Below are 72,089 nucleotides of genomic sequence, written 5' to 3'. Positions count from 1 at the left end.
TATGCTTGGAAAAAGCTGTTTTAATTGGCTGTGTAACTTTGATGGACATAAGCTGAGCACCTGTAATTGGGAACTTGGAAGACCAAGTTGGGCTGACTGGTACAGATATAAGGACACTCAAGAGAAGATGCTAAGTGTATACTGGGTGGTTATGTGAAGGATGTGGGAACCTGGAATGTGCCACAAATTTGTCCATGATGGGCTCCATCTTCTTGATACAGTGGGCACTGGATGCTTTACTTAAAGTCAGAGGCAGTGGGGCTGCACTGAAAGAGCAGGCTGTCCACCCTCGGTTTATTCCCACAGATTCTAGCTGCCCCAGAGGGTCTTGTTGACAACTAGAAGGACAGAAAGACACATCCCAATCACCTGATGGAACTAAGGACACCATGATCACCTAGAGTGAACTCTGGGTGGCATGCAAAGTGAAATTCACGACATAAATATCAGAACCTGTTTCGGGAATCTGCAAAAACTTTCATACTTCAACATTCCAGAAATAATTTTTAAATTTCTTGGGTGACTGAGGAATCCATTATGAATCCATTTCTTTCTTTTCAACAAACTGAATTCCCTGAAACCAGCTGTCCTAACAGGGGGTTAATTTTCATTTCCTTTATTGCATTTTCAACCAAGTGATTGTGAGGAGACTGGGAATAACCAACAATCCAGGAAGTTCCTCCAGATGGTCTTAAAGGGCGCCCCCCCCCCCCCACCCCCGCCGGTCTTCAAGCCATTGCTGATATGCAGTGGACAATCATATCACACAATGAACAGACAGATATTTACTTGAAATTGACTGTTAGGGAAGCAACAGGGTTTAGGGTGAAAGGAAATCAATTTTGAGAGATCACAAAAATGCCAAATTGCAAAAAAATAAAAAATAAAACCCCCAAAACAGTAATTGAACCGCTGCTTTCTTTGCACTTCAGTCCAAGCTGGAGGGAGGAGGGGTTCTGGTGCTTCTCAAAAAAATTACTTCTCATCAGAACTTTCCATTAATCATTCTGCCTGCGGTCAGAAGCCGGGCTGCCATGGAGGAGTGCAAAGTCCGCCTGAAACACAGAGAATCTTCCAACTCGGGGATGTGCCCTCAGAGCTCTAGATGCCAACCACAATCATCTCTCGCCTTTACAAAGCCTGGTTTGGTTTGCAGAGAGCATCCTGGAACACTCCATCATTTGAAATGTAATCTGGGGAGTAGGGTTTGATGGAGCTGCGGGTAAATGAATGGACATCTGAAGAGGGGGACTCTGCTTCTCTGAGGGGGAGATGCAGACAGCTAAGGTGTCCAGAAGGTGAATGGATTAGACTCATTAGTGGCTTCTGTTCCAAGGCGTAGTGTAATGAGCGAGTTGCCTGTTGTTCCCATCACTGTCTTCTGGAAGCCACGTTAGTTTTTAGCTGAAAGAGAGTTTTCACAAAGCAGGAGCTGGTGTTTCACCTCTTGGCTTTCTGAGGCCACCAGGTGAAGCTGGGAGCAGCTGCAGGGCAGGCTTTCCTGATCTCAGTCTCAAGCAACCTCATTGCCCTAAAAGCAGAGTGTGCCCACAGGCGGGTACTAATCACCCTTGAAGCCAAATGCTGGCTGCCCTGTGTGCATTTTTACACGGATTCAGGAGCTGGTTCAGTGTGGGTCCTCACCACTGAGGGAGCACTGCCCATTTCCCCCTTCACCCCACCCAGCCTGCAGAGTGTGTGGTGGGGCATGGACTCTTTCCTTCTAAAGCACAGAAGGGTATGTTAGACCTGGGTGGAAAGACAGGCCTGATGTGGCTGCCCGAGACTCAGTGGGTCCTTTTCCTCGCCAGCAGAAATGCAGAGTCCCCAAAACACAGGACATTAATCCACTAGGAGCGGTCACCGTGCAGGACATTAGCCTTGCCTCTTAAAACTTCTCCCAAAAAGATGTATGGGGAGAGGGGAGGTGTGCAGAAAAAAAGAGTGGGTATCATAAAGCTGTCTTCTCTTCTTCTCTAGTATATATGTTTCTCTGGTCTTATTTCTTCTGTTTTATCTTACAACTAAAGGAAGCTCACCATGGAAAATTTTTAAAAAATACAGAAAAATCAAAATTAAAGAAGGATGTGCTATACTGCTCCCTATAGAAAACACAAGCAGATTTCCTTCCCGTCTTTTCTCTATACATTTATATACACTTCCCAGGTGGCTCAGTGGTAAAGAATTCACCTGCCAATGCAGGAGCCACAAGAGACATGGGTTCAGTCCCTGGGTCAGGAAGATCCCCTGGAGAAGGAAATGCCAACCCACTCCAGTGTTCTTGTCAGGGTAATCTCATGAACAGAGGAGCCTTTTGGGCTACAGTCCATGGGGTAGCAAAGAGTTGGACATGACTGAGCAACTGAGCATATAACTCTTCACAACCCCATGGACTGCAGCCCACCAGGCTCCTCCGTCCATGGGATTTTTCCAGGCAAGAGTACTGGAGTGGGGTGCCATTGCCTTCTCTGATATCTTATATAAGCATTATATTTATATTCTGTCTTTTCTTCATCTGCATACATTTATATATTTCTGGTCTTATGGGATACATGTTCTTTTAACCTTGCTCTTTCCAGTTTATAAATCTTGAGTATCTCCCCACATCTTTAACTTTAACATAATATACAAAGCCGGGTGATATTTTGAGAGATTAATTTCTGCTTCTCCTCCCTATATTTCCCCTTCCTTCCCTCCCTACTCTGGGCCTACCCTTAAAGCAGAGAGTAAGCTCTGTGTTTTCCCACCCAGTAAGAGTTTACAGCCAGACAGAAAAAAGTTGCCATCAAAATGCCTCCTGTCCTGGAATTTGCTTCAAAAAGTCTGAGCTCACTGGAGGGAGAGAATAGTGAGCTGAGTCAGGTGAAAGGAGAGTCTGGGAGAGAAAGATGGAGGGAGGAAGGGGTAGATATTAAGAGGCCTCTGGGATGTGTAAGAGTGAACCTGAGGAGGGCGCCAGGGATGAGAGGAAATGGTCTGATGATGTGTCCAGAAAGCCAGGATCTAGAGACAAGCTCCCAGCACCAGCAGAGACCTTATCCCAGGGGGGACTGAGGACAGTCAGGAGTCCCCCACTTGAGGGGACCTGTGTTCAGGGTAGAGGATGCTCGTGGTCACTGCTGTGAAAACACGATTGTAATTACAGCCCCCGCCCTTTCATTACCTCACCAGCCATAACACTAAAGATGATCCAAAGCTTCATCATGAGCAGGAGGTAAAATGGGTGGAGCCTTTGAAACAACGAGGGACTTGAATCTAACATGTAGGTTGAGTCAATAAAGAAAATGGGCTTCCCTGGTAGCTCAGAGAGTACAGTGAAGAATCCACCCACATTGAGGGAGACCTGGGTTTGATCTCTGGGTTGGGAAGATCCCCTGGAGGAGAGCATGGCAACCCATTCCAGTATTCTTGCCTGGAGAATCCCCATGGACAAAGGAGCCTGGCGGGCTACAGTCCATGGGGTCGCAAAGAGTCGGACGTGATTAAGTGACTTTCACTTCACTTCAATAAAGAAAATGAGGCTTTTTGCAGAGCTGGGCTTCAAAAGTGGAGGCTCATTCTGTGTACTTAACCCACCCATCCCACAGGGTTCAGCACACAGTATTTCTAATTTCCCTACCATTTGATCTCCTGAATCTTAACTGTCATTTTGTTATCAAATCAATGTCTTTGTAAAATTTCACTTATCATTTTCCCCCTAATTTTGGAGTCTAATTTTATCTGTTTAATGCAACATTTTATATTTGTATACAGCCTTTGTATGCACGCATGCTCAGTCATGTCTGACTTTTTGTGACTCTATGGACCATAGCCCACCAGGTTCCTCTGTTCATGGGATTCTCCAGGCAAGAATACTGGAGTGGGCTTGCCATGCCCTCCTCCAGGGAATCTTCTCAACTCAGGGGTCGAATCTATGTCTCCTACACTGCAGGCAGATTCTTTACCCTTGAGCCATCAGGAAAGCCCATGGCAAGTGGGAAGTGTCCCCACCAGGCTTCTGCAGGGAGGTTGATCTGTGGCCTGAGCAAGCCAGCCAGGGCATCGTCCTCCCCTTAGCTGAACCTGCAGTGACCATCCCCACTTCCAGGAGCAGGTCACATCACATTCTCTGCAGAGAGGAACAAAGAGGAGAGGCTGCCTGAACCACTTTGGAATCTGCACAGTCCAGGCAAAACCCAAATCAGAGTTCTCCCTCGCAGTGAACAAGTCCTTCTCTCTTTGCAGGTTTCCCAGGTGGTGCCAGTGGTAAAAAAAAAAAAAAAAAAAAAATCCAGCTGCCAATAAGGAGACACAGGAGACCTGGGCTCGATCCCTGGGTTGGGAAGATCCACTGGAGGAGGAAATGGCAACCCACTCCAGTAGTCTTGCTTGGGAAATCCCATGGACAGAAGAGTTTGGCAGACTATGGTCCATAGGGTCACAAAGAGTCAGACATAACTGAGTACGCATGCAGCAGCAATCTTTTTTCAGTTCACAGGAAACCTCAACAACAGCTCCTCCTACGCTACTAGCCTGGCAACAACTGTACTTGGATTTCTGCTGATCCCTAGCAGTGGGGTGTCTGAGTCTCAGTCAGGAGCACACTGTGCCCTGGGTGGGGGAAAGGAGGGGTCACAAGAGTCAAGTTTTATGGAGAGAGGATCTCTCTGAGTGGAGACTGCAGAAGCATAAAGACTCCTCTTTGGGGAAGTTGAAGAGAGAGATTGCGTGGTAATTGTGGCAGACATGGTTCTAAAGAGGATTTGTTTGGATCAAGAGAGTTGTATGCTTCTAGACTGAGGGGAAGCAATGTAGGCAGAGAGAAAGGTTGAAGTGGTAGGATCAGGGGAGGTCTGAGCAGTGAGGCGCTGGTGAGACTGTAAGAAAATGGGGTCAAGAAACTCATTTTTCAGAGTCACCCCTGAATCTTATCTGAACGACTGTTGCCCACTTGGATCACTTTCTAATATCTGCCATTTAAGAATATCATAATGAATAGGAAAAAATAACATTTAAAAGTCAAAAGAGAGGGGCTTCCCTGGTAGTCCAGTGGTTAAGACTCTGCCTTGCAATGCAAGGGACACCGGTTTCATCCCTGGTCCGGGAAGATCCCACATGCCACGGAGCAACTAGGGCCCTGTGCCACAACTGAGCCTGAGCTCTAGAGCCCACGAGCTGCAAGCACTGAAGCTGGCAGTAGAGCCTGGGCTCCGCAACGAGAGGAACCACCTCAATGGGAAGCCCACGTACCACAACGAACAGGAGCCCCCACTCGCCACGACTAGAGAAAGCCCGCATGCGGCAAAAAAAGACCCACCACGGCCAAAAATCAAAAAATAAATAAATAAACCTTTTTTAAAAAGGGTCAAAAGAGAATAAAAATCTACCTCTCCTCTTGTTGTGAATTGTGGTTACACCGATTTATATGCTGGTCAAAGCTCATTGAACTGAATATTTATAGTTGGTATATTTTATATATCCCAAGGTAAAAAAATAAACTTACCTCTCCTAGGAACTATAAAAATATTAATTAGGCATTCTATTGACAAACATGATTACAGTATTTAAAGGCAGTCAGAATTATAAAATTTAAAAGCAAGAGTAATACAATGTTTTCATTTCCCAAGTATGATTCTAAAAATGCATATAGAAGCTGGAAAATCACCATTAATTCTGCCCTTGTTGGTGCAAATTAGATTGGAATCTCTCCCCATAAGTGCTGAGCTGGATCAATATATGGTTTGCATTCTGTGATCAATAATACTGATAGCCAAGATTATAATTATAACTAACATTATTTACCATTTCTATAAGCCAAGCGTTTCAAGAATGTTATCTCATTTCATCCTCATTATGAGCCTTTGAAGTAATGGCATTTTTGTAATGGTATTTTCCCAGTGAGGAGCCTGAGGCTCAGAATGGTGTATTATCTGCTCGAGGTAAATAACAGATCTAGGGTTCAAGTCGATCTCTGCCTATGCCCAGAGCTCAACTTTTGAATCACTTTGTGGCACTGAAATTTTTTTTAAAAATCATTTTATTTTAAATGTAACGGAGTTAGGGAGGGAGACCTGGTATTCAAAGAAACCAAGTGAGTAGTATTTTGGGTGAAATGAAACACTTTGTAATGTGATGAATCAGGTCTTCTGTTGCATAAGTTAATATCTTTGCATCTGTCCATTTCCTCACGATGGGGATGCCCATGTGACCAGAGCTAAGGGGAGGAAATGTCTCAGCCAGGAGTCTTTCTTTAATGAGGCAGAGACATAAATACTCAAGAGAGGAAGGCCACTTCTTTCATAAACATTAGTAAAAAAAAATCTACCTACAACTTCTGCTCACACCTCTTTGGTTCAAACTGCGGCACGTGGCAAGGGAAGTGGGGAAATAAATGTCACCTTTTGCAGTGTAAACTTTCACTCCCAATTAAATCAGTTGTTCCTTAAGCAGAAGGATACTGAGAACCCAGCTAGAAGCCCCCACCAGAGAGAAAGTGAAGCCAGGATTATAGGAAACCAGAGCCCAGACTCAAGAGCAGGCACAGTGGCAAGATGGGAGGCAGGAGTGTCTGGGGTGTTAGGATGGGAAGAACTCCTAAGCCCTCCACCCTGGTGCCAGCCCTGGAAGGGAGGCTAGCTCTGCCTGTCCTGGCTTCGCTCAGCTCAAAGTGTGGAGGCTGGGAGAGGAGTCCCGGGAGCACGTGTAGATGAAGAAGTTGCTCCTGGCTTAGACACACAGCACCTGATGGGCCCACCAAAGCAGGTCTACAGGACCGTGGAGGGGAAAGCCTCCCTCCTCCAAAACACATCCACGGCACCACTAGGAAGGAATAATGATGCCAAGAGGCCAGAAATCACAAACATTCACACCCATTGTGCATGTCTTGCTGGTATATCAGGGTTGGAATGTGCGTGTGTGCTGACTGCTATGTGGGTGAGTCTACTGGGGGAGGAAAAGTGGCCAGGACCCCTCTTCTTAGCAGGTCAGCAGGGCTGTGATGCTGACCTCACGTGGGTTGAATTGAATGGACTAAAATTGAGGACTATTGATTTCAAAAAGAAGCAAAGAAAATACACTGTAGTGTTTATCAAAGTGTGCGCGGTGGACAAATTGCATCAGAATCACCTGGAAGTCTTGTTTAAAAACACTCATTCATTTATTCTTTCACTGAACAAACAGATAGTGATTTCATGTGTGTGGCAGGCCTAGTGCGAGGAGCTGAGAACAGAGCAGTAAACAGGGCAGACATCATCCCTGACCTCCTGGAACATTCAGTTTCGTGAGGAAAATTTGTTGTTGTTTAGTCACGAAGTTTGCGTCTGATTCTTTTGCAACCCCATGGACTGTAGCCTGCCAGGCTCCTCTACACATAAAATTTTCCAGGCAAGAATACTGGAGTGGGGTGCCATTTCCTTCTCCAGGGCATCTTCCTGGCCCAGGGATCGAACCCATGTCTCTTGCTTGACAGATGGGATTCTTTACCGCTGAGCCACCTGGGAAGCCCAGTGAGGAAAAGAGTGAAAAGTATAAACTGTAGTAATAAGAAAGTAAAGAAAGCAATTGCACATTGCGATGTATTTCTGTGAAAGAAGCAAATCCTGGTGGTGACCACAAATTTCAGAAGTCTATGAGCTGTCTTCTATTTTTCAGATGCCAACTAAGTCCTTGAGCCCTCCCTTGTTAAGCCGTGGAGAAGGGAATGAGACCTTAGTGCTTAACACAAACCGAGATCACTTATCTCACCACCTTGCATACCTTACAGTCAGTGTTAGTTTGATTTAGAAAACTAAAGGGACTTTTCAAAAAACGTGACATATGAACTTTTCATGTTTATCTCCTTCACCAAATCCACTAAAACTGCAGGTATTACTGCACAAGTTCTGAGAGATTAGGAAGGAGAAAACAGCTATTGAAAGATTTCAGTGTGTTTTTGAAAGACAGAATGCAAATGAAATAATGACAGCAGACGGCAGGAAGTTACCACCTTGTGTGTGTGTTTCAGGGGAGAGGTATAGAGACGGGAGGATGCTGATGATAGAGATTCAGTTCATCCTACCGAACCTCAAGAAGCACAAGCTTGGCACCACAGACTGTGGAAGCAGACAGAGGAGGTCGATTCAAAAGAGGGTGGTAGGTTGTCTTTGCAGTACGCAATTGTCCCCCCACCTACCACCACCAGCTCCTCTCTGCCACCCCACACAGCCACAAACAAGCCCCACCTATCTTCCTTCTATAGAAAATGGACTGCATAGTATGTATCCAGAAATGTATACATACATACATTTCTGGAGAAATGTATCCAGCAACCTACAAGCTCAGGGACATCAGGAGGGAATTCCAGGAGGCACAGTCATAAAAGAGTAAGACAAGTCAAGGTCTGCATTCTGAACCCTGGAATTCCCAGCCTACTCCCCAAATTCTGCTCCTAGGACCCTAAAGCAAGATATACACTCCCCTAAGCCAGAGATTCACGTGTTCATTTAAGAAAACACTTACTGTGAAAGTACTGTAACATACCAAACATTCTGAGTTGCTCTGGGGATAGCAGGCTGGCTTATCACCCACACTGGAACCTATTATCAATTAATCAGCCCTCTGCCCTCAATCTGAGGCAGAGATCCACGTGAGTGTTTTTAGAGCTTATCATTTTAAAAAGGTGGGAAAATAGCAATTAAGGAAAATGGAAGATGAAAGAAAGTAATCTGAGGAAAATAAAGGTGGAAGGAAAACAGGATGAAGCAGAAACAAGTGTTTTTTAATTGTTATAGTTGATTTACAAAGGTTTTTTTTTTTAAATACAGTTATTACTTTATGGTCCTCGGGGAGATGAGGAAGCCATTCTACCCATAAAACAAGAACAAAATGCTTTTAGGAAATAACAAATGGAAAATAATATATAACTCTTAAAAATACAAATTTGTTCTTGTTTAGTGGCTAAGTCATGTCCTACTCTTTTGCAGCCCCATGTACTCTAGCCTGCCAAGCTCCTCTGTCCATAGGATTTCCCAGGCAAGACTATTAGAGTGGGTTGCTGTTTCCTTCTCCAGGGAATCTACCCGGCCCAGGGGTCAAAGATAGTTTTAAAGAGTAACCCAGAAATCATCCAGGAAAATAAAACCAAAATATGAATAACAGAAGAGAGGAGAAATGCAATGAGAGAATATATCTGTGAGAGTCCTAGCAATAGGAGTTTTAAAGTGTGAAGTCAGAGAAACAGATAGGAAGAAATTGTTAAGAAAATAATACAAGAAAATTTCCCAGAACTAAATTTGGATCTCTTGATTGAAAAGGTTTGTTGGGTGTCCAGTCCTATGGACAGCAAAACATCCATAACAAGCCTCATCATGATAATATTTCTGAATACTAGAATGAAAAGAAAACCACACACTTCCAGGGAGCAAAAATAACAGGCTACATGAAAAGTAGCAGGAATCAGAATGTTATCAGTCTTCCCAGTAGCAACACTGGATGCTAAATAATGGTGAGAAATTCCTTTAAACGATGATGAGGGAAGGTTATTTTTAACCTAGAATTCTACACTGCAGGAAGGGTGAGAGTAGAATAAAGACCTTTTTTGAAGTGTAAGGACTCAAAGATTTACCTAAAAGGCACATTTCTTTAGAAAGCAACTGAAGAATGTGCGTTCACAACATGAGAACAAACCGAAGAAGACACTGGAAACAGAAATTCAACCCAGGAGATGGTGAAAAGCAGTCTAAGATCCACTGGACAGAGTCCTAGAGAACAATCCATGCACACTAGGACCAGAACATACAGGGTAGTGGGAAAAAGGTCCCCAGCTAAAGTTGGGTCTGGCAGATTTTTGTTACGAACTGAATGTTTGTGTCCCCTCCCCCAGATTTCATATATTGAAGTCTGGGCTCCAATGTGATGGCATTAGGAGGTGGGGGCCTTTGGGAGGTGTTTCAGTCATGAGGATGGAGCCCTCATGAATGGGATTAGTGCCCTTATAAAAGAGACCCCAGAGGAGTTCTTTCACCTTCTTTCTGCCATTTGAGGACACCATGGAAGTTGGCAGGCTGTAACTTGAAAGAGGGCCCTCACCAGAACTGGGTCATCCTGGAACCTGTCTCAGACTTCCAGGCTCCAAAACTATGAGAAATAAATCTCTGTTGTTTATATAAGTCACCAGTCTCTGGAACTTTGTTATGGCAACTCAGACTAAGATAATTATCCAGTGTGAATGGGTATTTTCTTTAAATATGGTAAAAACCTTAGGTGAATTTAGGAGGGAATTGGCAATAGAACAATAGAAAATTATGCAAATTATTAACTGTAAGGAAGACAGAACTATATATGAGAGAAAATAGTCATCATGTAATTACTTGATACAATAGTAAGTAATATAGAGAATAGCAATATAAGCATTTTAATATATATGATATTTACCAGGGATTATGATACAATTCTATTGGTTAACTGGTAGTGATGGTAAGAGTTAATACTCAATTATACTACAGTAAAAAGTCAGTAAGCAGTATCGCCTAACACAGATAACTTAGAAAATAGTACTGTAAATACATTAGAAAAATAAAATTCCCAAACATCATATCATCTAAATGCATTATAGCCTTAAGTACTTGATAAATGTCATCACCTGACAAAGATAGCTGATATTAAGTTTATATTCAATATCTTTAAGCAGTAATTGCAAGATGTCAAATTGTACTTTATTACCATCCCAACTTACAAGAGCCAGAAAATATTGACTACCATTGTTTTCCTGTGTTGAAGTGGTGAAATCTAATTTCGTTCGCATTATGGAACAATTTACCAAGTGCATGATAACTATGAAATGGAGATTTTATATTGTCCCCCAAACCAATTTCATTTTTCCCTATTCATGCTTCTGGGTATAATTTAAAAGGTCTGAAAAACTGAATCACCCTGTACTATTTTCAGGCCCTATAATGTTAAGAAACACAAATATATACTTGACTTCTATTTTCCATTTGTTAATTTTTTTTTTGTCATGAGAAAGTCATACAAACAGAATGAGGACAGATTGAACATTAAGATTCAATAGACTCATTTTAATGAGGAAGGCTATAATAGGAAGAGGAAATAGAATAAAATTCATCCAGAGACAGCAAATGATCCGATGCTAACTCCTTCTTCTGGCTGTTTTACGCTTGCAGTCATCATTCTAGATGCCTTGGCCTGAAGGATCTTTTATGTAATTTAAACATATCCTCTGTTCTCAGAACTAAGATAACCAATTTCATATTTTCCATTTCGCTAGCAAAGTGGAAGAGGCTCCGGGTGGAATGAGAGGAATGCTTAGTCTAGGCAAACATATAATTGCCCTGTTAGAAACACCTTCATCCAGAAAGATAAATTAATGGAACTCATTTTGGTGGCATCTTCTTGAGCCAAATACACTTCAAAGTGGGGACAGGATAGGATGTAAGCTCTGAAATTAAAATGTGGAGATATATTTATATCAAAATTATTTTCTCTCCATCTCTGTAAAACAGGAAGATAATACTGCCCAGAACGACCAGACAGTGCTTACCCGCAGAGATGATACAAATAGAAAAATTCAACACTTCACATTGGTATTCTGATGCCAACCCTCACAAGAGGAGAAAAGTCCACACTATATCCAGACCTACCTCTGCCAGGACTGGTCCAGGTTATTATCACATCTTTGGAGCCTTAATTATCATTGTCAACTTTTTTCCCCCAGTGGGGAAAGGACTCAGTTAACTAAATGTTCTAATGAACTAAATGAAAAATCTTCATGAAACTAAAACAATTTTTATTTAAGACTACTTTATTTAATGAAAATAAAATAAACCTAAAGTTAACCTAAAAGTTTTAATGAAAATAACCATTGAAAAACATTTGGGGTTAGGGGGATTATTTCTCAAAGGCAAGTAAGACCCATGGATGAAGAAAATACTTTTGGCAAAGTTTGAATGCCCTCATTTGAACTCAGTGAAAATGAACATAGTAATTATTTTACTGTCATTATTGTATTTTTGATTGAGAAAAAATGAACTGCAGAATTTGTGTTTGTGTAATTCAAGAGATGGTTGCCAGCTGTCAAGTATTAAGTCCACAGGTAGAAATCTCAGTTTTGCTAAATTTTGTTTTATATTCGCTACTGAAAATACTGACTTAAATGTGCTCAGTTGCTCAGTCATGTCCAACTCTGTGCAATCTCAAGAACTGTAGCCTGCCAGGTTCCTCTGTCCATGGAATTTCCCAGGTAGGAATACTGGAGTGGGTTGCCATTTCCTTCTCCAGGGGATCGTCCCAACTCAGGGATCAAACCCAGGTCTCTTGCATCTCATGCATTGGCAAGTAAGTTCTTTACCACTAGTGCCACCTGGGAAGACTGGCTTTAAAATATACTACATCAAAGGTGAATAAAAACATTCATCAGTATTTCAGACAGGCATGCTATTGACTGGTTTCTTTCTGGAAAGACCTTGCCCAGAAACCCCAAGAGAAACACTGCCTCCTATGATAAAACATGGGAATACTTGACAACACCACATTGCTTTTCAGTGTCCAAAGAACCAGGTGCCCAAAGACAAAATGCCATGTGGCTGTCTGCCTTGACTTAAGATGGGGAAAGGCATGGACCACACACAGGCCACCCAGGCCCTGGAGTGCTAGGATAAGGAGCCAGTTTCCAGAGGGGCCCGAGAGGCAGGCTGAGGACGAGGATCCCAGCATATGCCTGGTGATGGGCCCTCTCCTCCTGTCCACTGTGCCCCCAGTGGTGACCTCTAACTTGGCTGAAGGAAGGACGTCTCCTCCCCATCCAGCCCCATGGCATCGCCTCTTCACCTGCTCTTTCCACAGCCTTTGGTTGAGAGCTTTGCGCTCAGGGGCCTGGACTCCACTCTGGTTGTGCCAACTATAGCTGCTACGCTCCCAGCAGGGGACTTCAGCTCTCTTTCCCCCTCTTTTCTCATCTAACAAGGAAGACGACTCCAATACCTGCTTCCTGGGGTTAACAGATGCATCGATGTGATGATGTGTTTTGCACTGAGCCTGGTGTACAGTGTGTGAGGAGTGGCAGTTACTCATTGTTTGTTGATCTACTGATGCTTTTAATATCTGTTGGCCCCCCCACAAGGGATTCCCAAGTGGTGCTAGTGGTAAAGAATCTGCCTACCAATGCAGGAGACGCAGGAGACATGAATTCACTCCCTGGGTTGGGAGGATCCCCTGGAGAAGGGCGTGGCAACCCACTCCAGTATTCCTGCCTTGAGAATCCCATGGACAGAGGAGCCTGGTGGGCTACCATCCCTGTGGTCACAGAGTTGGACATGACTGAGTGACTGAGCGCTCACGGCCCCCTACTAAGTGGTCCTGCCCGTGGACACAGAGATGAATCATACACAGTTGTCCCCCAGAGAGACCATCATTCCCACAAGGCTCCATGCCTAATACAAGCCCTCTGACTGGGACAGAGACTTCAGACTCCGTTTCAGGGCACACATGTGATCCTCTACCCCAGGCCTCCACCCACCCTGTGTGTCTCACCCAAGGTATCACAGCTGCATGTCCCTCTCTATAATTGCTATTTGCTCTCCTAGCTTCAGAAAATCTTTTATCCAGAGGCTTTCTGCCCTCTCAGAGTCCTGTGGGAATTATGATAAACAGGTTTTGGAATTCATAAAGTGGGAGAGGTACAGTCTCACAAAGAGAAGGGATGAGAGAGAGACAAAATAGCAGGGATCCGCTTTCCTAAGTGCTTGGCCAGTGCTCGTTGATTGGATTTAACAAACAGCTCACAGAGAGGAAGTTTTGTTCCCGACTAATGGCATTCATCCCATGCCCCAAATAACCAGGAACCATGGATACAGTCAACAATCAAAGAGCAAGCAGGTAGCCAGTCCCCACCTACCCTTTTGTGCTAAAGGCATAAAAGGCCACTAGCCGAGCATGCCCTTGGCTGAATGGAAGTGGACAGCAACCACACCACCCGGGAATTTTGCTGCCTGGTGACAAACCTTCTGAATCGATTCCAGCTTTTAGAGCTACAAGTCCTCAGGGTCCTCATTATTTTATGCTGCAAAAGCGTAAGTGCCCACAGAATAAGAAACGACAAAGGAAGCAGAATGGGAATGAGGAAGTGTGCTTGGAGGAGAATGCACAAGTAGTCAATATCATTTAACTCATGGGAGACAAATGCCTTTGGAAGCTGGATCTCTTTTCAGGATGCAGGGAGCAGATGGGCACACCGAATCCACAGAAGCATCCTTTAGCCTTTGAGAGGCACTCGGGTCCAGAAGATAAGACTGGTTTTCCCTACGGATCTTCATCCTCAATGGCCCCACCAAGAGTCATCTCACGGAAGGAGGTCATTGAGGGCTTTCAACAAGCTTGCAAGGAAGTCGGCTCTCCCCTCCCCACTTGGCATGCTGAGATTTGCCTGATTACAATTTCCTTCCTTTCTTTTTAAAGAACTGTATCCAATATATTAACATCCCAGAGAGAAAATAATCATGTTAAAGGCTTAAAAGTTATAAAGATGTCTTTTAACTTTATTTAGTACAGTGTTTTTCAAACTTATTTGAACATTTGAATATAGACTTGTGTTTATGTGAAACTCCCACTAACACCTCAACTCTAGAGCCCTATGATAGCCTGCGTAGGAGCAACAGCCAGGAGAGGGGGCTGTCCATGGCCTCAACCCAAGGAGTCTGTGCTCGCTGTTGGTCACTGTTCATCCACCTCTCTGATCAACCCATTGCCTGCTCCCAAAGTACCACCTTGAGAATCACTAACAATAACCTGCAGAGAATCCCATACAGTGTACAATTCTAGCCCTGAAGTGATCCTTTGCATTTATCTGATACAAACCAGTAATCATTCAGATGAGAAAACACCTAGAAAGGGGAAGCAAGTTGATAGCTAAGGTGGAAATCGAATTTGGATTCTCCAACTCTCTCCAGTGTTACTTTAATTGTTCTGTTCTTTCCCCCACCAGTTACCACCTCTGGTTCACCTTGTCTCGGAGACTAGCAGTCCTGTTTACACACCCCAGATCATCTGACAACACTCCCCATTCCAATCCTGAACTCTACTTCCCATTGAACATGACCACCATTCTTGTAATGACTTGCATTTGGAACAGAAGAGCCATCCGGGATCCCTCTTATTCCTAAACATAATCAAAGACACAAACTTACATAAAAGTAGGAACATGAGGAGGTTTGCACATTAGGATGACCACTCAGGCTACAGTAAGAAAATGGAGGGGCCTGAGGCTGGTGTCTCTGCCAGGAAAGCCTTTCCCCCAGGCACCCACATGATTGACTCCCATCTCTGCTTAAGTATCAACCTGTCATCTTCTCAGTGAGGCCTTCAGATAGCTACCTTAGACAAAATAGCCATCTTTCCCCATTCCTTTTAACTTTGTTTTTCTAAATGTCATTTACTAGCCCCTCCCATTACATACTGTTTTTGTTCATTTATCTTTTCTCTACTTGCGTGCATGACCTTATAAGTACAAGCGAAGTGAAGTGAAGTCACCCAGTCGTGTCCGACTCTTCGCAACTTCATGGACTGTAGCCTACCAGGCTTCACAGACCATGGGATTTTCCAGGCAAGAGTTGCTGCTGCTAAGTCGCTTCAGTTGTGTCCAACTCTGTGCAACCCCATAGATGGAAGCCCACCAGGCTCCCCTGTCCCTCAGATTCTCCAGGTAAGAACACTGGAGTGGGTTGCCATTTCCTTCTCCAATGCATGAAAGTGAAAAGTGAAAGTGAAGTCGCTCAGTCGTATCTGACTCTTAGCGACCCCATGGACTGCAGCCTACCAGGCTCCTCCGTCCATGGGCTTTTCCAGGCAAGAGTACTGGAGTGGGGTGCCATTACCTTCTCCGAGGCAAGAGTACTGGAGTGCTTAAAAAAATACATTGCCACGTATCAAATACCTAGAACACAGTAGCTGCTCATTAAATTTTTTGAACACTGTTCTACAAAACATTTTTGTACTTAAGCTCTTTTTTAGGAACATAAGGATTTTTCTCAGGTATAAATCTAGAAATGGAATTGCTGGGTCAAAGAGTTTGTGCAAATCCAGCTTCTCTTATGATTTCCAAATTGGCATATAACTGAATGCCTACAGGCTGTGTTGCCAAGTTCCTGCATCTTTACCAACCATTGATAGTCTGTCTTTCTAAATTTCAGCAATAAGGGTAATGATTTTTAGTTATATATATAGGAAGAATGATGCCCAAGTATAGAAAATATATAGTGTGTAATACTGGAAGGAAATGTATCAAAATATCAATGAAATAGTAATCACTGGGTGATGGCTAGTGGGGCAGAATTACACCTTGTTGTATAAATTTCCCTGTTTCTATGTGTCTTCTCCATCTCTCTTATCCATTTGAACCACAAGGGCCATTTTTCCTTATGTTAAGCCATACTGAAAAGGAGCAAAGCCTCAAAATAGCCTCTTAATAAAATATGCCAATGTCCATCAACAAATGAATGGATAAAAACATGTAATACATATGTATAATGAAATATTATTCAGCCTCAATAAAAAAAGAAATACTGTCATTTCTGACAACATGAATGTATCTTGAGGACATCATACTAAGCAAAATAAACCAGATAGAGAAAGGAAAAAACCCTGCATGATCTCCCTTATCTATGGAATCTAAAATTGTCAGACTCATAAAAGCAAAGAGTAGAAAGGTGGTACCTGGGGCTGAGGGAAGGTGAAATGGAGAGTTACTGTTCAGCTGGTATAAAGCTTAAAGGAGAAGGGGGCAGCAGAAGATGAGATGGTTAGATAGTATCACTGACTCAATGGACATAAATCTGAGCAAACTCCTGGAGAGAGTAAGGACAGGGTAGCCTGGCATGCTGCAGTCCACGGGGTTGCAAACAGTCAGACATGACTTAGTGATTGAACAATAACAACATGCAAGATTGGTTAGTTCTAGAGATCTGCTGTACAAGATTATGGCAAGTCAACAAAACTATACTGTGACTTAAAAAGAGGATGGATCTCCTATTAAGTGTTCTTACTACAGAAAACAAAAAACTAAAAGGAACACAAAGGAAACTTCTGGGGGTGATGGGTGTATCTTTTACTTTGATTGTGGTGATGGTTTCACAAGTGTGTGTGTGCATCCAAACTCCTCAAATTGCTCACATTAAATACATCCAGTGTGTTGCATATCGATTATAACTCAGCAAAGCTGTTTCAAAGATAAATGGAGCATGGGACAAAGAGGCAGTGCCGACTGGCAAGGCCAGTTTCTCTCCCTCAAAGATGAGGCAAGGCTGAGACAGAGGGAGAGGAGATGAGGGTGGAGAGGGAGGAGGAAGGAGAGCAGAGTCTGAGAAGGGGAGCAGCCTCCTGTCCTGAAATCTAGGAGCCGAGTAGGAGAAGGTGGGAGTCGAGATGTCGTAGCATATGGGCAGGTGACCTCCTCATCCAAACCCTGTGACCGAGTCACAAGCTACCAGTCCTCGCGTGGTGGTGGTTCCACACAGGAATGTACAAATAACACATCTGCCTTTCTTTTGAGTTTTGTAACACCTCCCCAGATCCACCCCTCTCTCCAGGAGGAAACTTTCGCCTACATTCTGCTTGAACTGGCACACGCCACCACTAAGCAGTGATCACACTGTGTTCTTCTTGTTTTAGTGACTGTCTCCTCACAGGACTGCAAGATCCCTGAGGCCGGGGATCATCTCTGTCCACCGCGGTATCCACAGACCCTTGTGCAAGCTTACACTCCAGGCTCCTGATAAGCTTGTGTGCGTGCTCAGTCGTATCTGCCTCTTTCTGACCCCATGGACTGTAGCCCGCCAGGCTCCTCTGTCCATGAGATTCTCCAGGCAAGAATACTGGAGTGGACTGCCATGCCCTCCTCCAGGGGTTCTCTCTGGCCCAGGGATCGAATTTGCGTCTCCTGCATTGCACATGGATCTTCATCACTGAGCCACTGGGGAAGCCCTTGATAAGTACATGTTGATGTGATTATCACCCCAGAAAACAGTGGTGCAGATAGTTTGGAAGAAAGTCACTTTTTCTCCCAGATTTCTTTTACTATCCTTTTTGGAAGAGACATCCCAGAGTCTGTAGGTACAGCAAAGGAGTCACTGGCACCAGCTAGAGGGTAGGAACCAGGCAACTCTGGATCAGACTCAGGTTGTGGGAGAACAGCTGTGACTCAGGAGTTGTGGACTCTGAAGGGATCAATGCAAATCTCTCCCCACCCTGGAGAAATAGCACAAAGCCTGTGCCTTCCAGGAACTTCCCCACAGGCTTGGCAGTAAAGAATTCACCTGCCAATGCAGGAGATGCGGGTTCTTTCTCCGGGTCGGGAAGACCCCCTGGAGAAGGGAATGGCAACCCACTCCAATATCCTTGCCTGGGAAATGCCATGGACAGAGGAGCCTGGCAGCCTACAGTCCATGGGGTCACAAGAATCAGGCAGGACTTGGGCAACTAAGCAACAACAAGTGTGCTGTTGTTGGAGTGGCCCACAGGGCACACTCAGCCCTCACTAGTGAGCTACTCCAGAGAGCCACGGCAATCTGAAGGGCAATAATTACACTTTTTCCCTGACATCACTTTTAAAATATCTCCCTCTGCAAATAATCAAATGGAATGAAGCTGCCCCATTTTAAAGCCAGATCTTGCAAGAGATAACTTTTGAGAGAAAAACAGCAATTTTCAGACTTTCTCACTTACATATTGCTCAGATGAAGATTGTGTAAAACCTGCCCCAGTAAGTAAGAAATAACTTTTGTGGCCAAGATCTAAGCCTCTGAGGCCTAAACTTCCACTGTGCTTACCGCCTAATGGGCTCAGAGGGGACTGTGTTCTAAGAACTCAAATGAGCACAGATTCACGGTTTGCTGTTGTCATCGTTTAGTTCTAAAAGCATAATTTCTGCATGTTAAATCTGCAGATGGATTTCAGCGATGTTACTATTAAGATTTATGTAGGTTTAGTTATGGAACCAGCTTAGAACAGAACATATGCCTGCTGTAAAGCAACACTCATCATCTCCATATATCACATTATCAGGGCAGAGAGGACCTACCAGATTGCCATAATTTGAAAAAGCCTAAACGTGTATTTGCATTCCCTCTGGGACTTGAACTGGGAAGGCCCATTAGAGGGCTTCCCTGCAGGGATGAATTCACTCTATTATGGCCACACAAGCATATTCCAGAGCCTTTGGCCTCTTCACCCCAGCATAGGTACGAGTCTTTGACAAGTCAAAGGAAACTCTGATTGCTTTCAAACATTATCATTTTGATTGTCCCTAAATACTATAATCATGTTTCTCAAAAGAACCCCTAATAAATATTTTTTATAGCTCTTCAAGAGATGGGAATACCAGACCACCTCTTGACCGGTCTCTTGAGAAACCTGTATGCAGGTCAGGAAGCAACAGTTAGAACTGGACATGGAACAACAGACTGGTTTCAAATAGGAAAAGGAGTATGTCAAGGCTGTATATTGTCACCCTGCTTATTTAACTTATAAGCAGAGTACATCATGAGAAACGCTGGGCTGGAAGAAGCACAAGCTGGAATCAAGATTGCTGGGAGAAATATCAATAACCTCAGATATGCAGATGACACCACCCTTATGGCAGAAAGTGAAGAGGAACTAAAAAGCCTCTTGATGAAAGTGAAAGTGGAGAGTGAAAAAGTTGGCTTAAAGCTCAACATTCAGAAAACGAAGATCATGGCATCTGGTCCCATCACTTCATGGGAAATAGATGGGGAAACAGTGTCAGACTTTATTTTGGGGGGCTCCAAAATCACTACAGATGGTGACTGCAGCCTTGAAATTGAAAGACGCTTACTCCTTGGAAGAAAAGTTATGACCAAACTGGACAGCATATTGAAAAGCAGACACATTACTTTGCCAACAAAGGTCCATCTAGTCAAGACTATGGTTTTTCCTGTGGTCATGTATGGATGTGAGAGTTGGACTGTGAAGAAGGCTGAGAGCCAAAGAATTGATGCTTTTGAACTGTGGTGTTGGAGCAGACTCTTGAGAGTCCCTTGGACTGCAAGGAGATCCAACCAGTCCATTCTGAAGGAGATCAGCCCTGGCATTTCTTTGGAAGGAATGATGCTAAAGCTGAAACTCCAGTACTTTGGCCACCTCATGCGAAGAGTTGACTCATTGGAAAAGACTCTGATTCTGGGAGGGATTGGGGGCAGGAGGAAGAGGAGACGACAGAGGATGAGCTGGCTGGATGGCATCACTGACTCGATGGACGTGAGTCTGGGTGAACTCCAGGAGTTGGTGATGGACAGGGAGGCCTGGCATGCTGCGATTCATGGGGATCTCAAAGAGTCGGACACGACTGAGTGACTGAACTGAACTGAACTGAGGAGAGGTAGGTTTATTTTTTTAATGTTGGGATATACAAAATAAAATGCACCAACTATAAGTATTTAGTTTAATGAGCTTTGAGAATCATATAAATCTGCATAACTACAATTCAAAACAAAAGGAAAGGTCAGTTTTAATTCTGCTTTCAAACTAGAGCTTGCCTTAGAATGACCAAAGAGACTTGTTACAACAATATTGTTATACCCATCACCAGGGTCTCTCATTTTGTGGGTAAAGTAAGGTCTTGAGAATTGGCATTTCTAGTAAGTTCTCAGATGAGGGCAATGTGTTTCTTGCAACTTCCCAGGTGATCTTAAAGCTTCTGGTCCAATACTTGGAGAACTGTGGTGTGCCTGATACTGCTCAGCCTTGACTATGCATTAGAACACCCTGGGAAGTCTTTAAGACCTGGCAACCCTCTTCTCCTCCCCGTGTGTCTGATCTGGTTGGGGCTAAAGGAGATGGGGGCTTCCCAAGTGGCACCAGTGGTAAAGAACCTACCTGCCAATGCAGGAGACGTAAGAGACGAGGGTTCGATCTCTGGGTCAGAAAGATCCCCTGGAGCAGGGAATGGCAACCCACTCCAGTATTCTTGCCTGGAGAATCCCATGGACAGAGGAGCCTGGCAGGCTACAGTCCATGGGGTCATATAGAGTTGGACACAACTAAGCAACTAAATAGCAGCAGCAGGAGCAAAGGAGACAGAATACCCTGCCTTGCCTCTCTGGAACAGATGCCAGCACCAGCTTTAAAAAATAAAAACAGAGAAGCTCACACAACAAACGTATGGCTCAGTGGATTATTAAGTGGTGATTATCCTCGTGGCCACCAGACAGGTCAAGAAATTGAACTTGGTCGGCCACCCAGAGCTGTCCCTCTCAATCTCAGCCCCCTCTATTCCGACTTTTACAGCAATCACTTCTTTGGTTTCTTTTTAATTTTTTTCATACTTATGAAAAAGTATATATACTTGTATCCCTACACACTAATTTCATCTTGCCATTAAAAATGTTGACACACTTTTAAATTTCTTTTAATTTTCAGAATTACCTCCATCTCCTTCTTTTCCTTATGTGTATGTGTTGAAAAACCCAAGCAATTTAACCTGTGGCTTCCAACAGTGAGGATTTTGTTGGTTGTGTACTTGTCTTGCTGTTAGTATGTCCCTCTTTCTTCAGATCTATCAGATCAGTTGCTCAGTCGTGTCCGATTCTTTGCGACCCCATGAATCGCAGCACGCCAGGCCTCCCTGTCCATCACCAACTCCCAGAGTTCACCCAGACTCACGTCCATCGAGTCAGTGATGCCATCCAGCCAGCTCATCCTCTGTCGTCCCCTTCTCCTCCTGCCCCCAATCCCTCCCAGCATCAGAGTCTTTTCCAATGACTCAACTCTTCGCATGAGGTGGCCAAAGTACTGGAATTTCAGCTTTAGCATCATTCCTTCCAAAGAAATCCCAGGGCTGTACAGGTTTCTTGAAAATTGCAGCCAGAGCCAAAGGCTTGAATGGACTCCAGTTTGATTGCACTGGCAAGACTATAAGCATGCTATATTCTCTCTTTTTGTGAAGTTAGCCATTATTATTCCATAATGTCTAGATCTGTTCATTCCCTGGAGATTTCAAAATGGTGGTATTCTAATTCCATATTTCTTTTTATGCTTTTAATTGGAATGATTTTATAACAGAGAATGTTGTCCCTGATATACTATTTGGAGGCCCAGTAGGACAGTTCGTATAGGAAAAAAGGAATAAATGCATCCTTCTTTCTCAGTTTTTAAGAAAATGAAACCCCACGAAGTTAGCCAGTTGGTTTGGGTTAAAACTATTATTGATAATTCAGGGACCTAAAACATATATGATGGATTTTAATTCCTTTAAGTTGTTATCTTTATTGGAGCAAAATTGGGTCTTATATATCAAACTGGGAGCCTATTCAGGTTGGTCAGTGCATCTTTTTGATATGATCTTAGTGGTCTTTTACAACTTTCTTGCCCTATTCTAGGCTTATTGGCTTTTTTTTTTTTCTCCTGTCTCAGACTTGGGATAAGCCATAATTTATTTTAATAGGAAATGAAATCTGAAGATCACTTGTGGGTGGGTCATTGTTTCTAGGTTTTAAGTGGAAAGGGTATATATATATATATATATATATCTCCCTGGAGAAGGAAATGGCAATCCACTCCAGTACTCTTGCCTTGAAAATCCCATGGACGGAGGAGCTTGGTGCACGCTACTATCCATGGGGTCGCATATAGTCCATGGAATTTTCCAGGCCAGAATACTGGAGTGGATATCCTTTCCCTTCTCCAAGGGATCTCTCCAATCCAGGGATCAAACCCAGGTCTCCAACATTGCAGGCAGATTCTTTACCAGCTGAGCCAGAAGGAAAGCCCAAGAATACAGGAGTGGGTAGCCTATCCCTTCACCAGCGGATCTTCCCAACCCAGGAATCAAATCGGGGTCTCCTGCATTGCAGGTGGATTCTTTACCAATTGAGCCATCAGGGAATTCCATATATATATATAGCTATGTCTAATTTAAATGAAGGACTACAGGTCCCTTTTACATGTTAGACCTGTATCTCCATGGTTCCACCTTAAGAATCCTGATGAAATCCTCAGAACCAGAGGATTATTTATTTGCTTCATTTCACAATACACATTCACCAGCTTTAGAATACCAATATCAATACAACAAATACCAATATGATTATGAAAAATAAAGAATTTCTTATGTATGCTCTTCTTACTCCCTCCCTTTTTAAAATTGTTGTACCATATCTACATTGTCACAGCAGATACATACCTGTTAATACTTTCTCTTTTTAACCTTCATTTAGAATTCATTCTACAAATAGCTGTATATGCAATTTTCACCACCAGGCTTTATGTAAATATCTCTCTAGTTCCTTTGAGGATCTGAAGCTCATTCTCTGGTATATTTTCCGGGAAGGAGCCTGTAAACAATATTCACTGAGATCTTGCTTGTTGATAATACATTATACCCTTTATACTTATTTTATTCCTAAATCTTTCCTGAGTTGGTGTTACCTTTTGAGTTTTTCCAATTTTAATGGATATTGTTATTTCATGTCATGTATCATTTTCCAAATGTCATTTTGCTCCTTTTGAAATAGTGGATTATAGTTTTCTGGGCTTGCATTTCTGGCATGCATTCATCATCTTTAAGGATATTATCCTGCTCCTTATTCTCAGTTTTTCTACTATTAACTCTGAATGAACATGACTTTGAATTATACTTGCTGCTCATTCTTGTATGAATTTATTTTCTCCTGAACTTTTAGTAGGAGGCAAGGTTCAGAACAGCTTTTCTCATTTCTCAGAGTTCTGCTTCTGTTGTTTTTGTTTGTTTTAAGAAGTGTGCAAAAATCGGATAGCTGACTTACTGAATTTTCTTGGTGTTTCCCCCTCTCCTACTTCTTTTTTTAAATTTTACTTATTTATAGTTAGTTTTGGCTGTGCCGAGTCTTTGTTGCCGCAAGAGCTTTTCTCTGGTTGCGGTGAGCAGAGGCTACTCTCTGGTTGCGGTGCCAGGTTTCTCAGCGCCATGGCTTCTCTTGTTTCAGAGTGTGGACCCTCAGACATGTGGGCCCCATAGTTGCAGCTCCTGGGCTCTAGAGCATAGGCTCAATAGCTGTGGTGCATGGGCTCTGCAGTATGTGAAATCTTCTTGGATCAGGAATCGAACCCGTGTCTCTTGCTTGCATTGGCAGGCAGATTCTTTACCACTGAGCCACCAGGGAAGCCCTCCCCTCTTCTCCTTCTCTCTGGACTTTCTCTTTCCTTTTTCTCTATTGTCCATATCCTGCTCAATTTTGTTTCCACTCCCAGATGTTTCTCTTCCATATGACTTTCTGTCCTGGAAAGCAGTTCTGATAAGTCAATTTCAAGTTCATTCAAACTGCCTGATCTCCTTTCAAAACTTGCCAAGGAAAGCCTCCATTTACTCACTAACAGTTTTATCCACTGTCCACAAATCGATCGAATTTCATTTTCCAGTGAATACCCACTGGGTATTTGGAGTTCCCCTCCTTCACAACCTTCAGATGCCCCATTGCCGCCTTCCACTTCCTTCCATAGAAAGTGCCTTTAGACAGCCTTCTTAGAACATAGGCATACTTTTCTTTCCTCTGCTGTTTCACTCGAGAAAATTCACCATGACAGTGTGAATTTTATAATCTATCCCTCTCTTGGAAAATATTTTAAAATATGATTAAGAAAGTGGTTACACTATAGGATTACAGCAACACAGTGGGACAGTCATAGAATCTACCTGAATCTCCACCAAAAAATACATGAAAGAAATCAGACACCAAACGAAAAACTCATGGACAATATATATTTACAAAATCATCAAGTGATAAGATATACCCCCTGCCCCACACCCTTGTAATAAAAGGAGAGGGGACAAACCTGAATTGGTCAATACATGCCCCTTGTTTTTCCAAGAGAAACTTGTGTTTCACATTTTAGAAGAAATGAAACATTTCAAGAAGCTTCCTTTTAGCTGTGGCCAAAGAAAATTACATTCCATACCCAAATATACACGGCTGGGTCTGGGGGAGGGGGGAGTAAGAGCTTTCATGGAGTTATTAAAGCTGCAGCATAAGAAATAAAATTCTCAATGGAAATTCTTTTAAGCTCATGAAATTTTAGAGAAACAAAAAATTTAAGACCCAGTTTATTATTTGATTTCACAAAAATGCCTGGTGTGAAAGCAATTACCCATTTTAAATGTTTCAGCAGAGAAAATATACACTTCCTCAGCTGAGATTTGGGGGGAAGAAGGCAGACAGTAGCTGGTAGCATCATAAATCTTTGAAGGATCTGAACAAGCATCTTCTGAACATTTTAAGAGTTTAACGAGTGCTAAACTTCAGCCCTGAAGAAACAAACCAGAAAGCAGTTTCATCTTTTGTAAATCTCAGCTTCCATCTGGAGTCTTTCTTGCAGGGGGGAAGTAAACATCATCCTTTTTAAGAAGAGATAAGATCTTAATTGCCTGTTTGACCCTCACACAGCTTTTCCCCATGAGCAAAATTTAATGTAGCCTGTTTGGATATTGATAGCTTATTCATGAATATTCCTTGTGATATAAAATCAAGACAGATTTGTGAACACTTCCGAAAAACTGCAGTCTATCTTTGGAGAAAGGGAGAAAGTTGCACTATCATCAAATGTTCCCAAATAACACTAGAATTTTTAAAGTTATATTAATAAAGATGATGGCAAATAATCATACAAATCCAGTTACAACACAAATCAAGATAGTAAAGGAATCTCTGGCATTGATATTTTTTAAAAAAGATTACAGCCTAGGAAGGACAGTATAATCTAATTTTCTGAGTTGGTTGCACTAGAGAATTGCTTGAAACGGGATCCACTTAGAATTCACATTTCCTGCCACAGATTATTGTTAGGGTGTTGAAGAGTCATTTCCAGTATGTTCTTTCATGTTTATTTCCTTGAAACCTTGGACAAGGACTATCACATGATTAACAAAATCTTTCTAGAAGCAGAATGATGGCCGAGGGACAAACTATGCTTAAGACAGAGGAGCAAGAGCTAGAGAAGTCAGTAAAAGCCACACGTGATAAATTTGCAAATGATTATCACTGCCAGATGGAAAACGACAGTTGGCTTATTAGGATTCGACAGATACATAGAGGAATCATCAGAAAATTATGAGAGGTGCCACAGCATGATACTTCAAAGCCTGTGCTTTAGATAGATGCACTGGGGTAGAAGTTTTGTCTACCATTTGTGTGATCCTGGGCAAGTAACTTAACCTGATCCATCATATTGGGTTAATGATAGTATCAATCTTGTAGTGTGTCTGAGAATGAAAAGAGATGATGCTCATAGATGCTTAGCACTGGGATAATTTCATAAAATTTTTACACATCACTCAAACATTGAGGATGGATAAGGCTGACAGTACAAGTTGACATCCTAGGCTAGCACTGGGTGCAATTTGGTAGGTGAGCTAGTCTTATCTGAAAAGTAGCTGCTGCTGCTGCTAAGTCGCTTCAGTTGTGTCTGACTCTGTGCGACCCCATAGACAGCAGCCCACCAGGCTCCCCCGTCCCTGGGATTCTCCAGGCAAGAACACTGGAGTGGGTTGCCATTTCCTTCTCCAGTGCATGAAAGTGAAAAGTGAAAGTGAAGTCGCTCAGTTTTGTCCGACTCTGTGCAACCCCACGGACTGCAGCCTACCAGGCTCCTCCGTCCATGGGATTTTCCAAGCAAGAGTACTGGAGTGGGGTGCCATTGACTTCTCCGTTGGAAAGTAGAGACCACCCCAAATGCCAAAAACATTGCAGCTGAAGAACTGAAAAGGAAATTAGGAGAATAAATTGTCTTCTGTATAACAAAGCTGACTTCCAGACAAGAGTGAAAGAGAGTGGAGAGTTTGTCTCATTAACCTCCTAAGAATCTGGGGTCTGTTTGACTTTCCCTAGGTGAAGTAGACATGTTTGGGGTGTCCACTACTTTTTCCTTCCCTTTCTTCAAGGACACACAAAGGTGAGCCCCTGTGCTCATGTTTGTGTCACATCTCCCTGCTCCTCCCTGGAACAGTCATTGAGACCAGCAATGGACCCAACCAAGCCCAGATGGGGCCAACCTGATCCTCTTTCCAGGAGAAACTTGTCTTATGTCTGGATGCCACGTATCTCAAGCTATTTTGCAAAATTCATCAACAATTTCCAAATAAAATTAATTTAGATTTATAACTTTAACAATACATACTTGTAGTGCGTGTGTGTGTGTGTGTGTGCGCGCGCGCGCACGTGCGTGCGTGCATGGGCTTAGTTGCTCAGTCGTGTCCAACTCTGTGACCCTTTGGACAGTAGCCACCAGCTCCTCTATCCATGAGTTTTTCAGGCAAGAATACTGAAGTGGGTTGCCATTTCCTCCTCCAGGGGATCTTCCTGACCCAGGGATAGAACCTGTGTCTCTTGCATTGCAGGCAGATTCTTTACCTGCTGAGCCATTGGGGAAACCCACTTGTAGTAGAACAGTCTTTGGAATAAGAAAGAAATTCTAACATTAGATCAGAGATGAGGAGTCTTAAACCAAGAAAGCCAATAAATGCAGTGCTGTCAGAGGCATTCTGTGGGTGCAAGAAGTAAGAGTCTGGCTGGGAAGAGCAGAGAAGACACAAAGTGATGCAATGCCAAGAGTTAAATTGACTGGTTCAAAGAAGAGGGGAGAGATGGAAGCTCTACCAAGAAGTGTGCTGGTTCTCCTGGTTCCAAAGCCCTTTGCTTATTGAGATGAGTAACTGGAAATGGCTACTGGGAACACCCAATGTCTTCTACTCCTGCAGTAATCTCCAAAGGACATTTACTTATTTTTGTTCTTGGTTCTCTATTTTTTAAAATCTTCCATTGGCACGGTAGAGAAATATTTTTAAAATCTGAAGAACTGAGAAATGGAATTTTCACTTTGACCGAGGAATAACAAACTATAGAGATTAAATGAAAACTCTAAACACCATTGAAGGCCAGTCTTCTCCTGTACTGCCTTTTATAGTTTTCGTTTCTCCTTCCTAGACAGCTACAGGAAACTCACTTCAGGACCCAGGGAAAACCGTGCCTGCTAAGCAGTCTGCCTCCTTCATCTCTCAGACTGACAGAGCCAACCCATTGTATCCTGTCCCCTCTTACAAAGCTGGCGGGTCCTTCACTGTGGGTGAGCAGAGCCATTTTGCAATGCAGCAGTGCAGCCTGAAGGCAGCTGGCAGGATAAGCTCTCTCTTCCTTTCTTTCCTTGGCTGAGTTATGCTCATGCTTCCTATTCCTTGCTCCCCTTGAGCTACTGCTTTGGGCCACCGATCTTGTTATGATATCCACGTTATGACACAATGTCAAGGTTTCACCGCGGCCCTTGGGTTTACTGAAGAAGAAAGCTCTGAGCATGTGTTCTCTGGGAAAGCTTGACACAGTAGAATATGAGGAGCAGGAATGAGGACAGGAAAGCTTAGTTATTTACTGCTGCTGCTAAGTCGCTTCAGTCGTGTCCGACTCTGTGCGACCCCATACACGGCAGCCCACCAGGCTCCCCGTCCCTGGGATTCTCCAGGCAAGAACACTGGAGTGGGTTGCCATTTCCTTCTCCAATGCATGAAAGTGAAAAGTGAAAGTGAAGTCGCTCAGTCATGTCTGACTCAGCGACCCCATGGACTGCAGCCCACCAGGCTCCTCTGTCCATTGGATTTTCCAGCCAAGAGTACTGGAGTAGGGTGCCAAAAACAGCCATAAACTCCTGAGCTGGGGGTGGCCCAGTTCAGAGTATTTTTCAGGCTTATTCATACCCAGATGGAGATCACTAGGCTGTATAAAGCAGCTTCCCTTGTAGTTCAGTCAGTAAAGAATCTGCATGCAATGCAGGAGACATGGGTTTGATTCCTGAATTGGGAAGATCCCCTGGAGAAGGCAATAGCAACCCACTCCAGTATTCTTGCCTGGAGAATTCCATGGACAGAGAAACCTGGAGGGCTATAGTCCATGGGGTCACAAGAGTTGGACACGACTTAGGGACTAAACCACCACCACTGGGCTGTATAAAAAAGGCTGAGAGTAGTCAAATATCAAATTATTCCTGATGGTCAGATTCGTGCAAAGACTATATCTATTGAAAAGATATGTCGGGCTTTGGGAATTATTTGATAATTAGTATTGGAGAGAAAGAGCATTCACATAGCTAAGGTTTGTTCCTCACTTACACAATTTCATAAAATGTGCAGTTTTCTCCTCAATTAAATAGTGATTTTTGTCCACAATGAGACATCACAACACACTGATTAGAATGGCTAATAGTTTTAAAAACTGGTCATACCTAGTGTTGACAAGGATGAGGAGAAACTGAAACTCATATATTCCTAGTGTGTGTGCTCAGTCACATCCGGGTCTTCGACCACATGGACTGTAGCCTGCTGGGCTCCTCTGTCCATGGGATTCTCCAGGCAAGAATCCTGGAGTGGGTTTCCATTTCCTACTCCAGGAGATCCTCCTGACCTAGGGATTGAACCCAAGTCTCTTGTACTTCCTGCATTTCCTGCATTGGCAGGCAGTTTCTTGACCACTATGCACTTTCTGGTAGAGGTGTCAAAAGAATATCACTAGTTTGATAAACAGACAATCTCTTAAAAAGTTGACCATACAGCTGCCATGTGATTCAGCTATTCTTCTTCTAGATATTTATCTAAGAGAAATGAAAGCATGCTTCTATGTAAAGCTTTGTGCATGAATGTTCACAGCCGCTTTAGTTGGAATAGCCAAAAACCGGAAACAATCCAAACGTCTATCAAAGGAGAAAGAATCAATAAGTTGTATTTTGTCCATACAATGGAGTACTTCTCAGCAATAAAGAGGAATGAGTTACTGAAAAATCCATAAACATTGAAGAAGCTCAAAATAATGATCCCGAATGAAAGAAGTCAGAAAGAATAGAGCATATGCAATCTGATACCATTTACATAAAGTCCTAGGAAATGTAAATTAATCTGTCATGACAAAAAATGCTTCAGTGGTTCTTAGGGACGTGAAGGAGAAGAGGGGCAGGCAGAAGGGATTACCAAGGGGCAAGGAGAAACCTCTGGAGCTGATAATACTTTCAAAGCCTTGACAGCGGTGATGGCGTCACAAGTATGTACATAAGTAAAACGTCATCCAATTGAACACGTTAAATATGTGCCATTTATTCCCTGTCAGTTTTATCTCAGTTATTCAATTTTTTAATTAAAAAACCACGTGATTATGTTCAACATCTGTCTCTCCTAGAGACATAAGCTTCTTGTAGATCAAGCCCCGGATGATCTGGCTCACTGCTGTATCTGCAGCAACTGAAGCAGTGCCTGGCACACAGTAGGCATAGAATAATCAGTTATTAAGTGAATTAATGGATGAACTAACCCCTCCTTAAGCAAGAATTTGACATTATTATGTCTTTCACTGTCAAGTTGAAGTTTACATTCCTAATGGTTTTTTAAAGAACCTAATTGGCTATTCTTAGTCTGGCATTGAAAGATGTGCAATCTATAGGTTATGACAAATATACCTTTGAAATCAGGGATCCTGACTTTAAAATCATTCTTGCTTCTACTTATGCTTATCATAGAAAATTTGGGAATATAGAATAACATGGAAACTTTTTTTTAAAGGCTGTGTGCTTGTTTCTTATCCTGAAATGTGACTAATTGTGAAAATAACATGCTTCAAAGAATGAAAATAATGAACTTGAATAAACTTTTGAAAAAATGGTTCTCCAGACTCTGTATGATTTCAATACCTGTAGACCATGAAATTTTTGCACCTTGCTTTTTGTCCCTGGATATGCTCCAATGTCTCCTGGTTTGTAGTCTATGGGAACCCAATATAATTTGTATCCTCCTGTGTGTGAAAATTGTATAAATCTTAATTATGTTGAATTGGTTCATAGTGCTTTTCAGCCTTACTATATACCCTTCTACTTTTCTGTCTATTCATTCTACTAATTTTTGAGAGCTTGATATTGAAATTCCAACTAAAAATCTTAATTTATCTACTTAAAAATAATTATATTATATAGTAGAACTATATGTAACTTTGTTCTATATTTAAGTTTCTGTAAATGTGTTATCATACTTTCATATTTTAAAAAATAAAGAAGAAAAATAATGGTTCTCATCTCTAAGTTATATTACCAAAACCTGAGTGGAGTGAGCAAAACATACCTAATTTTCCTTTTTATACCAGATCAAGTCAGAAGGTTGACATGACTTCACTATTGACTTTGATAATCAGATATTACAGTTTACTCCTTAAAATACTTGAAAACAGGATGTAGGAATTTCATTCATACTGGAAAATAAAGTCAAACAAACCACATTAAATATGAGACAGAAGACAAGACCAACAAAATAGCAAAGATACAAATAGAACCTCCGCCCATCCAAGGACATTCTCCAAAGAACAGAGAAAAAGGTTAAAGAATTAAGACCAAACATATAGAAATTACTTAAGTAACTCCAAACAGTTTAATTTCGGCTGTTAAAAAAAAAAAAATTGAACCTAAAATAAACAAACCAAACAACCAAGCTCGGAGTTACAGAGAACAGACTGGTGGTTGCTTGGAAATGGGATTTGGGGAGTGGAAGAAACAATGATTTTTTTTTTTTTTTTTTTTAGTTTAAATAAATTGATTTATTTTTTAGAAAATGAATTACTTACAAATAATTGGACACTAGACTCAAACAGAGTTGGGCTCTAAGGAAAGAAGGAGAATGTGTAAGGAGGCTCACACACAAACGGTTTTTTTTTTCCTTTTTTTGTTTTTCATCACACCCTGAAGCATGTGGGGTCTTAGTTCCTCGACCAGGAATCTGACCCGCGACCCCTACATTGGAAGCACAGAGTCTTAACCACTGGACTGCCAGGAAAGTCCCACATACACATTTCTACCCTCAGTTTATCTTTCTTCTGCATTTTAAAATTTGACTCTCTTCTACGTGAGCCACATTCCATAAAACTTCTACAAAAACAAGTTAGGGTCTAGGAACCTAAATTAGAGCTTTTCAGTCAAAGCTGTATGACCTACAACTGCAGGAAGAGGATTCCAAGCTCATTTGGAATGAGGTGGGTTTCTCTACCCTCTGAGCTTTAGGTGACCTTTGGATTCAATGACTGGTGGTTAAATCAAATTTTTTTTTCCTTTTTCTTGCTGCTGAAATTCTACAAGGAGAAAAAAAAAAAATAGGGAAAAGGGACATCCATTTAAAACCTGGTTCTGGACTCAGCATATTATACAAACTCTTGCATTGACAAGACTAGTCTCATGACCACAGCTCCACAAAAGGAGGGCTGGCCAAAGCAGACTGGGGTGGGCATTTACCTCTCAGAAGTAACATCATCCTGGGGTATGTTTGGTGGGGGTGCTTTCTGAATGGACAGCCAGCTGTCCAGCCACAGTGCCAAGCTGCCTAGCTTGGGGCCTGGCACACAGTAGGAGCTCAACAACTGAGCAAAAAGCCTCCCCATTAGCAGGCTTGATCATCATAGACAAATTATTTAAAGTGAGGTTTCAAGCTGTGTCCTGGTAAGAACTGCATATTCAAGTATAAAGGGTTTGATTACAAGTGCTTCTTAATGATTTAAGTAGTTAAGCTTTGTATTAGTTGTAAAATCTCATATTTTGTAAGAAGGAAAAGTAAAAAATAACTGGCTTCTAAAAGCATGATGGGGAATGTTTCATATTTTTGAGTTGGGTCGGGAGGGGTGTTTGAGTCACCATCTGGGGTCTGACTCCAGATAGACGACATCCCTTTGGTGTAAATGACCCCAGCTGGGCTGGTGGTCAGTAGTGTGTTCTTTATAGACTCAAAACCTTTGGTGTTTTACCATGTGTTAATTTCCTATGCCGTGTAATGAAGCAGAGGTAGCGAGTCAAACAGAGGTAGTCCCTGTGAAAGAATGCATAGTAACCAGGGTCCAAGTTTGATCTCAGGTACTCAGAATCTGTAAATTATCCCCAGGGAGCTTGGCCAAGAGGGCAGGATAGGAATGAGACCTTGCCTGGGTGGTGAATTCCTCCTGTAGTGAAAATATTGAGCCCCAGCAGGACCCTCGCCAAGTGCAAAGCCCCACCCACGGTACTTGAGCACAGGAAGGAGGACTTGGTTTTGCTTTATTCCTCTTCTCTCCCTCCCAAAAGGAGTTCCCATGGAGCTGGGTCTCTCCGGCAGGGCTGGGTGGAGACAAGCCAGCACCACCTCCTCTTTGAACCAGGACAGATACTGGCTGGAGCCGTCCTTCCATGCTGCCAGATGAGCCCACATACCAGCCCAGAAGAAAAAAACCACGTCTCTGCTAGGATGGCCAGGAACCCAGCATACACCAAGTAACTCTCAGCCCCATGCTTTGTGATATAGTCTTAAACCCAGGTGCCTAAAAACATCTGGCTGGGATACAAAAGCAGGTAGAAAATGCTTGGTGGAGAGTTTTAAAAGCCGTGGCTAAAGTCATCTTCATCCCACGCTGCCTTTGGGGGGAGGGCATTACAAAGCCAGCCTTCAGATCTAGGGTTGTCAGCTAACCCGTTGTAATTTATCTCATTTTATAACTCGGTCCTCTGTCCCATGCCGTCCCTCCACTGTTCCACTCTTTGTCATTTCTGGTGCTTTGTTACTGTTTGTTCATAAAATGAAACCTGGGATAATAAAAAAGCATTCCTGCAATCTCCCAGGCAGACCCGGTGAGGTGTAAAGGGCTCTGGATGGGTGTCAGTTCAGTTCAGTCACTCAGTCATGTCTGACTCTTTGCGACCCCATGGACTGCAGCACACCAAGCTTCCCTGTCCATCACCAACTCCCCAAGCTTCCTCAAACTCAGGTCCATCGAGTCAGTGATGCCATCCAACCATCTCATCCTCTGTTGTCCCCTTCTCCTCCCACCTTCAATCTTTCCCAGCATCAGGGTCTTTTCCAATGAGCCAGTTCCTCACATCAGGTGGCCAAAGTATTGGAGCTTCAGCTTCAGCATGTCCTTCCAATGAGTATTCAGGGTTGATTTCCTTTAGGATTCACTGGTTGGATCTCCTTGCAGTCCAAGGGACTCTCAAGAGTCTTCTCCAACACCACAGTTCAAAAGCATCAATTCTTCGGTGCTCAGCTTTCTTTATGGTCCAACTCACATCCATACATGACTACTGGAAAAATCATAGCTTTGACTAGACATACCTCTGTCATAAAGTAATGTCTCTGCTTTTAATATGTTGTCTAGGTTGGTCATAGCTTTTCCTCCAAGGAGCAAGTGTCTTTTAATTTCATGGCTGCAGTCACCATCTGCAGTGAATTTGGAGCCCCCAAAATAAAGTCTGTCACTGTTTCCATAGTTTCCCCATCTATTTACCATGAAGTGATAGGACCAGATGCCATGATTTAGTTTTCTGAATGTTGAGTTTTAGGCCAGCTTCTTCACTCTCCTCTTTCACTTTCATCAAGAGGCTCTTTAGTTCCTCTTCACTTTCTGTCCTAAGAGTGGTGTCACTTAGTGCTGGCTAAGTCGCTTCAGTTGTGTCTGACTCTTTGGGACCCCATGAGCTATAGCCTGCAAGATTCCTCTGTCCATGGGATTCTCCAGGCAAGAATACTGGAGTGGGTTGCCATGCCCTCCTCAGGGGATCTTCCCGACCCAGGAATGGAACCCACATCTCTTATGTCTCCTGCCTTGGCCGGTGGTTTCTTTACCACTAGCAGCATCTGGGAAGCCCATCAGGGAAGCCCATCCAGGGTTACTAAGGAGGAAATATTTGCCCACCAAGGCATTCCATGAGCTGCATGAATCACACACTGATAGTCTCCAAGGGCAAGTTCACTCTACCACTCGTCACCAGCACAATTAACTCAAATCAGTAATGCACAAAGCTACAAGGGTACACTTCATTCTGGTAGAGAACAGGAAAGTAATGCTCTGCCCTTCCTCCCTAGAAAAAGAAACAGATCCTGTTGTGAATGAACCTCTTACTGCTTTTTACGAGAAGGAAGCTGAAAAGTCTTGCTCCTGAGCTTTTACAGGGTGAGGGTGTGCGGAAAGCTAATTAGTTCAGACTGGTTTCCCCAGGACTGTGTCATGCTTGGCTTCTTCCTGCCTTGGTTACTTTTCTATGAGATTGTGATGAGGCTGTCATGTCTGCAGGTTTATAGTGAAGGATGACACTAACCCACGTGTTCACAGACCGTGAGAACAGCAAGATGCTGGCTCTTCTTATCGATAAATGATGAGTTGTAGAGGTTTAAATGAAGTTGCCACGGGTGACTAAATGTTATACCTGAAGAACCAAATGTCCTGATAGATGTCAAAGAACTTTTCATCCTGAAAAGAGGATTGAGAGGATAGGCATTATTGGGGGCTGTTCTATTCAAACCCCTTCTTATAGATGAAGAAAACAAAGTCCAGAGAGGGGACTGCCAGCCAGAAGTCACCAGCAGGAGAATGGCAGAGCCATGCCTGGAAAGCGGGGCTTTCCAGAGAGCCCAGGGACCCAGACCAAGCTCTATCCCTGTGTAAACCACATAATGATATTGAAGACAAATTTTTTTCCGCAGCTTAAAAGTTTTGACTTCAAAGAATCTTAAACGCTTTCTTTGTGATCCCCTGTGTGTTTTGCAATTAAATTCTAGGAATTGAAACAATTTAGGAAAGTAAAGCCCTGGTTTGCCAGAAATCTATGGAATGGGGAGTTTAGTTGAAATGTACAGCACTTTCATTTCACAATTAAAAGCTACTGTTTTGGAGTACCTCTTTCATATCACTGACTTGTGTGCAGGAGGCATGGTCCTCATTTACCCAGCATTCTCTGCGCACTGCCAAGCCCATTCACTTCCCTGACTTCATACTCTTTGCCCAGCAGGACTTAAGAAGCTGAGTTCTCCCAGGATTAGATGGCATTTGCGATTTTTCTGCACAAGTGCATACTCTCTCACCTATTCCTGCAAGTGGGCTGGAAGGTAACTCTTGAATCTGAAGAGATGGACTGGTTCCTTATGCTCCAAGATGCCTTTGGTGGATTTGACTGCTCAGTGGTAACTATAGCTGCTCCATGCACCTCCCCTCCCTTCCCCTGTTTCAGATGTATCCTGAGCACCCATCCTGAATGCCAGGTACTGAACTAAGTACTGAGGATGCCGGAGTTGATAAAACACAGACCCTGATTTCAAGAACTCCAAGGCCAGCAGACATTCCTCCTGGTCCAGTGGTTAAGACTTTGCTTTCCAATGCAAGGGGGCGCAGGTTCAATCCCTGGTTGGGGAACTGTGATCTCACATGCTTCAAGCCGAAAAGCCCAAACATAAAACAGGAGCAATATTGTAACAAATTCAATAAAGACTTAAAAAAAAAAAAAAGAGAACTCCAAGACCAGGAGGCAAGTAAGGATTCATTACACTTCTGTGGGCCATGTGTGTTGGGGATTCTGACACATGGGGTTGCAAAAGGGCCAAGGGGATTCTGGAATTCTGGAGAAATTTTCCACTTCTGCCTTCTGGGCTTACATGTGACCCACCCACCTGCTGAGGGCCAGTTGTGCTAAGGAGAGAGCTGCCACCCATCACTGATTTCTATCACTGTTACTGGTCCATGCAAAATTCAGGCAAGGATCTCAGCTCTCTGCCGTGATGATTGATCAGTGGATGCATATGAAACAGTCACACCAACATGCCTCGCTCTCCCTCTGAGAGGAACCACGGATGAGAGGCCTCATTTAGCTGATGGTACCATAAGCCCAGCTTTCATCAGGAAGCATCCCAGGCTGCTCTGAAGGACGCATTGGACGTCATGAGGAGTTGATGTGGACAACATCATTAAGTGATTAATTTCCCAACTGCTTCATCATGAGTTCCTTTTAAACACATGACGCTAATAAGGAGTGCTTGCCATTTGGTGATTTTTCTCCTGGTCCCTTTAGGCAGCCTACATGAAGACACTGGTTATGTAGCTTCCTTGCTTAAACCATGGCCTAAGGTAGGAACAGACTCTGGAGAGAGGTGGGCTGGCACTGCCTCTGTGACCGCCCAGCCTGTGTCTGAAAACACACACATGTGGAACAATCAGGCAGGACTCCAGAGAGGCCCTGGGCAGAGGACAGAGCTCTGACTCCTCTATGTGAAAGTTCAGAATAAACCTAGTTTCCACAATGTTCCTGCTTTCTTTTCCCATCCCTGAAAAATGGAATGCTCTCTGCTTGTTCTCTCTCTCACTCACCTTCCTTCCCCCAGTTCTTTGGTTTAAAGTCAGCTTCCTACAATCAAAAACGTGCTCCAAAGGTATCTCCTTTGCCCTCTGCTGTATCCCAGCAGGTCCAAAAGTGCCTGACACCTAATAGATAAGACCAAATAGTTGTTGAATGAATGAGTGACTCTTCTTTACTCTTCAATTTCAGCACTCACCTCTATGGGGCAACTCCAGCCTCAAATTTTCTCCTAAACAAAGTCCCACATCTCCAGCTGTTTGTTTGCCTTTCTTTCTGCTGCCTGCTCACATTCAACATGCTTGCAACAGAAACCTTTTTCTTTCTCTCCAAACCAGCACCCCCATTTGACCTTCCTTTTTCTGCCAGCAACACCATTATTCACTCAACAACTCCAGTACCAAATTTCTGTGTGGGGCTGCCTCCCCTCCTCCTGCTGTGAACCATAGCCTTTTCTAAAGCCTGCTTACCTGTCCACTGCCTGGTTTCCAGCCACCTTCCCTTTCCTACCAATCCCAGTCCCAAGGTCTAACTCGGAATTTCATCCCCTTAGATTTACCCTCTTACGACAGCCTCCTAACTGGTTTCATTGCTTTCTTCATTCATTGGAAAATTTTCTCCAATCAGTGTTCTCCAAGTTCTTTGTTCATCTTCCACTTCTTTAATCTAACCAAAATTCATCAGCCACTCTCTTATGCCTACTGCTTTGAATTTGGCATTCAAAATTCTCCATGGTCACTCTTTAAATATTTCCCAATCACACCTCCAGTGATTCCCAAGATAGAACCTTCCTTTGATTGAGTCTTATTTCTGAACATGTTTTACATCTTCCCCCACCTGGATTCAAGTCCTCTCCTGCCCCTCCCCCAGGAGTCTCTCTCCTCAACTCTTTCCAGTGAACTCTGACCCAGCCTTCAAGACCAGCTCAGATCACACCTCCTCCAGGAAGCCTTCCCTAACCAGTTGAGCCCACAGTTGTTTCCACGTCCTCTGAGTTCCTATAGATCATGTCCTCTGTATCCTCACTTGATCTTAGCATCAGAACTTTGTGGATATAGTGAGTCATTAGTAATTTTGTCATGTGTATTAGTCTTATCTCCCCAGCCAGCTTGTAAACTCCTTCTGAACAAAGCTCGTGGCTCATGTTCTCTTATATTCCTACGGCAGTTAATCTCCTTGTTTTCCAAATCAAGACCTTGCACAGAGTAGGAGCTCAGCTGATACTAGTTGATTTTTAAGTAAGATTAAGACTGAAATAAATGAACATCAGGATAGGAATCAAACTATGCACATTTAGGAAACAGCTTTCCTGAGGGTATTTTAATGCATTTTTCCCCTCAATAAAACTGAATATTTTAAACAATATCAACATCACATATTAGATGTGAAATATACTAGCTTATGTTAAAATTTATTTCATTGTTATTCATTTAGAGAAGAAAGAAAAGTAGAGAATGTTTTAAATTCCAGTAACAAAAGTGGGTCATCTGGAAATTGATCTTAATTTTCCATATTTAAATCACCTCATTTTAGCAATAACATGGTAGATTTAGTAATGATGAAGGGCTCACAAAGTAACTCTTTCGTAGTGTTTATGTTTTAAATCAACACAAAAGTGTTATTTATGCTGTTCTGATTCAAATTGGTTAAACTACATCACCTCTGGATTTTAGGGAAAGTCTCCAATCTGGTACTTGACTCTAAAGCCCAGATTTGGCTCTCCCCCTTTTCCTCCCTGTGGTGTTGAAGAAGACTCTTGAGAGTCCCTTGGACTACAAGGAGATCAAAAAGGTCAATCCTAAACAAAATCAGTCCTGAATGTTCATTGGAAGGACTGATGCTGAAGCTGAAACTCCAATACTTTGGGCACCTGATGTGAAGAACTGACTCATTGGAAAAGACACTGATGCTGGGAAAGATTAAGGGCAGGAGGAGAAGGGAACGACAGGATGAGATGGTTGGATGGCATCATCAGCCCGATGGACATGAGTGTGAACAAGCTCTAGGAGTTGGTGATAGACAGGGAAGCCTGGTGGGCTGCAGTCCATGGGGTCACAAAGAGTTGGACATGACTGAGTGCCTGCACTGTCTGACTGACTCTTCTTCCTCTTCAGGGATGAATGTCTGTGTCTCTCCCACAAAATCATATGTTAAAGCCTAATCCCCAAATTGATGAAATCAGGAAGTGAGGCATTTGGGTGGTGATTAGGTCATGAGGGTGGAACCCTTATAAATAGGATTAGTGCCCTTATAAGAAGGGACAGGAGAGAACTTCCCCTCCCCACTCGGTTCTCCACCACCTGTGGATACAGGACAACTGTGTGCAAACCAGGAAGCAGGTCCTCACCAGAGACAGGATCTAGCATCTACCTTCATCTTAGGCTTCCCAGTCTCCCAAAGTGACAAATAAGTGCTTTTTGCTTAACCCAACCAGTCTGTGGTATATTTGTTGTACCAGCCTGAAGAGTCAGCTTTTCTACAAGGAAAGCCTGACCCCAAAACCTGACCAAATGCCGCTCTCTCCTGTCCTTTCTATGTCAGAGACATTAAAGTCTGAAATCTCATCCTCAGTTTTCTGGTTAATCTCCTGGGTTAAACTCTGACCTGCTTGATCCCAGAGGTGACACCTATTTAGCTGTGTATCCACAGCTCCTACACATTGCCCGGTACACAACTCCACTGATACTCTTTGAATGCATACAAGAGTAAATGATGACCTCCCAAAGAGGAGCAAGGGCTCTGAGCTGCTAGAGGGCATTCCAAAAGACTTTACAAAGGAAGAAATGTTTCCCTGGCTGGCTCTTCCCCTGTCCCCAAGCCTGTCCCCAGTCTGACAACTGCAGTTTCCTGGTTCCAGTCGCAGAGCTACGGCTAACACTCTTGGGTGGGGCTAAGGACACACGTGCCAAAATGCTCCACTGGTGATTCTGATGAGAAATCAGCTTTGGGAATCCCTGATCTTCAGGCATGGGGGCTTCCCTGTTAGCTTAATGCCAGAGAATCTGCCTGCAATGCAGGAGATATGGGTTCAATCCCTGGGTCAGGAAAATCCCCTAAAGGAGGGCATGGAAATCTGCTCCAGTATTCTTGCCAGGAAAACGTCATGGACAGTGGAGCCTAGTGGGCTCCATTCCATTGATCACAAAGAGTCAGACACGACTGAAGCGACTAAGCACAGCACAGTACAGATCTTCAAGCATGAAAAATCTAAGTGGCTTCTATGAGCAAGAAGTGGCCTACAGGACTATGCTAACCTCTACCCACCAGGACAGCCTCATCTTGAACCACTCTACTCTCTCTAAGAGTGTGTGTGCACAACACACACCTACCTGTCTACGCATACCTCTGTGCCTCTGCTCAGCTCCCACTTGTCTGGGTTACCCTTTCCTATGTTGCCTATTCACCCAGTCCCTCCAGAGGAAACATTACTTCCTTTATAAGGTCTTTTGGAAAGCCCTCTAGAGCAGCTCAGAGCCCTTGCTCCTCTGTGTCACTGCTGCCCTTGTGCACGCCTTTGGGAGGTCATCATTTGTTCTTGAATGCATTCAAAGAGCATCCGTGGAGCTCCAGTTATGCACCAGGCACTCTATGGGAGCTGTGGATACACAGCTAAATAGGTGTCAGCTCTGGGATCAAGCAGGTCAGAGTTTAATCCAGGAGATTACCCAGAAAACCCAGCATGAGATTTTCAGGCTTTAATATCCCTGACATAGAAAGGACAGGAGAGAGCAGCATTTGGTCAGATTTTGGGGTCAGAATTTTCTTGTTGAAAAGCTGGCTCTTCAACTGTGGTTTTCTACAGTATTAGGTGGCCCTAGTGGTAAAGAACCCTTCTGCCAATAATACACCATGTTATCATCATTAATTTAAGATCAAAGTCATAAACAATTGTTTAAATATCCTCTCTAGAAGTCCAGATGCATTCAGTACTTTTTCAAGCCCATCTTCCTAAGGAAACTCTCTCCCAGGGCCTTCAGTTGGGCTCCAGGCTGGCTGGTGGCCTGATGTGCCCAGCACTCAATGGTGGTCCTAGATATCCTTGTATCAGCATCCTCGGGATTCCCTCCCCTCTGTCCTGTGTACCAGGGTAGTAACCAGACTGCTTTCTGCATCCCATGTCTTCCTCTTCTTTGGTTTATGGCCCTGTTTTGGAAAAGCACATTCTCTGGTATCTTCCTAAAAAAGGTACCTAGAAGATATGTTTTCTGAGGCTTTGCATGTCTGAAAAAAATATGACACTTGGTTAATTGCTTAGCAGTTGGGTCTCCAGTTCTACTTTAAACGGCTCTACTCACGCCAGTTTTCACAGTTTAAATGCTTCAATTCTTGGGAAAATGTGTGTAGGAAGTAATTCATAGTATAGTGATAACCACAAAACCTTGGGATAACCCAAATGTCTTTTTAACATGCAACTGTTAAAAATAATGAAAGATTCATTAATTAATCCACTTAGTCTTTTCCCCAGCTAACACTTATTGAGCATCTGCCATATGCCGGGCCAGGTTCTAAGTGCTAAAGACATAACAGAAGTTCCTGTCAGCAGGTACATTATACTAGCTGCCTTTTCCTCATGCTTAGGTGTATCTTTCCACGTCCTAAGTGGAATCTGATTCTTGAATCTCAACTCAAGCCCAACTGGGAAAACACAAGAGTCAACCCTATTTTTTTTTTTTTACAAGTGAAAGATCTACTTAATCCACATTTCTGTTTATGTAAACATATAAGAGCCAGATATGACTAAGCAATTGAGCACACACACAAAACATAATATCAGTAGTTCAGTTCGGTTCAGTTACTGTGTCGTGTCTGATTCTTTGTCTGACTGCAGCTAGCTAGGCTTCCCTGTCCATCACCAACTCTTGGAGATTACTCAAACTCATGTCCATTGAGTTGGTGATGCCATCCAACCATCTCATCGTCTGTCATCCCCTTCTCCTCCCACCTTCAATCTTTTCCAGCATCAGGGTCTTTTCCAATGAGTCAGTTCTTCACGTTAGATGGCCAGAATATTGGAGTTTCAGCTTTACCATCAGTCCTTCCAATGACTGTTCAGGACTGATTTCCTTTAGGATAGACTGGCTGGATCTCCTTGCAGTCCAAGGGACTCTCAAGAGTCTTCTCCAACACCACAGTTCAAAAGCATCGATTCTTTGGTGCTCAGCTTTCTTTATAGTCCAACTCTCACATCCATACATGACTACTAGAAAAACCATAGCTTTGACTAGACAGACCTTTGTTGGCAAAGTAATATCAGTAATAAAATACCAAATGCTGCCATTCTTTGGTGTCTTTTCAAGGTCAATAACCCTTCAATTACTGTTGAAGCTAAAGACTTAATAAAGATTTAAGACAATTTACCCAGTGCTTTTGTGTAGAGTGAATTTTCAAATCACAGACTCAAATTGCAGGTTAATTTATAGCTGAATTCACTGCATAAAATCTAAGTATCAATTTTAAAATTTTCTTTGTAATTTTAACCTGAAATTTGCTGAGGGGTTATTATAAGTTTGGAAAGCCACAAGAAAGAAAGAACTGAAGGAGTATCCTTAGAGGCCACAGGTTTCAGGCTTTTCTTTGGAATATCTGGAGACATTTTTGGCTGTCACAGTGGAAGAATTGGGTGAGAGAGTGGTGGGGTGCTACTGGCATCTAGTGTGTAGAGGCTGGGCTTCTAAACAGCTCGCAATGCATAGGACAGCCCCAGAGCAAAGAACTTTCCAGTCCCAAATATCAGTAGTGCTAAGCCTGAGAAACCCTGGTTCAAAATCTTAGCCATAATAATAATTATCAGGCATTGCATAAACAAAATCAGTATTTATTCAGGAAGTGGTAGCAAAGGTTTAAATCACAAGTAATTTTATTTTATTTTTTTTTTGTTTTGTTTTTGGAAAAGGTAGTCTTTTTAATAACTGTTTTATCACCAGGTTAAGTCATGCAGTTACAAAGTAGTTAGAAATTTCTAAAAGGATATTATTGTTTAAAAAAAAAAAAAAAAAGAAAGAAAAGCTCATTCTTACATAAATACTCTCTAGTACTTCATTGGGGTACTACTAGGCCCTGGCCAAACAACTCCCAACAAAACACAACCCCAAGTTGCTTCCAGCCCACTGGGGACGAAGCCGTGCGCAAAGATGAGGCCTCTAAACGAGGACACAAAGTCAGGGCGAGTTGGGGCCATTGGCAATGCTCAGGGCTGCCAGCCAGACTCCAAAGAGGGAGCCCAAGCAGTTTTTTCTGGGACACTCTACTTGAATTATTGTTCAATTAGTCAATGCAACAGATCTTCAAAAGAGAACAATTAATTAACATGATAAGGAGGTTACTACATTCTTTGGACTATATATCATAATTGTGGTTAGTAAATTCCGACTGCCTTAACAAAAATAGCCTCCATCATTTGCAGGTATGAAGATAACTTAATTCTCTACTGGGCTTTTTATTTTTGCTGGATGACAGTATGCAATTGACAAGCTATAAATGATACTGTTTTATGTTATAAAAATACTAGCTTTTTTCATTTATTATGTTTATAGGCATTCACTGCTTGAGTCAAGGTTAGGCTTGTTAAATGATTAAAGGCAACTTTCTTACAGCAGGATGTACTTTTTCTAAAATAAAATACATAAAGAGAAACAGCTTTTTGTTTTTGTTTGTAACCTGTAAAATCGAGTTATTTTGCTGATGTAAAATACCAATAACTCACTTGAGAACCATGCTACCTCCTGAAAATGCCACATACCTGCTTCTTACATGTGTCAAAGCTCCTGACAGACATGTTCAGAGCCGAAGCGGCAAGTGACCGACTGGTCTTGGCTGGCAGGTGCCTTCCTAGGGCCACAGCCGACTGTGCCGAGGAGCAGCCATGGGGGAAGGCAGCACAGGAAGAAACTACTTAAAGGCAAAATGCCCAAACGACTCTCTGGAATAGCTAATTTCTACGATCACCTATTAGCTTATATGTGATCCCCTAACCTTAATTTTTTTTCTTAAGGGGCTGATTTGGATTGACTTGCTGCGAATGGTGTCCATTATCTGTTAAGTCATGAGAGAGAGATTTCTGTGGTTACATGTAAACTCGTGATAGGTCTGCAGATGAAGAGGTGAAAGGGCAGTGAGGAAGTCAGTCACAGCCTGGTCTATGTGAAGGTCATGCTAGCCTCATTGTACACCTTGAAGACCTTCTCAATGGCGTTGATGTAGGCGGCCATTCTCAGGTCCAGTCCCAGGTTATACTTCATGGCTGTGCACATGATTTGCCTGGCAGAGCGCTCCATGGTGTAAGCTAAACCAGAGTGCACGATGTCTTTCTCAGAGGTACCCGATATCCTGTGTTGGAACTCTGCTGTGGGATCAATGGGAACAGTTCCACCAAGTTTTCCAAATTTCCTTTCCAAACTCTCTTGAACAGACATAAGCAAGTGGTAGTTAGAATCCCTTTCATATTTGAAGGTCAAATGACCATAGCTGACATGATTTAGATTCTTCAGCCACTCAAAGTAAGACACTGTCACTCCTCCAGCATTCAAGTAGAGATCTGGAATAACCATGATGTTCCTCTCTAGGAAAATCTTATCAGCTTCTGGAGTTGTCGGTCCATTGGCGCCTTCAGCAATGACCTTGGCTTTGACTCTTGGTGCGTTGCACTTGGTCAGCTGCTTCTCGCTGGCGGCAGGGCTCAGTATGTCACAGTCAGCCTCCAAGATGCTCCCTTCATAGATCTTTGCTTTGGCGAAGCCCAGGACTGTTCCATGTTGCAATTTGAAGTCTTCCAGTTCCTTTGGGTCAATACCATCTGGATTCCATATGCTGCCATCAGACTCACCAACAGCAACACCCTTAGCACGAAAACGATGTAAATATCTCATAGAGTGCAGGCCCACATTACCAAATCCCTGAACCGCAAGTGTTTTATCTCCAAGTCCTGGTGTCATTCCTAAAATACTCGTGCAAGAAGCCTCATTGATGAAGTTTTCAATCCCATGGAAAACTCCCCGGCCAGTAGCAGAGATCCGTCCATGGATTCCACCCTGACTGATGGGCTTACCAGTAACACAGGCATGGGTATTAATAAAATAGTGCCCTATCACGCTAGCGTAGGTGTCAGCAATCCAGGACATCTCCCGCTCGCCTGTGCTCATGTCGGGGGCGGGCACATCAATGCCAGGACCAATAAAGCCCTGCTTGGCCAGCTCCATGGTGAACCTCCTTGTGATCTTTTCCAATTCATTATCAGTATAGTTCTTGGGATTGATCTTCACAGCAGCTTTGGCACCCCCAAATGGCACATCAACCACTGCACACTTACATGTCATCAGAGAAGCCAGAGCTTTTACTTCATCTGCACTCACATCAGTGCTGTAATGGAGGCCTCCCTTGCAGGGCGTGCGTTGCTGGCTGTGCTGGGCCCGGTAGCCCTCGATGACTTTCCAGGAGCCGTCGTCGCGCCGGATGGGGAACGACAGGCTCAGCACATGGTTGCAGGGCTTGATGATCCGCAGGATGCCACGCACCTGGTTCCGATTCTGCTCCTCGGTCTCCCGGGTCTTGAGGTCCTCCACCAGCTTGTCCTCCACGATGCTGGCACCGCGGTCAAAGAAGCCCTCCACCATCTTGAAGAAGTTGGGGTCGTCCTCGCGGTCGGCCGCCGCCTCGCTGTAGTGTCGCCGAGCAGGTGGCACAAGCCCCGGCTGCGGGGCGGCGACGGCTGCGGCAGCCTGCCCGCGGGCCCGGCCCAGCAGCACGGCCGAGTCGGCAGCCACGGAACCCAGGGCGGCGGGCCCGATGTAAATCACGAGTAATTTTAGCAGATATTTTTGAACATTAGGTTTGAATCCCTGACTCTTTATGTGCCTCTTTGAATTGTGTATAGGACTTTCACCTTTGGCTAGGAGACTACATTTTCATTTTTTCTAACCCTAACCCTAACCCTAACCCTGGAATATTTGGAATATTCCAAATGCCCTCTGTGGGAGGAGGACAAGCTGGTTAAGTAACACTGTCCTAAACAAAGACTTTGATTGTCATCTACTTGTTCTCTGCAATTGCATGTCTTGCTGGTACTTAGAAAATAAGACTGCCATGCGCAGTTGGCCAGGTTACTCACTGTGTAAGGGCAGCTGGCCAAAGATGTAAGGAAAAGCCAAAACCCAGCCTTTGCTCTGCTTGCCACATCATGGTTCCTGTAATGGGTCTCTGTCCTGGAGAGAGAGACTTCTTTAGAACTCACATATTAGGTGCCTTGTGGGTTATCTTCTTGTAGCAACATTCAAAAGTAATAGGAAGACTAGCATGTCAGATGCAAAACTCATCTAGCCCAACGCCTTCAGTCTTAAAGATAGGAAAACTGAGGCCCAGGAAATTATGGAAGGATAACTTTGATAAATGTACTCTAGTTGAAAACTTGGGAAGAAAAGGGAGAAGCTGATATACTTTAGGGAGCTTGAGTATCAAACGGGAAAATCTAACGTATATCTTGGAGAAGGGCCCTTGCATGGGTGGGGGGCGGGGGGTGGGAGGGAGCACAATCCAGTTTATAGGCAGACACAAGACAAAGAGATAACCTTTCATATGAAAGGCAGTGTGGGGGAATGGGATGTAATGGGCCACGCAGAAAAATGTGCCTGGAGAAGAACATGCTGATGGTCACTGCTGCCCTGGGATCAGCTCAAAACCAAGACCAGAGTCTGATTCATCTTTGTGGCCTTTGGGTTCATTCCTGGCCCACACTGGCACAGAACAGAAGCACAGCAAAGCACTAGCCTGGGTGAAACATTATTGACTGCGGAGACCACGGAGGCAGAAACAGGAAGCCCTCCTGGTGGAAAGCACGGGCTGTCCAGGAGGAGAATGTTCCAAGAAGCCACTGCCTCAGTCTCCCTGACCCTCAGAGAGTTCTCCTCTCTGTCTCTAAGAAAGCATGGCTAAATATGACACCCTCCCTTCTCCAGATGGTCCACTCCCTGAAGGTGATACAGCAAGTTGTATTTAACCACTGTCTGCCCTGGTGAGTCTAGCTGCACCCACATACCCTGGACTTACCAGTTGAACCCACCCTCCCTAGGACAAGCTGTGCTCTGGGGCTCTGAGCCCATGACCTCCTGGAACTTCAGCATGTGGGCATCTGGCCCATGCTGTTCCCCTCGCTCATGTAGGTCAGCTTAACCTTGGCCAAGGGCTCTGCCCCTCTCACAGTCCCAGAAAGATACCTGACAAATCCATGATAGAGTTAACAGAAGCTGCAGCAAATGGCACACATGCTCAGAAGCCACCAGGAACACATGTCTCCTCGCTGGGCTTCTGGCTGCAACCCCGCGGTGGGTCTTCTCCTTTCCTCCAGTTTAGGGAACTCACAGCTTCACTGGTTCCTGCCTTTCCTGTCCTTCAGGGGCAGTAATTGAACATTAAGTAAGCAACTATAATGCACCAACTAGGAGCTTTCTCAATGGCTTAGTGGGTAAAGAATCTGCCTGCAATACAGGAGACGTAGGAGGTGCGAATCCGATTCCTGGGTCAGGAAGATCCCCTAGAGGAGGAAATGTCAACCCACTGAATATTCTTGCTTGGAAAATCCCATGGACAGAGGAGCCTGGCAGAAAACAGTCAGTGGTGTTATAAAGAGTCGGACACAACTGAAGTGACCGAGCACGTACTTATACATAATGCACCAACTAACCAGGAGAGATGCCCAGAGGGCCCCTGCTGGGTCAGGTGTTAATTCACTAGTGACTGGATCACATGGAGGTGCTGGGTGCTGGGGACCATCTCCACTGGCAGAAGAGTATCTCAAGGTTTTACCCCTGGTGGAGTCTTCCCAGTGGCTATCATATCCAGTTATCTCTCTCCTTTTTGGAAGTACAGTTTGACTCTGCTGGGCTCTTGCAAACACAGAGAAGCATCTGTAGCTTTTAACAGGTCCCCCGAGGGCAGTTCAAACTCTAGCAATCCACACCCCTTCGGAGGTGATGGGGTCCGGCAATAACCCCACCACGATCTCCCCTTGCAGGTCTCCTTTCCACAGAGCACCTGCTGTGGCACTTTTTCAAGAGGAGCCTAATAATACAGTGCAGGCCACTAACTCCTCTATTCTGCTGCCAAACTTTACAGATGTTTCTGCAGGGTCTGACTCGGTAACAATCCATAAAGCACCAACTACAGCTATAATTAAATTGTAAAAATCAATCCAGCCACAGCACGCAGCTGGGGAGGAATTCATCTCCTGTGATGTCCCCAGTGGGCCATAACCCTCCTCTGGTTGCCATGGCAGGTGGCAGAGGGCACTAAGTCAGCAGCACGGGAGCCCAGAGTACACCTCTGGCTCCTGTTTCTATGGCAGGGTTTTGGGAACCATCAGAGACTCATCAGAGCTGCAGCAACAATGACATGGAAAAATATAGGAAATGTGTTGTCAGGTTGAGAGACACTCCAACTGGAGCTCATAGAACTCAGAAGTGAGGGTGTAAGATCTGGTGCCTGGAAGGGACCAGCCAGGGTTGGATGTGCAACTGGGCAGAGAGGGTGGGAGACCCAGAACCAGGAGAATGAAGGAAGAACGTGATCCAGGCTAAAGCAGGGGCAGAACCCCTAGTGCTTCAGACAAGGGTTGTCATTGGTAGAGATTGCCAGCCAGACTAATTAATTAAATTTGTATGGCATTTAAAATGTGCTATGTATCTGCTTAAGTTGTGTGTGTGCGTGCATGTGTGGCTTATTCTACAATGTAAATTTTATTTTCAACGAGTCCATCTGTTATCTTTACGAAATGCTGGAATTAAAAGGAATCTCCTTGGATATTGTTAAGATGAAGTACTAAACTGAATTTGCATTTGGAACAAGTCTTTGGCAGCCTGGACTGGAAACAGCTGGTGACCACTTGCCTCACGCCCACTTTGCCTTTTATGTGGGTTGAATGCTGCCCCATCTCCCAATCCCCCCTTTCAGAATATGTCCATCCTATTCAGGAAAAGTCTTTCAGAAGTAATTAAGAGTCTCAACTAAGGATTAGGATGAATCCTAAATTCAATGACAAGAATCTAGAAGAAATAAGAAGGGAGAGACTTCCCTGGCAGTCTAGGGCTTAAGACTTCACCTTCCACTGCAGGGGGTGCAGGTCCAACCCCTGGTTGAGCTAAGACTCCCACATGCCTCACAGTCAAAAAACCAAAAGGTAAACAGAAGCAATATTGTAACAAATTCAATGAAGACTTTTAAAATGGTCCACATAAAAAAAAAATCTTTAAAAAAAGGAAGGAAAAGGAGAAACTACAAGTCTACAGAGGCTTCCCAGGTGGTGCAGTGGTAAAGAATCCACCTGCCAGTGCAGGAAACGCGGGTTTGATCCCTGGGTCAGGAACATCCTCTGGAGGAGGAAATGGCAACCCACTCCAGTATTCTTGCCTGGGAAATCCCATAGACAGAGGAGCCTGGTGGGCTATTAGTCCATGGGGTCCCAAAGACTTGGACGTGACTGAGCACGCGCTCATTCATATATGCACACATCAGTCTACAAGCCAAGGAACCCCATCAATTGCCAGCAGCCACCAGAAGCTAGAGGAGAAGCATGGAACGAATTCTCCCCCAGAGCCAACTCTGCCAGTACCTTGATTTCAGACATCTGGCTTGCAGACTGTGAGAGAATAAATACGTGGTTTTAAGCCACCCCGTTTATGGAAGTTTGATATGGCAACCACAGGAAACTATCGTAATATACATGGCAGCTCATGACACGGTGACATGGGGAGGAGCATCTAATGCTAGTTTTGGAGTAACGATTACCTGAATTTGGATTTTATTTGTGTCTCTGCCACTTTTTACTTATATGATTTTAGACAGATGATTTTTCAATGTTCCCCTCTGTGCTGTGGGGTGGTAATATTTATTTTACAAAGTTGGAAAAATGAAATGAGAGGCAGCCACATAGCATCTGGCACATAATAACAACTGGATAAATGTTAGGTCATTATCATGCCTTTATTATTAGAAGTTGGTTGGACACCCAAGTTAATGACCAGTTAAGGGGAAGACAGGAAGTTACTTTTTTTTTTTCTAGGAAGTTGATTTTGAAATAGGCATTCCAGAAAGAGATGATGGCTCCTCTTCTGGGAAGAAGTAGGGAGAGAGGACATTTGGGAGAAAAACTAAGGAAGAGTCCATTGTCTGTATTTGAAAAGAAGAGAGAAAAGAGAAGACAGAGGAATAACAGGAAAAGACATAGGGGGAGGACTGGTTTTAAAATAAAACAACTATCGCTATTATGGAAGATGAATGGAGGGTGTTGCTCTATGTTTAGGAGGAGGACGGAAACAGAGAAAGTACTCTTTTAGAGGACAGAAGGAGAGGCTGTAATTATAAAGGGAGTATATGTATCTCTCATGCTGAGTGGTTAAATAAACAGGCCTTTATGGAGGCTTCTCTCTTTATGGAGAAGCCCAGGGAAGAGTGAACTTCCTTTTCAGGATGCCACCAGGTATCTGAAGGGGTACCTGCCCATCTCCTGAGCTGGGGGTGATGACAGGAAACAGAGACATTTCCAGGCAACTGCCCAGCACAGGGGAAGTGCACTGCCTAGGAACTCAGAAATTAGACCCTCTCCCCTTTCCCCCTATACCACCAAAAGGATACAGAATATGTTCATCAGTTCTCATCAAGACTGAGCTAGTCCTGTGACCCCATGGGCTGTGGCCCACCAGGCTCCTCTGAATCCATCAGGAATTCTCCAGGCAAGAATACTGGAGTGCGTTGCCATGCTCTCCTGCAGGGGATCTTCCCGACCCAGGGATTGAACCCAGGTCTCCTGTATAACAGGAATATTCTTTACCATCAGAGTCACCAGGGAAGCCCTGAGCTAGTCCTAAAAGGGTATTTTTGACAGCTGAGAGGGTGGAGTATGTTCTGGGAGGAAAAAACAGGTTGAACAAAGACAGTGAGTGAATAAAAAATGAAGGCAGTGCAGGAGGAGGGCACAAGCCTGCAGGATATATACAGGGGAGGAGTGGGAGACAAAGAGAAGAGACACTGGGGCACCCATCGCCCCGAGCAAGGAGGCACCGTGAGCCGTGCTTGGGAAGGCCAAATTGGGAGCTCCATATAGAAATGGGAGGGGAAGGAGCACTCAGAGTGTTTCATTAACAAGTTTAAATTAGCGTCAACATTTAAGAATTGAGTTTTTCCTTGAAAAGCCACATTACTGGTATCAAGAGAAAACAGAAGGTCTGGCCGTTCTGGCTCCTTACTGTGATGTAGTCGAAGGGAGGCTGAGGCATGGGGCTGTGGCTGGAAGGCTCAAGCTCTCTTTGCCATGGCCCCACCTTAGCCAGCACTTCACACATTCACATGGCCTGCCCAGGCCCTGGTGGCCAGAGGCGGCAAATGTAGCTGACTCTAAGGGACAAAGTAAGACGTTCCCACCCTCTCTCCCTCCAGGCCCCAGTGCTGAAATGCATCTCTGATGTTGGCAGTTGATTGACAGCATTAATCAAACTTTCTTTATCCTTAACTATTTTTGATTTTATCTACTGGTTCTATGAATTCTTGAGAAAGCAGTGTGTACGTGTGTGTGTGTATGCATTTTAACCAGCTTATTAGGAAGGAAAAATAGTCAGAAATTAGAGCTCTCACACATAACCTGGCACATAAGTAGTCTATTGACCTGCATGTAGTTCTCCTTCCCGAGCGCAGGTTCAGACATTCTCCTGGCAACTTCATGATGTCTTTAGCCAAGTATGTAGATACAGTCTCCAGATGGATCCTCTTAGGCTTAATAAATCAATATTCTGAAAGTCAGAGTTGCTTAAACCAGGCTAACTACTACAAATACTGTCTAATAAGGCTTCTTATTTTTTTCCTGAGTAGAATACAGGATGTGAAGAAAAAGTATAGCTCTTTTCTGTTTTTTTCTGTGGTTTCAAACTCAGGGCAGGTATATCTACAGGCCACATTAACTGGATCCTAGACTTTGTGTCAATACAGGCAACACCCCCAGGACGATTTTTCCCAGGGAATTTCTTTGGAAAGCTTTCTTAATGTGAAGATGCTACAACACTCTTCAGTCAGCCTTGGGAATTGCAAATGCAACCCAGAGATGGAACACTGACTTTCTTTAAAAAGACAGAATCCTAATGCTTATATCTTAAACTGCAAAGAACTAATAGTCATCATGCAATTCCATTTGATGGTAATTAATATCTATTATTTTTACCAATTCATGAAATTTCCTCAGACTTATTTTCATCCTTTGAGCTAAATTTTCTTTATTCTCCACGAAACAGTTGCTGTTCCAATTTATGCAAGTCAAACAGTGACACTCCAGTGGTCCATCCTCTGACTTGACTAGGAATCAGTTCCAGGAGTAAAATAGATGCTGGCAAGAAATACTACATCCCAGCAAGGATCCTGGAACATATGATACAATGAGATTACCCTAGGATGGGCTGGAGCTGAGCTTGAAGTCTAGAATATAGGTAGGCAGAGAGGACAGATGAGGTCTTCCTGACAGGGGGTTGGAGAAGGAGTATAGCCAAAGAAAAGCCACCTCTAATGACAATCTCCCTCACTGACCTTGACCTTCCTTGCTGCATGATGGCATCATCTCTCACGTACATGTTGTTCAGGCTAAGCACCCAGGATAAGACAATAATACATAGTCCTAATTAGCACCTGTTGTCACTGCTCAGAAAATAATGACTGGGATGGGATGGGTCAATACTGACCACAGGAAAGGGGAAGAATTTTTTAAGCCAGGCTTAGATGGTACCAGTGTGGGAATCTCTATTCTAAACAGAGAAGATCAGGACATGGTCAACCTGTGCATCTCTACTGTTCTACCCCTTGGTGGAGTTACTTATATGACTGTCTTCCCATTGAGTTATGATCTTCTCCCACCACAGAGTCCTACTTTTCATTCAATTGCTTATTTTCTGATGAACTGTTGGTTGCAGAAAGGGCGCAGAAATGCACCAGAGACTAGGAAACTGAGAATGTCTATTTCTGGTCATGACAAGCGAACTGGTAGCAGACTTATCTCTCCACCATGAACTACTAGAAAACCAACAACTGTTTTCAGATATTGGATAGCAGACAGCATAAGAATATGATCCCTAGAGAAGGGAGATAAATAAGTTGAAAAAGATAAGCTTTGCAATGACCTTAGTTTTTTGCCTGGGGGCACTTTGCAGATTTCAGTGCAAGGAGAGAGATCCCAAGCAGAAGACAATGTGCTTGTTTAATTGAGAAGTGAAAGGGAAAGTTTTAGTCACTCAGTCCTGTCTGACTCTTTGCAACCCCATGGACTATAGCCCGCCAGGCTCCTCTGTCCGTGGAATTCTCCAGGCAAAAATATTAGAGTGGGTTGCCATTTCCTTCTCCAGGGGATCTTCCAGACCTAGGGATTGAACCCACGTCTCCTGCATCGCAGGCAGATTCTTTACCATCTGAGCCACCAGAGGATCACTCTAAAAAAGCTTAAATACAAAGGATCTTTCAAAGGAACAGTTTGCTCTTTAAATAAATTGACTGCCTGCCAGAGCAAAGGCCAACTCTCTTGAAAAGAAAGTGAGAAAATCTATATGATCAACAAGGTAAAATTTATAGTATCCAGCATACAATTAAAAATTTCTAAACATGCCATGCTGCAAGAATAGTGGGCTATAACCAGGAGAGGGAAAAAATTTAGTTTGTAGAAATAGAGAGTAAGAGCCTAAATATTTTAGGTATATTTGGGTCTTGTATCCAAATTCTTCTCTTCATAATTAGCAACTTATTTTACTCCTGTCAGACTCTTTGAATAAAAAGCTACACCTGTTTACCTACCATCTGATGTGCTTGACATCTAATTAACTAAAAATTTATAACAAGTCCTCAAAGGCCAGCTGAAAGCTTCTGCCTTGGAAAAAACAAAGGCTGGGCTTGTTTGGGTGAGATAAAGAAAAGTTGCTCACCCCAGCACATGAGAATAATAAATACTGGATAAATTCTTTTCAGGGAGGTGATGCGCCAATTTGCTTTTCAGCTTCTCTGGGTTTTAATGGTCTCTGCTTCCTCCTTGCCCATCTCCACACCTACAGTGATCTCAAAACCAATGAATGAGAACACATGCATAGCAAATGTTGGCAAGATCCCAAAAGATGAAAGCAGAGAAATGAAAACGGAGACTCTATTTGGATGGTACCTTGGGTTTCTCTATTATTCTTAGGGGATTATGCCAAATTATTTCTTTTCTTTAACAAGTACATTAAAAAGCAAGCCAATGTTCAATCACTATGATTTTACAAATAGCTGCCTAGCACAGCCTGCAGAGGTGGCCATCACCGAGCATGTGGAATACAGGGTGCCAAGAACAGGTGGGAGCAGGACAGGTTTTCTATCTCAGCTTCTATAAGGTAGTTTAGGACCTTCGCTTCATTTAATCCAGTGATCAGTTCAAGTTTAAGCATTTACTTTAAATGTCAACTGCCCCCAGTCACCACCACACACTGCACAAAGCTCTTGATGTGTGGATTTGAGTGTGAAAGCAAAATTTTAACCATAAGACGGATATTTGTCCACTCTTTGAGTGAGCTTCCCCAATAGCTCAGTTGATAAAGAATCCACCTGCAATGCAGGAGACTCCAGTTCGATTCCTGGGTCAGGAAGGTCTGCTGGAGAAGGGATAGGCTACCCACTCCAGCATTCTTGGGCTTCCCTGGTGGCTCAGCTGGTAAAGAATCCGTTTGTCATTGGTGAGTTTCTGGCCAACAATGACCACGCACGGTTTGGGATTGAGTGACTTTTATAACCATTTCACTGGGTTCTCAGACGGTATAGTGTCTGCCTGCAATGCGGGAGACCCGGGTTAGATTCCTGGGTTGGGAAGATCCCCTGGAGAAGGAAATGGCACCCCATTCCAGCACTCTTGCCTGGAAAATCCCATGGACGGAGGAACCTGATAGACTACAGTCCATGGGGTCGCAAAGAGTCAGACATGACTGAGCGACTTCACTTCACTGGGTTCTGGGAGCTCCCCAGAGCTGACAGCACCGGGCTAATTAGAAAGGCAACTCAAGTAATTAACTAGATAATGAGGGGAAATGCCTGTGATTTAACTTGTACCTACTATTGTTCCCTGTGGGGTTTTTGAAGGGAAGTAATCACCTCCTCATTATCACAAGTGTTACTTGATGTGTGTTTTGCCTTGCTGCCATATTTGTTTCTTCTTCTGAACTCTCCAGGGCGCCTGAGGTACAGGCAGCCCTCATTTTATCACGCCTCACACATACCGTGTTTTTCACAGATGGAAGGTTTGTGGCAATCTTGCATCAAGCAAGTCTATTGGTACCATTTTTTCCAACAGCGTTGGCTCATTTCCCATCTCTGCATCACATTTTAGTAATTCTCACAATATTTCAAACTTTTTCATGATTATTTTTGCTATGGTGATCTCTGAGGTTGCTGCAAAAGACTACAACTCACGGAAGATTCAGATGATGGTTAGCAGTTTTAGAATAAATTCTTTTTAAACTAAGGTATGCACATTGTTTTTCTTCGACATCATTCATACTTAATAGACTACAGAATTGTGTAAAGAATATTTATGTGCATTGGGAAACCAAAGAGTTTATGGATAGTAACATTCACTTTATTGCAGTGGTCTGGAACTGAACTCACAGCCTGTCTGAGGTGTGTCTGTATTTGCTTCCAAGAGGCTTGAGCTTCTCTTAGGGACACCATTAAGATCACTTCAATTTTCAAAAGTCAAACATGAAACATAGACTCTAAGCAGTGAGTTAGTCTTACTTTTCCCCCAGTGAATGAATTCCTTCGTTGAAACCCTGTAGGTGTCTGGTATCTGCTTGCACATTCCTTGAGAGGGAACTCACTACCTCACTTGGAAACCCATTTCTCTACTAAGCAAGTTCTTAAAATTGAACTGAAGTCTCTCTCCTACTATTGCTTCTAATTCTTCCTTCTGTCATGCAAGAAACAGTCTACTCAGGTTTCCAAATGATGGTTCTTATGTCATACTCTATTCCAGCCCTGCAACTGCTTCCCAAACCCCATCATCTCCCAAGTGTCCTCCCCTCAAGTGACACTACAATAGAATTGACTCTTTCAGTTTTTCAGTTTTTCTTTTCCCTTCTTTTTCTGTTTTTCCTCTGTCGTCCTTCCTTCTTCCCCTCTTTTTTCCTTCCTTCCTTCCTTGTTAAAAAAATCAGTTCAGTTCAGTTCAGTCGCTCAGTCGTGTCTGACTCTTTGCAACCCCATGAATTGCAGCACGCCATACCTCCCTGTCCATCACCAACTCCCAGAGTTCACCCAAACTCGTGTCCATCAAGTCAGTGATGCCATCCAGCCATCTCATCCTCTGTCGTTCCCTTCTCCTCCTGCCCCTAATCCCTCCCAGCATCAGAGTCTTTTCTAATGAGTCAACTCTTCCCATCAGGCGGCCAAAGTATTGGAGTTTCGGCTTCAGCATCAGTCCTTCCAAAGAACACCCAGGACTGATCTCCTTTAGGATGGACTGGCTGGACCTCCAAGGGACTCTCAAGAGTCTTCTCCAACACCACAGTTCAAAAGCATCAATTCTTCAGCACTCAGCTTTCTTCACAGTCCAACTCTTACATCCATACATGTCCACTGGAAAAACCATAGCCTTGACTAGACGGACCTTTGTTGGCAAAGTAATATCTCTGCTTTTGAATATGCTATCTAGTTTGGTCATAACTTTTCTTCCAAGGAGTAAGCATCTTTTAATTTCATGGCTGCAGTCACCATCTGCAGTGATTTTGGAGCCCCCCAAAATAGTCTGACACTGTTTCCACTGTACATCAGACAAAGACAAATATATATGATATCACCCATACATGGAATCTAAAAAATACAATAAACTAGTGAATATAACAAAAAAGGAGCAGACTCAAAGATGCAGAGGACAAACTAGTGGTTACCAGTGAGGAGAGGGGAGGGTTGAGGGGCAACAGAGGGGTAGAGGATTAAGAGGAGAAACTATTAGGTATAAAATAAGCTACAAGGATATATTATACAACACAGATAATATAGCCAATATTTTATAATAACTGCAAGCAGAGTATAATCCTTAAAAATTATGAACCACTATATTGTACACATGTAACTTCTGTAATATTGTACATCAACTATACTCCAATAAAAAATACACACACACATATATATCAAAAATATATGCACAATTTGAAATATTGTTCAGAAACACCAATCACATGCTTCCAGTATTCCCCAAGTCTCTTTGGAAGTACTAGACTCAAATCTGCTCCTAATCTAGTAGCTTTTTGCTCCATGAAAATAGACTTGTAGATCCTATTTACTCAAAGAATCATGGTGAAAATTTTGCTTTGGGATCTTACTTTTTCCAGAATGCCTGTATCTACCAGCCTCAGACCCCAGTTTTCATTTCACTACACATCTCCTGAGCACAAAATAACTGAGGATTAAGACAATAACTTGGTTCAATTCAGATGACAAGTTTTTGGTCCCATGTAGCAGCTGATAGAAGAAAAGGAATTTCATGAACACAAGGCCTTTGGTGGGGTCCTAAGCCTGCATACCATCACACAATGTAAAGAAAGACACAGTCTCTGGGTGCACACCAAGCACAGGGACTCCTCTTTTCATAACCATAATCTGAGACTCTAGAAATGCACAGCCTGCCTGCAGGGAGACATGCCATTCACAAATCAAGGCAACTGTCCCAGTGCTTGATGGAAAACGAACATCGTAATTGTAAAAATAATTCTCAAATAGTATTTAATGTGTTTCATTATTCCTTGTGATATTGATGGTGTATTAACCCACTTTCTTCTTATTTCCTTGGGAAACAAACCATGGGGACTGCCTTTTCTCTTCATGTCACATCAAAGTAAGGATGGATTCAAATGTGGAGTTACTGATTTATACACACATATTTGGAAAAATTGGACAGCTATTTTCCTACATTTTCTAAAATGACATAGCAGGTATCGATAACAGGGTGAAATTGTGACTCTGAGCCATCAGAAATAGAAGTCTCAGCCCAGCTGCCTGTGTACACTCAGGCTGATGAAGGCAGGCCCTGGAATTCTAACCAGCACACTGAGATGCTCTGCATTCAGCCTGCATCACCCGAGCCAGAAAGCTGTGTGCTGATGAGGGAGAAGGGTGAACAACACCAAGTTCCACTGGACAGGCTCCAGGCATCAGCCAGAAGAACAGAGAGCCATAGCTGACTCAAGGGCTGAAGGTGAGCCAGAGAAAGGACCAGGCGCAATGAAAAATAAAGGAAATGCAAGCCTCAGAAAGACTCCCACTCAAAAGAAGGGAGACCAGTGAACAGGGAGGAAGTGGGCACTGCTTGTGTTTTAGGGCTTGCATTGGCACTTGCTGAAAGTAGTGTCTATTTTATTTGGTCACCTGGGTGCAGAATGAAACTAAATCTGGCTAAAGCAGAAAAGGGAATTCATCGGTTCAAGTAACTCAAAAGTCAGGGGTAGGGTTGGTTTCTGGAACAGCTGGTGGAGAGTCCCAGACAATGGCTCCACTTCCCCTTTCTCTATCTTTTGGTTCTGAATTCCTCTGTGTGGGTTCCACTTACAAGCAGAGGCCTTTTTCTTCTGGTAAGATAGCTGCAGCTGTTTGAGGCTTCCATTCCATCGTCACAGCAATCTCAAGCAACAGAGAAGCTTTTTCTCTTTTTCTATGGTTCTGATAGAAGTTCTGAAACTGAGTCTCAACAGCTCTGAGTGGTCTGCTTTGGGTCACATGCTTATCCCTTTACCAATCATTAAGCTCAGAAGCATGTGACACTCTGATTGGCCAGGCTCGGCCACATGCTTCACCTCTGAAGCTAAGATGGGGCCAGCCTCTTACTTACCACTTGGACAGAGAAAAGAATGGGTAGTTTTCCCCCAGAGTTGAAAGCTACTAAGGAGAAAGGCTGCAGGACAGGACACAAAATTGCATAACCACTTCAAGGTAACAAAAGTGATTGAGGGGCTGGGGCAGAGTCTGTGGATTACATGAAACTGCTAAATACAAGACTAAATGATGACTTCATCCGCTATCATCTCAAATGAGCCTACACCTTCTGGGGATTCGTTACCCACGAGGGATCTGCTTTTTCCAGCCACCGTTTTCACCATGGCCATTACTGAAGAACCATGGCTAACCATCGTGGTCTTGTCTGAGGATAAAAGCATGAGATTATCCAGGACAGCTAGAAATGAATTTGTTCACTTCAATAGTCAGTCAGACATTTTGAGAACTGATAATATTTAAAATATATAGGGATTGCCTTTAATTATTCTTGACAAACTTATTCTTGTAAGTTTTCATGTTTCCTTTACTAACTCTTTTTATTTATTTATTTATTTTACTTTACAATATTGTATTGGTTTTGCCATACATTGACATGAATTCACCATGGGTGTACATGTGTTCCCCATCCTGAACCCCCCTCCCACCTCCCTCCACATCCCATCCCTCTGGGTCATCCCAGTGCACCAGCCCTGAGTACCCTGTATCATGCATCGAACCTGGACTGGCGATTCATTTCACATATGATAATATACATGTTTCAGTGCCATTCTCCCAAATCATCCCACCTTTGCCCTCTCCCACAGAGTCCAAAAGACTGTTCTATACATCTGTGTCTCTTTTGCTATCTCGCTTACAGGGTTAGCATTACCATCTTTCTAAATTCCATATATATGCGTTAGTATACTGTATTGGTGTTTTTCTTTCTGGCTTACTTCACTCTGTATAATCCCCTTACAGCTCTTAATAGTGAAACATAGACTCTTAATAGTTATGACTCACTATTTATGAGGTAGGTTTCCAATGTGACCTCGTAAAGTCATAGATGTTTCTGTTAAAACACACACACACACACAAAATTCAACCAAGTAAATTTGAAGTTTCAATTGACTGTTCAAGGATTCATGAGCCAGGCAGAATCCAGCTCCTATCAGAGGAGTTGTCCAAAATGGAAAGCTTTAGAAGACAGAGAAAGAAACTATTAGCAAAAGAAAATAAAGGACTGTTTCAGGCCAGGTCACCTTTTTTGGTGGGGGTAAAGGAACAGGAGGGGTATTTACTGTGCAGTTACCTCACTGGTATTGATCCTTGATCAGAAAATTTCAGATTAACTGTTTTAAAGGTCATTTCTGGGAGGGGCTGAAACTGCAGTTAAGTCTTGGTTTGCTGTCATGGGGCAGGAAATATTATTTTTGACTTGTTATTTCTTTCTAATATGTCCCTGTTATTTTCTGTTTTATTAGAAGTGCAGGGATCATCATTTCTAAGTTTGTTCATTATGTTGATGTCTCTCCCAAGTGTTCTATTACTCTTAGTGCCAACAACTGGGAGAGATCATTCTGAAAGTCATAGTGAGCAGCCTTCTGAGTGATGAATTCATTATGAGGCCATGACACATCAGCGGCTTCCCTCTAGAATCTCTCTTAGTCACTCCTACTGACTCAGAGCCGTTCCTTCTCAGAGTAGAAGTTTCCCTGAGGCAAGTCCCCACCATTTTGCTGTTTTGACTAGAGGAAGAATTCAAAGTGATGCTCACAAAGCAAAGAGGTCTTGTGACTCCCAGGCAGCAGATCATTGTCAAGCGGAAGGCAGCAAGCTTGAGTACTGAGCTAGCAGTGCGAAGGGTGGCATTTAAACCTCCATACTCTGCTTCATGACAAGCCACACACGCTGTACTACAGACGGAAGGACACGTCAGAGAACATGAGCGAAAAAAGAGAGGACATGAAATGTTTTCTAGTCCTACTGTAAACTTCCATACTCATTGTCTCAGATGAGCTGGAAGGAAATCAAAATATGTAACCCCCAAATATGAACACTTTGGCAAAAAGACTGTTTTGAATTGAAAGCAATTAAGAAAAAGCAGTTACAAAAAAAATAGAAAAGTGTTCTGCCTTCTCACTATTTGCCTAGAAGCAGGACTTTCTATCTAGAAGGACAAAAATGTGTCACTGGACACAACTTTGTGTTGTCTAGACACTACTTTAGACAACTTCATATCCATCTGGAGACAAATTTACATAATAAACTTTACTAACTAGCTTTGATCTGCCACTGGTTTCCAATATATTTACCTTCTTACAGTTTACCATCCTTGGAAGCCTAAAATCACCTTCTATGTTCTGTTATTTCTCTACAAATTTATTGTCTGTTGAAGATGTTACTTTAGCCTGAGTTCCAAGCCACCTCTCTTAGTTACTCATCTATCGGTGTTCCCATGTGCTACATGTATATTACACATGTTAATCAACTTGTTTTTCTTCTATTAATCTGTGCTTTGTTTCAGGGCTCCAGCTGAGAACACAGAAAGGTAAAAGGGAAAGATTTTCCCCTCTGCTTTATTCCTAGTAATCATCTCGTTGAATTTCCTAGGGCAGGTATTGCCACATTACAGATAAGAAGACTGAGGCTTGTACTAGGTAGCCATCTTGGATCCACTGCATAATGCTACTTGAGGAATCCATCTCAAAGGGATTGAAGCAATGGAAGGTCTGGCCTGCAGACACTTATCAGCCAAGATCATCTGCGTATTAAGGACAGTTACCAGCCTTGCCCTCCTACCATTTCGTATAGCTCATTCTCAAGCTCTAGGCCTATTTCAAGCCACTGTCCTTCATCCCTCCCAAGGGACCAAAAGGTAAGGTAAGCAAAGGGCCCTTGAAAAAGCCCATTCCAATAAAGACCCAGAGTTTATGCAGATGAAAAGCCTTGTTAAAGTTCTAGCCCCATTCTAGCAAATTATTTTCTGGGAGTAAAATGAGCCAACTTATTTGTTTCAATGTCTTCTCCACTCTTCTTTTTCTTTTTCATTTATTTGTCAAATTAGCCACTCACTCTTTGGGGCAGTTTTCATCACCTACTGGAAGGCCCAATGATGCAAAGTAGGGAAGATGTGTTTATGAACCACGCTGAGAATGCTGCAGTATACACAACCCAAACACTGTCTTGTCTTCTTCCTGAATGACTCAGATGGTTGTTTGGTCTTTTGTGAGCCCCAGATCTTCCTCAATAAAGCATCGAGCCACTGTATTCTTATGTGCAATCATACCTTTAACCCAGTGTTCGTTAAAGGAAGAGAGGGGACTAAGCCATATGAGAGGCCCATTATCCTTGAGATTTAGAGAAGGACAGAACTTTAGACGTCATCTAGTTCAAAACTTTATGATGGGTAATCTCTAATTGTCCCTTTCTCTAAGATTAGTAAGTAAGAAAAAGTAAAAATCAGAGTCAGTACTTCTCAGCTACTTGTCAGATGCCAAGCACATTTACCTCCATGCTTCACATGTATTGATTTGCTTAATTCTCAAGTAACATCTCAGATAAATACTATCAAGATCACCATTGTACAGATGAACAAACTGAAGGTAAGAGAATCTTTGTAACTGGCCCAAGGCCACAGGATGCAAGTGAGATGTAAATCTACGGTGTGAATCTGTGTTTGGGCTAAGATCTGAAAAATTCAGAGCTGTCACTCTTACCCACTCAACTATGTTTTTGTTTTTGTTTTTTTCCCAACTGAAACATAAGACTGAGTTAACAGATATAAGGGGAATAAGGGACAATATTCTGAAGAGCAAAAAAGTCACATATCTGTACAACGCCGTGGAGCACACACCTTCCACTGAAGTCTGAGTTAGACTTGGAAGTTATTTACTTAAGTGGGGCAACACAGGTCAAATTACTTTAAGTCAAATTAATTTTGATTTTGAGTCCCCAACTCAATTCTTCTGGCCTGGCAAGGAACCCAGGCTGAGTGAATTGGGGGCTGTTCTAACCCAGCTCTGGGAAGTGCTCTGGGGGTCTCAGAGGAGAACATTCGGGGGCAGGGGAGCCCATGGTTTCCAGTCCTTGCCAAGCTACTCTGCCCAAACCTGTGCAGTCTCTCAGATGCAGTGATTCTGCTCCTTCTTGAAGCTCTGGTATCTATCGATCTGGGTTCAGGTTCAGGGTCTTGGTTAAGGTTGAGGGCTCCAAGATGTGGGGGGGTCCCTCTCTAGGAAGATCACACAGCCAAACCTTCACTTCTCTCCCACATTACTCAGGAAGCCCTCTTCCCTCATTGAGACCATTGTTCTCGGTCTCCACCCAGTGTGAGCTCTGCATATGCAGGAATATCTGTCTGTTTTGTGTGCAGATGTCTCCTCAACGCCTGAGAGCTTAACATGTGGACTTGTGCTGCTCCTGCCCCCATCCCCCACCCCCACAGGAAGCCCTTCCTGCCTCCCCGCTCCCCTGGAACACCCAGCACCATCCCCACAGTAACCCCAGACCATCAAGAGAAGCAGGGTCTCGGGATCTGGAGGAGTGAGAAACCCAGAGAACAGGTGATTTCCCCTGCCGTAAAGACAGAACCCAAACTAATATCTCAAATCGCTCTCCCCTTCATGGACCAGCCAGTGGGCATTCAGTACTGTTCACCCGCATTTTAGCTGTTGGGTAAAAGTAGACAGAAGTGTGCAGATAATTATAAAGATTTCAAAGGTCTTTCTTACTGAAATGACAAAGTTTGAGAAGTTCCTCTCTCCAGCCCCCGGATAATGAGATAGCATTCCTACACTTAAAAGGATTTCTCTGTCTCCTGGGTGGAACAAAAGAACTCGGCTTTCAGTATGAGGGTGGCTAATGAAGTTTTACACAGACTCACAGGCTTTGCACCACCAGAGCAGTGGCCAGAGAAAGTGAGAAGGAGGGAGGGAGCAGAGATACACTGGCAGAAGGAAAGATAAGTGTAGAAGTCACAGACACGCATCAGTGTACAGAAACCCAGAAAAGACACTCTGAAGGACACAGAGACAGAGAAGAAAACTGAAGAGTTAGAAGAGTTCCTTTTCGCTAAAAGGAAAACAGCAAGAGTTAGAACACACCAGTGCCGAACTGCAAATTAAATGCTCTATCATTTCCCAAACTTAACTAATTTCCCATTAAAGCGATAGCTATATCACTTGGGCACCATGAGAAAAAATGACTTCCCTTAATGAGCTGTCTCATTGCAAACCTGCTTCAAGGTTCAGCCACTTAAAGAAATAATATATTTGCTCTCCTTTGCCTGCTCTCATTTCCCAGACACTTTTCCACGTGTACAAGCAGACTTGAGATAATGTGGGTTGGCTCCAGACCACTGCAATAAAGCAAATATCAAAATACAGTGAGCCGCTCCAGTTTCTTTGGTTTCCCAGTGCCTATAAAAGTTATGTTTACACTATCCTGCAGTCTATCAAGGGGTTTCCCACGTGGCTCAGTGGTAAAGAATCCACCTGTCAAGCAGGAGACACAGGTTCGATTCCTGGGCTGGGAAGATCTTCTGGAGAAGGAAATAGCAACCCACTCCCGTATTCTTGCCTAGGAAATCCTATGGACAGAGGAATCTGGTGGGCTATAGTCCTTGGGGTCGCAAAGAGTTAGACACGACTTAGTGAGTAAAGAGCAGCAGCAGCAGTCTAGGTGTGCAATAGCATCATGCCTAAACAAATGTACACATCTCACTTTAAAAATGTTTTACAGCTAGAACACGCCAACTATCATTTGAGTCTCAAGAGTCATAGTACTAACATCCAAGATCACTGATCACATCACCGTAACAAATATAATAATAATGTCTGAAATATTGCAAGAATACTAAAATGTGACACAGGGAGGCAACGTGAGAAAACGCTATTGGAAAAACGGTGCTGATAGACTTTCTTGATGCATGGTGGCCACAGACCTTCAACTTGTAAAAAATACAGTATCTGCAAAGCATGATAAAGCAGAGCTCCATAAACAAGGTATGCCAGCACTTGGTGCTTTGGATTTGCTCTCTCACAGCTCTTTGGGGGTCAAATTAAGAGCTACCTTGTCCTCTACTTTTCGAGTCTTTTTGACAAACACCTCTTGGTTTTGTAAAAAACTAACAAAGAGATGCCAAGTCCCTTCAGTTGCCTTCCCTCTTTGTGACCCTGTGGACTATAGCTCGCCAGGCTCCTCTCTCCATGGGGATTCTCCAGGCAAGAATCCTGGAGTGGGTTGCCATGCCCTCCTCAATAAACAGAAGCTTCAGTTAAATTCAGCTGGGAGACCAGAAGAGGGGGCTCTCACACCCTGTGAGGATAGGCAAGCCCAACAGGAAGAAGAGTCTTTTTCGTGATGTGGACTCGGTCAGTGGAAAGCCTTGGCTCTGTTTACCGCAGCCCTCCCAGCTGCCTTTTCCCCTCTATACAAGTGTCCTCCTCCTCTTGCCATGGGGCGACTTGCTGTGATTGCAGACGCTGAATGGAATTTTCTGCTGATACCAAATAAACCCATCTTTGTTGGAGAAATATCTGGTGGTCTATTTGTCTCAGGTCAACAGCTTATTGGTGTGTTTTAATCAACAGGCAAGTGTGCAATAGATAGGTTCTTGAAAGATCTTTGTAAATCAAATTGTAATATAGCAGCACTATTTACAACAGCCAAGACATGGTGGAAGCAACCAAAGTGTCAGTTGACAGATGAATAGATAAAATATATACAATAGAAAACGACTCGGCCATACAAAGAATGAAATTGCCATTTGCAGCCACATAGACATAGAGATTATCATAATAAATGAAGTCAGAGAAAGACACATATCATATGATATCGCTTACGTGTGGAATCTTAAAAAAAGGATACAAATAAACTTATTTCTAAAAGAGAAATAGAATCATAGACCCAGAGAACAAACGTCTGGTTCCCAAGAGGGGGAATTAGGAGATTGGAATTAAAATACACACACTACTAAACATAAAATAGACAATCAAAAGGGCCTACTGTACAGCATAGGGAGCTAGACTTAGTATCTTGTAATCACCTCTACTGGAAGAAAATGTAAAAAAAGAAAAAAAAAGAGTCTATATAGATAGAGAGAGAGACTTTTTTTTTTTAACATTGTCTGGAGTGGGTAGCTGTTCCCTTCTCCAGGGAATCTTCCAAACCCAGGGATCGAACCCAGGTCTCCCACATTGCAGGTGGATTCTTTACTAGCTGAGCTACCAGGGAAGCCCTTATATATATGTATAACTGAATCATTTTACCCCTGAAACTAACAAAGCGTTATAAATCAACTATATTTCAATAAAAATTAAAAAATCAAATTGTAATAAATTATATCATATGAGGATGGGTTGGGATAATAGTGGGATGTTCAATACTTAGGTTAAGAAAAGAAGTCTTTGGTTAAGTTGGTCGGGTTGCTTCATTTAATGTCAACAACCTCCTTCAAGGTATCTAGTTTTGGTTGATATGTTGTTTCATTGTTATTTTTGCTTCTCCCTCCACAGCCCAGGGGCTTCCCCAGTGGCTCAGTGATAAAGAATCTGCCTGCAATGTAGGAGACCTGGGTTTAATCCCTGGCTCGGGAAGATTCCCTGTAGGAAGAAATGGCAATCCACCCCAGTATTCTTGCTTAGAAAATTCCCTGGACAGAGGAGCCTGCTGGACTACGGTCCGTGGGGTCACAAATAGTTGGACAAGACTGACCATGCATGTAGGCAGGCTACAGCCCAAATGTGAACCTTCTGAAGCACTTTAAGGAGAATAAGCATTCCATATTCTGCGAGAAGGGGAGGCTGGTAGATTTTTCTTTTTTCAAGCTGGCCCTCAGGGAACTATGGAATAGTTGGAATGATGTGGGACCAGGAATCAACAATTCTCTTGCTTTTAGCTATGTCACCTTGAGTAGGTAACTTAAACTTCATGAGCCAACCTTAGAAGGATAACGGTGAGGAACAGTAAGAGGATGTTCCCATTCACTAATTCAGCAACATATCAAGGCCTCCTCTGTGCCGGGCCCTGGGAACAGAACTGTGCACGAGACAGATGGGGCCGTGCACCCACCAGACCTACACTCTGGTGAGGGCAGAATGGAAAAAAATCTATTTGTTTTCTCAGGCTGCAGTAACAAAGTACCACAAACTGGTGCTTTAAACAATAGAAACCCATCATCTCACAGTTCTGGAGCTAAAAGTCCAAGGCTAAGGTGTCAGCAGGGTGGGGTCCTCTGAGGGTTGTGAGTGAAGGGTCTGTCGAGGCTTCTCTCCCTGGCGTGTCCATGGTGGCTTTCGTTCGGTCTTCTCTCTGTGTAGATCTGTCTCCAAGCTTCCCCTTTGTATAAAGACATTGATCATATTGGATTAGTACTACCCTAATGCAGACTCATTGGAAAAGACCCTGATGCTGGGAAAGATTGAAGGCAGGAAGAGAAAGAGGGGACAGAGGATGACGTGGTTGGATGACCTCACTGATCCAATGGACATGAGTTTCAGCAAACTCCGGGAGATAATGATGGACAGGGAAGCCTGGCATGCTATAGTCCATGGGGGTAGCAAAGAGTTGAACATGACTGAGAGAATGAAAAACAACAATGACCTCATTTTAACTTTGGTTACCTCTGTAAAGACCCTCTCTCCCTATAAGGTCACATCCTAGGATACTGGGGGTTTGGACTTCAACAGATGAACTTTAAGGGAGGTGATTCAACATGTAAGAATATATGAATAATATAATTGTGACATGAAGAAACTTAATAGGAGAACCTGAGAGAAAAATATAATTGTGTGTGTGTGCATGTGAGTGAAGAGTAGAAGACTGGCCTGGCGAGTGATGCTCAGAGGAGAAGGCATCTGAGTTGAGACCAGGAAGAAGAGAAAGAGGAAGAGCCAGGCAGAGCTGCTAGCTGCAGAGGGAACAGCGATGCAGAGGCGATAAACTACTCAGCTGATTTATGAACAGAGAGGAGGCAGCCAGAGCAGATGTGAGGGAGGAGGCTAGATGGCAAAAACAGACAGCAGTCAGAAACAAAAGGCCACATATTATGTGACTGTATTTATACAACATTCTAGAAAAGGCACAGACCTTCTCAGGTGGTGGTAGTGGTAAAGAATCTGCTTGCCAGCACAGGAGACGTAAGAAACGCAAGTTCGATCCCTGGGTCGAGAAGATCCCCTGGAGAAGGGCATGGCAACCCACTCCAGTATTCTTGCCTGGAGAATCCCAAGGACAGAGGAGCTTGGCAGGCTACAATCCATAGGGTCACAAAGAGTTGGATATGACTAAAGCTACTTAGCACGCATGCATGCAGAAAATGTATAACCTTACAATAGAAAGCAGATCCACAGTCGCCTGGGACTAGAGATGGAGGAGGACGTGGAGAACAGAGGCAAGAAGGAAACTTCCAGGAGGAGGGAGCACTTTAATCAGTGGTGGTGGTCACACAGCTGTGTACAGTGATCAAAATTCAAAAAGCTGGACATTCAAAAAAGGTGAGTTTATCCTATATAAATAATATTGTGGTTCAGTCGTGTCCGACTCTTCGTGACCCCATGGACTGTAGCCCACCAGGCTCCTCTGTCCACGAGATTTCCCAGGCAAGAATACTGGAGTGGGTTGCCATTTCCTCCTCCAGGGAATCTTCCCTACTCAGGGATCGAACCCACATCTCTTGAGTCTCCTGCGTTGGCAGGTGGATTCTTTACCACTGAGCTACCTGGGAAGCCCAATATAAATAATACCTGAATAAAAAAAGAACACAGTTATGAGGTGATTTGTTTTCTGTGAAACTTTTAGGGTTTAAGCCATGTTTTTAGGACATGTTAAGTAGCCCAAAACAGAGTCACAGTGGTCAATGTGAACGTCCATGTGTGTTGTTTTGAAACACCTGCAGTAGGACTGTGGGTGTCTACGAGAGATAAACTAAGGGGGGAACCTGGGATAAGAAGTTTGATGGGCCACACACATCACTGAAACAGAAGGGACAACTGTTAGAGCCAAGAACCCTCCCCAGTTCCTCCTTCAAAAAAGACCCCCAAGTCATGTGGCTACAAGGCTCTTCTGCTGAAAGGACCCGACTCCAGGCTGCTGGTAGCTGCTCTGGACAAAGCCGCCCTGTGCCCTGTTGCCTGACAGCTTGTGCAGAGACATCTCCTTCTTGGACTTCTCCTGGGAGGGCTCATTACCCACTGGTTCTATTTTCCCTACTCTGTCTAACCTGTGTCGTGTGCTAATTGGGTGCAATAAACCATGTGAGTTGTGAATTACATATATTTCATACAGCTCCTGCCCCAGGATATTTACCTGGTCTCAGGGCTGGGCCCTGCAACACACACACACACACACACACGGATACTTTGGCTTCTGAGTGCATCGTGGATTAGGCGCCAGAAGTGGACGTGGGGAGGTAGGTAGGAGGCATCACAGCCATTCATGTGAGAGAGGGTGACCCCCTGGACTAGGGTGGCCACAGCTAAGGTCGGGGGGGAAGTGGGCAAGTGAGGCATGGGGAAGTGTGGGGTGTATTTCGAAGGTAAAACCAAGAGGTGTTGCTTATGCCAAGGACAAAGGGAATCAGGGAAAAGAAACCATCAAGGGAGACGCTAGGGATTTGGACTTCAGAGTCCATGTGGCTCCATGGGACACAGCATGCAGCACAGACGGAAATACCAACAGAAAATAAAAGAACATAATCATTTCTGAGACCCTTCCCTCCCAGAGAAGAAGACGCCCTGAGAACAGCTCCATAGACTAGTTCCCTGCCCCTCCAGCCTGTCCCTCTGGGAGAAAGGGAGACAGGAGAAAGCCTTTCAGGCAAGGGGTCTGAGAAGTGCTTGTGAATCCTCACTACGGATTCCGGGTTCTCTTTCCCCAGCGTCTAATTCAGGAGCTCTGGGGTGGCGCCTGGGAATCAGTAACCAGAGGAACAAGAAAACTACCACGCCCCCATGTGCAAGTAACCTGAGGACCTGGAGAAAGGGAGCAGAGGAAAATGATGGGGACTCTCCCTTCCAAGCCCCCTGACTTCTGGTTGGCCACAGGACAGGGCTCTAGCCAGTGCAGATGGACTGAGCACGTTCTCAAGGGGAGGGAAGAGCCTCACGGATCACAGCTTTTGGCTGGGCTCTGTGCGAACTGTCTCCAACCTGCTTTGCCAGAGACTGAATTAGTAACTCCTCACTTCCAAAAAAGACCAGGGGCTGGGGAACAAATGACTTCATTCTCAGCCATTTTATTAATGCTTTGTGATGCTACATTTCCTTCATCTTAATAGAGCATGAAATTAAAACACATGCACCCACAAAACACCTGCCTTTTGTGAAATGGCTCATCCTGGTAATTATGTCTCCTAAGGATCCTGCCATACACTTCATGTTATTACGTCCTTTGTGATTTTAATTACAATTTAATGAAAGCTTTTACATGGCCTGTCTTAGAACTTTCAATTTAATAATCATCAGCATTAACAATGCTCTGTGCTTTGTTACTTTTCCTTCCATTTATCATTAAATGTAAGTTTTTATATTAAATTTACATTTCATGGTCCAGAATGTTAAGTCATCATCATTAACTGAAGTGTGGTTCTCTCACTTTCCTCCTGCTTGCTATGCAGAGTAGGGGGAAAACCAGAATCAAAGAAATATAAGGGAGGCATTGGGTGGATTGTTTTTAACAGCAGGTAGCAAAAGGATTCTTTTCCTGTATTTTTATATTTAACTTTATTTTCAAAATTATAGAATTTTTAGTTAGATCAGAATACTGTTTCAATTTTTATATTTTATATGAATTTTGGCTCTGCATTTAAAATTGCTGCATGCTTAATCTCTTTAGTCACGTCCAGCTCTTTGCGACCCCATGGACTGTAGCCTGCCAGTTTCCTCTGTCCATGGGATATTTTCCAGGCAAAAATACTGGAGTGGGTAGCCATTCCTACTCCAGGGGATCTTCCCGACCCAAGGATCAAACCCTCATCTCCTCTGTCTCCTGCATTGCAGGTGGATTCTTTACCACTGAGCAATAAGGGAAGTCAGATTTAAAATTGTCTTATGAATTGCTATGATTTAGCTTTTAAAGTATCTCATATGTGTTTTCAAAGTTACTCATGAATGTAACTGCTGCAATTTAAAAATATCTGACTTTGGAAGGACTTCAAGACTTCCCCTCCCCTTACCCCACAACAGGATAGTTGGTCCCTGGCGGGTGTGGACACAGGGTTGAAAGGACCATAGCTCTGGAGAGCTGCACTGGAGCTCACCTAATAAGATCTTTGCAAGTGGTACAGGCACTCCTAGGCTTAGCCCACAGCTGAGGTGGCTGATCAAAGACACCCTGATGGTTCTAATTGGCATGCCCAGGGCAGAGCTACACAGGCAACTGCTTCGACAGCCACTCGAGTCCCTACAGATGCAGTCTGTTACAGGGACTGCTGGAAAGTGACAGTCTTCAGACATCAGAAATGCATCCCATGGTTGGAGGATCTGGAGAACCACTTGGCACATCTGATCAGAACTGAACGGAAGGTTGCTCGCTGCTTTGAAAAGAACAAGCTGGCTGAGGAGCGGTGGGCTCTGTACTCAGACTGCACACAGTTCTCCTCTGGCCACCTTTAAACGGTGAGAAGAGCTGAGCCAGAGACAGCATATTTCTGTTTCTGTTCTGGCACCTTCTGAGGGAGCCCCAGCACGCTGAAACGCCACCTGCCAGACGGGATTGGGGACCCGATGCTGCCACGTGATGAACCCTTTGTGCACCAGGACCCTAAAGGGGAAAAACTCCTACCCAGAGGCTGCTTTTACTCCAGCATCACCCAGCCATTCCCTTGAAAGGATGTGGTACCCTCAGCCCTCAGAACACTGCTTTGACCCTCTCCCCATACTCTCAATCTGTATTTTCCTCCTGTTTGGTAGAAACCTATGTGTGAGATGATTCATCTCATTTCCTTCTAGATTTGTAACAGGGAAGAACAAAATGTAATTCCATGTTGGCATTTCTTTTACTTTAATCTTTGTTTTCTGTTGCTTTTGTTACTATAATCACTGAGAGGATTGCTGTCTATAGTTATAAGCACGCATAATGGCCTGCCTCAGGGAACCCTGCCCCTCAGCCTGAATGTTAAAAGTGTCTTAGGAAACTCCCTGCCCTGACCATGTGTGAATGGCTGTGGGAAAGAAGAAATTAATACATTCCCTCCCCGAGGATGACCAAACCAG

The 72,089-nt window shown here is 43.6% G+C and overlaps 1 protein-coding gene and 1 long non-coding RNA gene across 2 annotated transcripts; both read right to left on the bottom strand.

The window, feature by feature from the left end:
* Window positions 1–762: 762 nt before the first annotated feature.
* Window positions 763–8,543, bottom strand: LOC123331379. The gene is made up of 2 exons (XR_006547987.2): window positions 8,476–8,543; window positions 763–1,404 (listed from the first exon to the last, which is right to left on the bottom strand). It is a non-coding gene; the product is annotated as an uncharacterized LOC123331379 (long non-coding RNA).
* A 34,439-nt stretch (window positions 8,544–42,982) lies between these two features.
* Window positions 42,983–51,359, bottom strand: LOC102406624 (glutamate dehydrogenase 1, mitochondrial-like). Its single transcript, XM_045164110.1, has 2 exons — window positions 51,330–51,359; window positions 42,983–45,953 (listed from the first exon to the last, which is right to left on the bottom strand). The coding sequence occupies exons 1-2, from the start codon at window positions 51,357–51,359 to the stop codon at window positions 44,238–44,240; spliced, it is 1,746 nt and encodes a 581-aa protein (XP_045020045.1). The 3' UTR covers window positions 42,983–44,237.
* Between the last annotated feature and the right edge of the window lie 20,730 nt (window positions 51,360–72,089).

The sequence above is a fragment of the Bubalus bubalis genome, chromosome 23 (assembly GCF_019923935.1).
Source record: "Bubalus bubalis isolate 160015118507 breed Murrah chromosome 23, NDDB_SH_1, whole genome shotgun sequence".
Taxonomy (NCBI): domain Eukaryota; kingdom Metazoa; phylum Chordata; class Mammalia; order Artiodactyla; family Bovidae; genus Bubalus; species Bubalus bubalis.
This window is presented reverse-complemented; position numbering and strand designations above follow the sequence as displayed.

Excerpts from the sequence above, each read along its gene's own strand:
- LOC102406624 (XM_045164110.1), bottom strand. The coding sequence starts at position 51,359 with ATGCCTCAGCCTCCCTTCGACTACATCACA. Across the intron at positions 45,954-51,329 it reads CTCCCTTCGACTACATCACA|AGGCACATAAAGAGTCAGGG; the intron begins GTAAGGAGCCAG and ends CACAATTCAAAG.